This window comes from Lactuca virosa, chromosome 2 (genome assembly GCF_052849685.1).
Source record: "Lactuca virosa cultivar CGN04683 chromosome 2, Lactuca_virosa_CGN04683_v6, whole genome shotgun sequence".
Lineage (NCBI taxonomy): Eukaryota > Viridiplantae > Streptophyta > Magnoliopsida > Asterales > Asteraceae > Lactuca > Lactuca virosa.
The window spans coordinates 62,396,756-62,468,844 of NC_136427.1; the positions used below are offsets into that span (position 1 = coordinate 62,396,756).

At 35.9% G+C, this 72,089-nt stretch overlaps 1 non-coding gene across 1 annotated transcript; it reads left to right on the top strand.

Annotated features, from left to right (window-relative positions):
• The first annotated feature begins 28,892 nt into the window (after positions 1–28,892).
• LOC145162061 (small nucleolar RNA R71) lies at positions 28,893–28,999 on the top strand. The gene has a single exon (XR_013738917.1). It is a non-coding gene; the product is annotated as a small nucleolar RNA R71 (small nucleolar RNA).
• Positions 29,000–72,089: the final 43,090 nt, after the last annotated feature.

Below are 72,089 nucleotides of genomic sequence, written 5' to 3' on the forward strand. Positions count from 1 at the left end.
GTATTCTAGTGCTTGTGTTAATTTACATAAACTACCTAAATATAACAGACGCATACCTCACAATCATAGCTTAGCATTTTAAGTTTATGTATATAAATCCTAAAATTCCTCGTTCACTCAAACTAATGCTCTGATACCAAGTGTGACATCCTCTATTTTTCAGAACCAATTACAACTTTTTCTTTACGCTTTTAAAATCATTTTATCATTGTTGCGGAAGATCCTAGTATAATTAAACATTTTGAGAACAATGATTGCCTATTAAAACCTTAAGGATGTCATAATCAATACAGATACATAAGTTACATCGTAAAGACCTAAGGGTTATGAATACCATGGTAGATTTTCCCTTAACCACTCAACATCCTATTCAAGTTCCATTGGCTTAAGTATTGATACCTGTTATGCATACAAATTGAGTGGGTCAGGTTGGTAAACCTGGTGAGATACATAGGGATTTCAAGCTGTTGAGTCAAAACACAAGAACGATTTGATGATGATAATGCGAAATTTAATATTGAACACAATCATGAAGATATAATTGATGAACAAAATATTTTATTCATGAGATGAGGAAATTACACTATAAGAAAAGATTGAAATAAATCTATTCTACCTAAGAAACCTCATTATGATTGGCGGCTACATCTTGCCTCACTTTTAACCCTAATAATGAATATTACATGACTATTTATAGGGAATAAAACAAGTTTGGGCCTATTAACCTACATAGCATAAAGGGAGCCCATTGTCATTATCCATGGAATACTTTGAACCCTACATTCTCCCCCTCAAAGTATGGAATGGATGACAAGGCTTCAACTTCCAAAAAAAAGCCTCTAGCAAATAAGAAAAGATTTGGTGACGGGGAATATCAAAGAAATCCACGAATCTTGATTCTTCAGTAGTCTTCAAACCGGGTTCTAGGATATTGAAATACGAAACCAAGCATTGAAGTAATTTTTTTAAATATCATCTTCTAATGTAATCCCAAAGATTGCTCAAGAAAGTCCAACCCGCCATAAAAACTCATTTCAGAATTAAGAAACCAAATCACTTCTTATCTTGAAGAACTCCCCTCCAAGTCACAATGATCTTCAAATATGCTAACGATATAAGCCACCAAAAAATATCATGTAACAAACAAAAGTTAAGATTCGTAACGACACTTGATCGAGAAATCACTAAAAGTCAGAGGTATTGAAAAGCTTTAGAAGAGTTCAACGTGAACTTCTCTATAAAAGCTTTAGAAGAGTTCAACAAGAACTTCTCTATAAAAGCTACTATCATATCGCTACCACAAGCTTCATCAAAAATCCTCCAATTTGAAAAGTCACAATCCAATTTCGAATGGCCATATCAAATTCCCCCCTTTTTATAATCAAACCTTCAAATGGTCATGAGAATGATCGAGAAATCACTAAATGTCAGAGGTATTGAAAAGCTTTAGAAGAGTTCAACGTGAACTTCTCTGTAAAAGCTTTAGAAGAGTTCAACAAGAACTTCTCTATAAAAGCTACTATCATATCGCTACCACAAGCTTCATAAAAAATCCTCCAATTTGAAAAGTCACAATCCAATTTCGAATGGCCATATCAAATTCCCCCCTTTTTATAATCAAACCTTCAAATGGTCATGAGAATGATCTTGAATTGGATAAACAATTGCTATGCTCCCCCTCGACCAAAGTGAATAAACATTGAAGTTTAAAATCAGAAAGTCGAAAAAATTTGACGTTATTGCGAAATACAACCTTCCGAACCGCCAAGACTTGTTGGAATCCATTATTTACTGTTCGTGAAAAATTCAATTTTGTTGATCAGCCCTTGAATTTGTAACAATTTCGGAAATTGAACTAAAACTGCCACTTTGTTAAATCTGACCAAATGTGTAAATCAACAGTCTTCTTCCCCATTTGAATATATAAAAGCAACAACAACATCGATAAGTTACGATCCCAAAAAGAAAATATGTTCATTGTTCCGAATACCAAATAATTCCGATCAACTCTTTCTGTTCCGATCACGGGATCTATTTCGAGTGAAGAATTGAGTTCTGATTCCGAGAACATGATTTCATTTGTGAAAACGTCCATTACCGTGAGGGACAGTTCCGAAATTGACCTCACGTCCCCTCTGTTCCGATTACATCGTCAATTTTCTTTCTGATTCCCTTTGCAATCCCGATAATATGACCATCGTTTTTATTCCAAAAGACGTTTCTTGTTCCGAATGAGTTCTAAACAAGCCATCGCAATCCCGATCACCATTGTTTATGTTTCTTCTTTCATTCCGAGCGATTTCATAACATTCATTCCCACATACATACCCAAAATTGATTTTCGAAATTGGTTTGTGATTTCTGTTCCGATTGTGAGCTCATCGTCTTTTCTGCAACTAACATTCTGATTACGAAACCTATTTCACAAATAACAAAACAACTTGTGAGATAAAATTGACCATTCAGATACGAAATCTTGCAATCAAAAATCTTGCGAGTCCAATTATTTGCGAGAATGAGAAGATACGACAAGATCCGATACCATCATTCCAAATCAAATTACCTTCCGATCACATTCTCAGATAAGAACAACGTTCCAAACAAAATTTTCACAATTCTGATTTAATCTTCAAATTACACATCAAATTTGAATCCTTCATTGGACTTGGAAAACATTGACCATCGGAACCCAGTACTTCACAAACAACAAATCCAACTTCTTCAAATAGATTTCCAGATGAAAGAAGTCGATATTGAGATCCGAAACAAAATTTATCACAGAAATATCAAACATTCGACCATTCCAGAGAGAAAACTTTGAATTCGATTGTTGGTCTTTAACAAAAACTTGATTTCGATTATTGATAATGACGGTTTGTGATCTAAGGATTCGATTCAGTGAATAGAAGATGGGATAAGGACGAGAGAACGGGAAATAAGAAGCAATCGCCAAAGCTTTTACAATTTAGGTCAATCCAATTTGACGTACACGGAACAGATCACGATGAACAAATTGCAAATTGGATTTGGACCTAAGACGAAACGGATGAACAGTAGCAAACTGGGCTGAACATCGGCTTGAAAAAATGATTTTCATATCCAAATTTAAAATAGTGAATATAATGAATAGTAGGAACACGTGATTTGGACTAAAATGTGGATCTATAGAAAATAATTGAATCAAAGGACTTTGATCTCAAAACAAATCAGATCCAAAGAAAAAAATACGAAGTAAATGAGAATCAGATTGGAATTACCACGATGAACAATATCAAACACCATAAATCTCCATGAACAGTAGCTTGAACTTGAGGCTTGATTCCAAAACACCAAAATACCAAAACCCTTCAATAACTTGTGTAGAAAATCATCAAATCTAGAACCGATACTTCAAAAATTCATTAGATCTTAAAAGACCCGCTCAGATACCACTTGTTGCGTCAAACCACAAGAACGATTTGATGATGATAATGCGAAATTTAAGAACGAACACAATCATGAAGATATAATTGATGAACAAAATATTTTGTTCAAGATATGGGGAAATTACACTATAAGATAAGATTGAAATAAATTTAATCTACCTAAGAAACCTCATTATGATTGGCGGGTACATTTTGCCTCACTCTTAACCCTAGTAATGAATATTACATGACTATTTATAGGGAATAAAACAAGTCTGGGCCAATTAACCTACATATCATCAAGGGGGCCCATTGTCACTATCCATGGAATACTTTGAACCCTACACAAGCCCATAATATTCTTATGATAATATTCCTTAATTATCAGACTTTTAAGCCAGCTGTTACTAAATAATATAGATATAACTTAACATAAATATATGTAATTCCTTTTATCCCAAAGTACCCTTACCAATCGATCCTCACAGAGACTAGCCATGATTATCAGTAGATAAAACCGTTTTAAAAGTGAGGAGTTGACTACACCACTAGGGGCTTCGTTGGCCGGTGATAGTCATAAAGGCACCCGATCCATCAGAGTATTTGATGAATTTGGTATTACCCTTCATCTACGTTTGTAGGTTATGAGCCTACACTAGCAACGTAAATCACAAGACCGCCTAGAATGGTCTAGTGTTGTCACGTACCCTGGGAGATGACCAGACATACCGTTATAGTTGCCTGATTTGGATTCACCATTTCTGGTCATCCAATAGGAATACTAATATGTACCCCTATATGGAGCTACCGTATATCGACACCTGATAGTGTCATAGGACAGAGTTCTACTCTTCGCTCCTAACGTATATACCCTTCACATAATGCTACCCACTATTCAAACTTAATTGAACTAAGCATCCTTTGTAAGTCTTATTTCCCTAATAGGCAAGACTACCCGACTTATCTTTCTTGAAATACTAACTATATTTTTATGCAACCCTATCTGAATATTAACATAGAGTTTTTATATTTACTATATCCTTTTCACCAATAATACTTCTATTATTATTGTCATCATGTGATAATATTTTTTGTATATTATAACACATATAGAACCATATTTGGTTCGCAATTTGTTTACAAACATATAAATTTGTAACACATATTCCAGGCAATAGGCACATAGTTCATATATAAAATTTTAAACAAATATTTAATACCTGTAATAAAATCATGTTCATGAAAGGGACTATGCACTCACATTAGAAAAGTAGGTGACTCAGGGTTTGGGCAGCACTTCGCCTTAACACTTTTCCAAAAGACCTAGATGGACATAACGTTACGTCTTAGTCTAGTTTCACATTCCTGGCGACTATATAATGGTTGTCTAGATCCCTAAACAATCCCAATGTCTACATAAATATATATCAAGTAAGGAATAACCAGGTTAGATCATATCAGAGGTAGGGTTCGTTTGGTATACAAAGTATACTATTTGAAAATTCCACTTTAAACACCTTACTAAATCTAGCCTATAAATCACTCCCGTAAGTAGATCAATCAGTATAATGACGTGGAAATGTTGATAAATCTTAATTATAGGTTCATAATAATGACTATGACTATAATTAAAACTTACACTTAAAATAAATAAGTGTAGCTTAACTTACAAAGCAATCTAACAAAATCCGGGAATTATGAGGGCAGAACTCTGACCCGGGAGCTTCTACTAGTCGGGTACTTCAAGGGGTCGTAGGTCTTCACCAACTACCAGAAAACTAAGGAAAAATGGGCTACATGAGGGAGAACTGAGAGATAAGGGCTGTAGGGGTGAGTTCTGAGGAGTATATACGGAGGGATATGTACAGGGAAAAAGTTTATTTGCACGCCATGTATTTGGACGGATGTGGCGACGTGTCAATTTCCTATGGTGCCATGTGTCGAGTCTTGGGTGGTGTGTCAGTGCACACCGTAGATTTGGTTGGTGTGGGCGACCGCGTGCAAAAATTTCTGATTTCTTAGAAAATTCATATCTTCTTCATACGAGCTCCATTTTCAACGGGTACTATATCCACATATAGCTATCGACGAGATCTACAACTTTCGTTTAGACTCCGTCATCTAATTTTGAGTTTATTTTTAAAGTTATATTTTTATAGGCTTAGATTGTTAAGGTCCGTGTAAAAATCATAACTCTCTCATACGATGCCCGTTCTCTACTATCTTTATATTGACGAGTATATATGAACGAGATCTTCAAATATCATTTAGATTGACTTCCTAACAATTGACCAAATTCAATTTAGGTTTCTGAGACGTATACTGTTACACTGAAACTTACAAAATTCATAACTTCCTCTCATGAAGTAATATTTGGACGTTCTTTATATTCATGTTCTCTATTTAACGACTACTATGACTTTCGCTTAGATTGCTTAGGCTAATAAGCAACCTATCTCTGATTCATTGTTTACGACATATTGTTTGAACGCGAAACTTTAGAAGATCATAACTTCTTCACTCGAAGTTGGATTTTAGAGTTCCTTATATGTATGGAATCCTTGTCTCATACACTATAAATTTGGTTAAGGTTATTTATCCTAAATAACCTTCTATCAAAAATTCATTTTCAACGCTTAATATGTCTTGATTGATTATCCCGAATCAGCGGGTATTACATTGTCCTAATTTTTTTTCCCGATTTCCGATTTTTGATGTCATCATAAGACTTCTAATTGAACACATCAATTTAGTCTTGGATAGACCCATAACTATAAATCAACACCAAATCACCGAGGGTCCCAAAGATATCGCTTTTCACATCAGGGAAAAAGGAAGGAATACACTTTGACTCATATTCTTGTATCATTTACTCACCAAATAATACATGGCATTATGCTTTATAACATCAAGTTAATAATGGGTTTTCACAATACCAATGTACAACCGACTTGTAAATTACAACTCATATATCTCCATTTTAAGAATATAAGATATTATCGACTCAGAATTACTTGTGATATAATCCATGAATTAATTCTCTGAGCGTGTGTTTATCCAATACTCAAATTTCCATTTTCTAAGTACTCATGAATGTTGTATCAACACAATTGCTATGTCTAAACTCCTTAGACAATCTACAATCTAATTCATAACAGTCTTCATTCACTATTTACTTCCTAAAGTATGAGCCACTATGGAGCTTCGAATAATCAAATTATTCAGGAAGCAAAACATGCAAAACGAAACTCAAGAATAAATAATTGACAAAGGCAGTAAACAAAGTCATAAATAATCGCTATTATTCAATCACCAAATCAATTACATTTATTATGTTATAAGTTTTAAACTAATCATCTAATTACAAAAACTAATGTTATCTCTCAAACCAATGCTCCTAGCATGTTGACTATGTTTAACCCTACTCAGAGCCATTGTGAGAGGATCTGCAGGATTTTCTTCTGACGAAACTCTCTTTACTATGAGATAACCTTATTAAACTTTATGTCTGATATAATGGTACATTCTATTGATATGTCTTGATTTACTATGATCTATCAGTTCTTTAGTCAAAGCAACTGCTTCCTGAATGGTCCGGACTACTCCGACATCACTGATGAAATTCTTCAGCCAAGCCGCTTACTTTAATGCTTCACTCGTAGCTATGTACTCTGATTCACAAGTAGAATCAGCCACCGTGTCCTGCTTGGAACTTTTCCAAGTGATTGCTCCTCCACTTAACAGAAACATACAGGTAGGTTGAGAACGAAGATTGTCTCTATCTGTTTAAAAGATGGCGTCACTATACCCACTTACTCTCAATGTATCACTGTCACCAAGTACTAGAATCAGATCCTTTGTCCTTTGTAGATACTTGAGAATACCCTTTACTGCTATCCAATCAGCTCTGCCAGTATTTCCCTGAAAGCGACTGACCATGCTTAAAATAAATGACACATCAGGGCGCGTACATGTCATAGCATACATGATCGATCCTACAACCGAAGCATATGGGACATGATTTGTTTCTGCTATCTATTCATGTGTACTAGGGATTTGAGTGTTACTCAACTTGACATTACTTTGAGTAGGTATCTCTCTTTTCTTGGAATTTTCCATACTAAAATGTTTTAGTACCTTGTCCAAGTATGTACTTTGACTAAGGCCAATTAGTCTTTTCTTCCTATCTCTTAAGATTCTTATCCTAAGAATATAGGCCGCCTCTCCTAGATCCTTCATAGCAAAACACTTTCCAAGCCAACATTTTACTTCTTGCAAAGTTAGAATGTCGTTTCCTATAAGGATTATGCCATCAACATACAATACTAGAAAGGTTACTCTACTCCCACTATCCTTAACAAACACACATGACTCATCTTCAATCCTAGAGAAACCAAATTCTTTGACACTCTAATGGAAGCAAAGATTATAGCTACGAGATGATTGTTACACACTCTATTAGGAAACTTTACATCCACAAAACCCTTTGGCTGAATCATGTAAACATTTTCAGTTAACTTCTCGTTAAGGAAAGTGGTTTTGACATCCATCTGCCATATTTTATAACCATGAAAGGCAGCTATGGCAAGTATTATCCTAATGGACTTTATCTTGGCCACTAGTGAGAAGGTTTCATGATAGTCAATCTGTGGGGTTTGAGAACCCTTTGCAATCAGACGTGCCTTGAAAGTGTGTATCTTTCCATCCATGTCGGTCTTCTTCTTGAAGATCCATTTGCAACCAACTGTCTTTTAACAAGGTTCTTAATCAACTAAATTCCAAACTTGGTTATCATACATGGACTTGATCTCGCTCTCCATTGCCTCTTTCCACTTGGAAGCTTCAGGGTCTGCCATTGCTTCCTTGTAGTTAGCTGGCTAATCTAAATTTACCGTTGTACGATCACTGACAAACGTGTCACCCTCTATAGTTATATGGAAACCGTAGAACTTAGGTGTCATTCTAACTCTACTTGATCGATGAAGAGGTAATGATTCGTCATTGGGTTCAACATGAGTCTCATCCTCTGGTTGGGCGCTAGTACCTTCTAAGGTTCCTTCATTGGTTGACTCTTGAATCTCTTCAAGGTCAATGGTACTCCCACTGTCCTATTTGCATATGATATTTCTCTCGCGAAAGACTCCTCTTCGTGCTATGAAGAGCACGTTCTCACTAGGTCTGTAGAGCAAATATCCAACAGACTTTTGTGGGTAACCAACGAAAATACATCTCTCACTTCTAGGTTCTAGATTTTTACAAGTCTCTCGTCTAACAAAATCTTAACAACCCGAGACCTTGATATGTACTAACGAGGGAACTTTCCTTGTCCACATCTCGTGAGGTGTTTTGTCAACCTTCTTGGTAGGGACAAGATTAAGGATATGGGTGGCTGTCTCTAAGGCATACCACCATAAAGAAATGGGGAGAGAAGCTCGACTCATCATGGAACGAACTATGTCTAACAAGGTCCGATTAAGCCTCTTAGATACACCATTAAGTTGTTGTGTCCTAGGAGGAGTCAAATGTGAAACACTTCCACATACCTTGAGATTGTCGTGGAACTCGATACTAAGATACTCTTCTATAACGTCCCAACATTATGAGGTAAAAATTTCATTTTTAATTCAACCTAAACATTAATTATCTTTATGTAAACATTCAATATCCTTTTTCTAAATATTCAAAAGTACTTTATAAGAAAACAGTTATAAGAGTACAGTCCCAAAATCATCATAAGACGGAAACATGGGTGGATCACTGCGATCAAGCCGGGCCCTCTCCTTTCAAACTAGAAGTACCTGAAACATAAACTGAAAACTGTAAGCACGAAGCTTAGTGATTTCCCTAAAATACCACATACTAAAAAAACATACTACCAGGCATATATGGGTGCCAGCCTACCCCTTCGGTCTATTTCAACCGGATATTGCCAAGCATATCTGGGTACTGGCCTACCCCTTCAGTCTATTTCAACCGGATACTGCCACGCATATATGGGTGATGGCCTACCCCTTATGTCTATTTCAACCGGATACTACCAAGCATATCTGGGTACTGGCCTACCTCTTCGGTCTATTTCAATCGGATGTTGTGTCTATTTCACCCCTACTACTACCACACAATATCATAACAACAATCACAGAGTCATCAAACAAATACATGCATAACTGACAATTATCACAAAGACAATCATCATACTATAACATAAACTAGTGAGTCGGCCTTGGTTCCTTCGACCCACAACTACTATGAAGGAAGACTCACCTCAAACCGATGATAATCCACTAACTGCTCGGGTCACTGAACCGGATAACCTCGCACCGACTAACAATATATACAACCTTAATTAATAATTAACCTGATAACTAAAAATCTGAGGCCCAAACCATAATCCAACTTCCTAAACGGTAAAAGACCATTTTACCCTTTTCTTACTTGGCCCAAAACCAAGATCCAACCCATTAGCACAAAAAGCCCAAATCTCTAAATGGCAACCCAAATCCCAATATGGCCCAACTTCCTAATTGGGCCCAAAACCATCATGGGACCAATACTAAGAATGTCCACCGACTATCCACGGCCTAAAGTCACAAGTCCAATGGCCCAACAAAACCCAAACCTTAAAAGGCCCAAAATCAACTTGCTGGGGAGTACGCCCCGCGTACTAGAAGGGTACGCCCCACATAAACACCCCTGAAGTACAAAGTACAAGTCCATTATGCACAAAATCAGCATTACACGGAGCGTACACTTATGTACGCCCATCGTATTCGTCAGGGACCCAAAAATCCAAAATAAGCTCTTAATGATTAAGACAATGACTTCCAAACTCGCATATGACCCTAATGAGATGTCTTAACACGTAAAGTTGGCAACTTTACTCACTTTTCATGGTTTAATGGGACCAAAACCTTAATACAAACCACAATAAGCACCCAAATTCATGCATGGTCCAACACAACTCATCAAGATGACATTTTTATGAACAATGGACCTCTCAAACGTCAAGATCCAACATACAAAGTTCTTGGAGTTGCCCATACTCACAAGGATGACTCTAAGGACCAAAATGAACCCAAAATACTCCTTAAACTAGATCTAACACTTGGAGTAATCAATATAGAAACTTTATACCTCCAGAAGATAGATTAAGGTGCACAAAGGTTGGATCCAAAAGCTTCCAGCAATCCCACACTTTTCCAAGAAGCTCATTCTTCTTCAAAGATCATCGAAATGCATGAAATACAACTAAAAGTTCAAATACCACTCAAATGGGGGCTAGGGTTTCGTTTCAAGGCTTTATAGGGATGGAGGCTGAAGATAATAGGGTTTGGTGGTGAGTTAAGGAGCTTAAATAGGGTCCAAGACCCTAAATTAGGGTTTGGGTCTGACTGGAGTACGCCTAACGTACTTATGGTACGCACAACGTACTCCCTTAAGGCTATGCGATCATTTCCTTAGTACACCCATGGTATACTAATGTACGCACCACGTACTGGCCTTTACACTAGTACACCATGCGTAGGCTTGTGTACGCCCTGCGTACTCGGTTTCACCCCAAAAACCACGAATCTTCCAAAGGCTATAACGTCTTTTTTATAAGTCCGTTTCTGACGATCCTTATATCCATGAAGAGGTAACGACAAGCTCTACACTTCTATTAACTCATACTTGCCTTAAAACGTCCCGAACAAAAATCCAATTTCGATAAAAGCTCGAACTGACACTTTACCGAAATACCCCATGACTCCAAAACACAAACCGAACTCCCCGATCATCCAAATTACATTACCCACACCCAAATGGGTCTAAATCTCTTTTCCTCAAAGGCCCTAAGCCTGATGATACTCGGTCTTCGGGTCACCACCCCATATTAGGAAACAATTTGAAACAGGGCATTAAAACTCTCCTCCACTTAAATTAGATTTCCTCTTTGAAATCACTCCTTACCACCCTCCTGGAAACCAACGCTCTAATAAAAACCTTCTAGTGCGGAGAAAAGCACTTATCCCATAACTGTGGATCCAACAGAATACTGCTAAAATTTCGAAACCCCATCACTTGCCTAACCTGCAAATAGGTGGAACGAATCCGAAACATAATCACAAGAGTCCCGACCAAAGTCAACTAGGTACATAACTCAAAACCGGAAATACAAGGATTTACATTTGCATTTCTCCTGAAATCTTTTGATCCACTTTCGATAAAAGCTCGAACTGACACTTTACCGAAATACCGCATGACTCCAAAACACAAACCGAACTCCCCAATCATCCAAATTACATTACCCACACCCAATTGGGTCTTCGGGTCACCACCCCACATTAGGAAATGATTTGGAATAGGGCATTACAACTCTCCCCCACTTCGTTACCACCCTCTTAGAAACCAACGCTCTGATCAAAACAATCTAGTGCTGAGCAAAGCATTGATCCCATAACTGTCGATCCAACACGATACTGCTAAAATTTCGAAATCCCATCACTTGCCTAGCCTACAAATAGGTGGAACCAATCCGAAACATAATCACAAGAGTCCCGACCAAAGTCAACTAGGTACATAACTCATAACTGGAAATCCAAGGATTTACACTTGCATTTCACCTGAAATCTTCTGATCCATTGCATCCATTCACTAGACCAGGATATAAAATCCCCGACCACCGCTAAGACTACCAGTCTCACACCTGGTCCTGCCACCAGGTTCCTGAGAGCCCAACTAATTAGGCTACCCTAGCCTATGCACAACACTATTCCTTTCCCTGGCTACATACTAATCATACTAAATTCATAATCCAATTCCTTGACCCAACCGGTCTCTACCAGGTCTCACCTACATTTCCATATTCATACGGGCCTTACCCACGGGTCATACCCAGTCTATACCAAGGAACGGGCCACGCCCATGGGTCTCACCCCCATCGAGAGCTATACAGGCCCAGCTTAGCCTAAGGCTCTAATGGTCCTCCTCCAATAACAGAGAGAGATGTTGTCCGACCCCACTGTCGGCCTTGCCCAAGGAACGAGCTGATCCTCCTTCATACCACGACTACCCTACGATGTTCTACCTCAATCTGGTGAATGTCATGATCCCATCACAGTATTACAACACATCTAACCTACCATGGTTACTACTCATGGTATTACGACACCTATACCATATCAACCACCATCATCCTGAGTTGAACCCGCATCTGACGGAATCCCAATCAGGTGTTCGGGTCGTGCTTCGAACCCTAAGGCCTTTGTCAAACAAGAACAGGCAGCGAGGCTCTAACATAACCCTCAAGATGGATCCTTCCACATGTCTGCTATCCATCACAAAGAAGACGCCAACCAGCTGTTGGAAGTTTCCTGAACTCCCATCTTACAGAACTTCAATCCAGATGGCCACTTGAGTCGTCTTCCCTCCAGACTGGGATGTGAAACTCATCCTAGTTTTACGCCTGATTCAGCTCCTCGAAATCTGAACGATTCTCCCCCACTTGGATTCTTCGAAGCTCTCCCAACCCATAAAATTTTATGGATTCCTAACCCATCTCTCCTCCTTATAATTCGAACCGCCGACGACCTGCGCTTACCAATACTAGCCAATCCCGATGACCGCACAACTCTTGAAATCCAGGTGTATACTCACCGAAATCTCAGCAAGTCCGACAATCCCAATCACTTCCCATGATACAACACCAAATCCTTAAGTCCTTTATGCTGGTGACAAAGACCATAACCCTTGCTCTGAACTGGCGAACCTTCACTCCAACTTCCCATCCTCAGAAGGATCTCTGAATTCTAACCATATTCAACCCTTGCGATAATACAATTCCCTTGGTACTTCCAGTAACCAAAAAAACTCATACAACTACCACCACCATCTTCTTGCTACCGCTCCTTCCCTAGCAACGGTAGTAATTGAACCCAAATGTTCTTCCATAGACGACTGTCGATCCTACCAGATCAAATGCTAACACGACTGAACTCTGACTTCATTGGAGAACTAACCAACTAATCGGACCATATACCTTCCAGACAATTCCCCTGCATTTACCCCATCAAAGAAGCGGAACAAGAACCGAGCAAACTGAAACCCGCTCAGCAAGATGCGACCTACTAATGACTCTTGGCATGCAAAAAGGCATATATCAATTCTTAATGAAATAAACCAGACAATAACAGAGAACTAAACCGACGGTAATGCCTCCCCATACCAAAACAAGATTCCAAAGCAATATAAATATTGATAATAATCGAAAAGAAAGCAAAGATTACATACCCGCAATAGCACCTGATAAAACATACCAGGCTATCTCCCTCTTCATACTTGGCCACCAGTAACTAAGTCGCGAATCCCGCTAAATCTTGGTGGCTCCAGGGTGTATCGAAAATATGGACTTATGTGCCTCCTCTGGCACAACTTGTCTGATACCACCAAAATCTGGTACCCAAACCCGACCGTACCGGGTCAATAATCTGTGGCTATTGGTAGAAAGCTTGTCGATCTCACCCCTGATTCGCTCCAACTTCCAATTCTCTTTCTTGACTCCCTCGACTTGAGCCTCCATAATCAAATCCAGAAGTGGTGAATCAATATAAATCCCCATACATGAGCTCCTAACAGTAGAACTAGCCGACTTGCGGCTCAAATCATCAACGACTACATTCGCTTTCCCCGGATGGTACAAAATCTCGTAGTCATAAACCTTGACCATGTCAAGCCACTTACGCTATCTCATTTTCATATTCAGTTGATCCATGAGATATCTCAAACTCTTGTGATCTATGTAGATGGTACACCAGACCCCATTTAGATAATGCCGCCAAATCTTGAAGGAAAACACCACCGCCCCCAACTCCAGATCATACGTAGGATGCCACAACTCGTGCGGATTCAGCTGTCGAGAGGCATATGTGATAATCCTCCCTCATTGCATAAGAACCGCCCCAGACCAGTGATGCATGCATCACAATATACAACAAAATCCTCAACACCCTCAGGGAAGGTCAACACTCGGGCCTCATATAACTTCTGTCTCAGTGTCTTGAATGCAGTGAGGGGTAAACCAACCTTGGAGAAATCCTGAATGAACCACTGATAACACACTTCAAAATCCAGAAAACTCCTGAACTTCGAGGGAGACTTCAGGACCTCCCACTACATAACAGCCTCAATCTTGGCCGGGTCGACCTAAATCCCGTTCGGGTTAACGAGGTGTCTCAAGAACTGGACTTCTCATAACCAAAACTCACACTTTGAGAACTTGGCATACAACTGTTTTGTCACACCCCGGTCCGATGGCAGAAACGTCGGGCGGTGCGAACACGGGGAGATTGGGGCGAGGCATACATATATGAATAGAACATAACATAAAAGAATATCACAAACATTTCATTTGTTGATTATAAATTATTCTGTGATTACATTGTTTTTAAAAAGACAAGAACGCTTCCTTAACAGGACTAAAAACGATACTTAGACGGAACTAAACTCCAACTGCTTCCTTGTATTCTTCCTCCTCCTTGACACGACCATCCTCCTCCGCAACACGACTATTGTCTACACTCATCTCCGTGAGAATACATGTATTTTGAAAACGTCAACATAATGTTGGTGAGTGCACAGGTTTTTATAGTTGGACTTTTATTGTGTTGTATTATTTTAAGAATCCTTTTTCTTTTAGAAAAACCTATCCTAAAGTATTTTATCAACCCTTGGTTACTATCTTTTAGGATATCTAACAATCGTATCTTATTATCTTTTTAGGTTATATTTATAAAATCCTAATTTACTATCTTTTTAGGATATCTAACGGTCCGAACATATTTTATCTACCATTCTAAGGCGTCCATAATGGTAGTCTGAACTCTAAGGTGATCTAATGTATTACCATGAGCCCCCATAATCGACTTTGTTTGAATAATAATTTTGCCCCATCACGACACTTCATCAGACGTCAAATAGTGAATGATAAGAATGTTATCCCGTCAGGATTGTAGCTAGCAATCACAGGTGGGGTTGTCAATCCATGTATAGATCTATACATATCTTTTTAGCTCTCGCAAGATTGACAATTATAGGTATCTGGGGAATCCGAATTTAATCAAGGCCTTTGGATGAATTAACAGCTCACTAAGGCATTGACCTTAGGTATTTAGCTTTTATATTTTATGATTTATCTTTTATCCTTTATCTTTTATCTTTTATCTTAATCCTTCCTAGGGATTTCCTATAACTATCACAATATAAATTTTTTTTATCTTATATTTGATAATTATAACTTTTGATCTCATAATTATTTTATATATATATATATATATATATATATATATATATATATATATATATATATATATACCCTAATTATCGTTATTTGAAAACAGGATACTTGGCCAGACTAACAAATAAATACGATGCATATCCTTTATATTTGACCAGCATAACTTCTAGGTACTACATGTTGGAGATAGTGTCTAAGTCCATAACTATATTTGGTATGTACTTGACCTGACCCGGCATGGTCCATTTGGGTTGCACTTCACCCGAACAATTTACGGATAATCTTTTGAGAATAGTATATGTTATGATTTATTAATATATTATAAGTTCTAATATATTAATATAAAATCATATTAATTAATTAGTGTTGATCTATAATTAATTTACAATGAATTTAGAGATCGAAAGTATGACTAATTAAATATGGGCTCTTGTATTTATATAGTGTGGGCTAATGCTTATTTGGAATGGGCTAGGCTTGCATGGAAAGTCCATGGATATTCCATGGAGCTTTAACCCATGGATCTCATGGAAAGGAAAAGACATGGGTATTAGGGTTTACATGGATGTAACCCTAATCCACCACACTATATAAAGGAGGCTTTGGTTCATGAAATTGCACTAGTTGATGTGTGTAAACTAAGAGGGCCGATTTCAAGAAGTTTGTAACTATTCTCTTAAGTTTCCAAGTTTGTGGTGATTTGTGACTTCCATTTGAGGCATCCACATTATTGGTGCTAGGCTCTCAAACTCCAAGCACTCAACTTCCACTACAAGGTAAGTAATTCTACTAGTTTTATTTGATTCAAGTACCCCATGCCATGCTAGTTAGGATAAGAACCTTGGAAAAATAATTATTTGCATGTATCTTAGTCAAACATAGATCCAAGGTTTCTAGGATTGCATGTACACCATAGGAGTGTTAGAATGCTCTGAAAACCATTAGTGGTATCAAAGCCAGGTTTGTTTATTTGATACTTGATGCAAAAAAAAAAAAAAAAAAAAAAAACTTGAAAATCGAAGTTTTGTTCAAAAGCTCGTATCAAAATTTCAAGTTTTGTATATGTACTTACGATTCTTGAAATTTTTGATATGAACATTCATAAACATATGAGTTTAGAAGATCATAGAAATTATGTGCTAATAATTGATTAGATTAATTCTTGATCTTTATGTGTTTTAAAGGAGTCCATAATTAGTTCTTAAGTTATGGATAACCAAAAGTCACATTTATAAATAACCATTAAAAGAACACATAGGTTACAAAAAATGAAGAGTCTTCATTTTTAATAACCATTAACTCATAAGTTATGAGAAATGAAAAGTTTTGAAAGTTTACAAAACTTGCCCTCAAGTTTTGGATCAAGTCGTCTTACCGCTAGTACGCCTCATTCACGAAGCCGGACTATAAGGGGGTATAAGGTTGTTGCCTATAAAATGGCAACTTAATGGGTGTCCACTCTCACCCACCGCTTCCTTGATCGGTGGAGGGTCGTTAGCCGAACGGGTAGGACAAGGACTTATAATTTCTCATTAAAAGTATAATGATAATACTAAAGTAACTAAACTTTATTGAATTCCCAATCTTAGTTATTTTAGGAAAATGTGAATAAGGTGCTAATCCATGAAATTACACTTTACACTTTGTTTAAGTCGTTAGTGGAGCGTGTGTGGTTAACCGGCACACTAACTTGAACTTAACAAGGTAGGTAAAGGGTGACTTAATATTTATCATAGTATCGATGGAGCGTGTGTGGTTAACCGACACATCGATTGAGGGGTAATACATTAAGGGTACCAAGTAATTTGCATGGTTACTTCACACCTTGTTTTGTGATCCTCGGCATCCCAGTCACAAAACTTGAAGGGCACACTCGAGATTGAAACATGCCATTGAAGAAAGTTCAATGAATCTCAAAGAATCTAGGAGTTTCTAAACCAATTAAAACCTAATTAAATATTTCGTTTTTCATGGTGGAAATTGGTGAATCGTCATTCACCTACCTTCAAATATCTTATAGCTTAGATTACGGCATCCCTCTTCTAAGTTATAAAATATTGTGTTGGGTCCTAGCCTTAATATTACATTTGGGTGTTTTGTTAAGGACTATCTCTATATCTAATCTAATTTATTCCCTCTTCTTTTCAGATGTCTTCCAATAACAATGCTTCTGGCTCAAACCCTACTAGCTCCTTCTCTCTCATGAATCTTTGTGGGAGAGTCATCTTTGATGGGTCCAACTTTATAGATTGGATCAGAAACATCAGGATGGTCACTCGGTATGAGAACAAAGAATATGTTCTCGACAAGGAGCTGAAGGTACCCGAGCCAACTGCTACTCCTGAAGAGCTTGCTGAATATGAGGTACATGAAAGAGATGATACAAAAGTGGCATGCATCATGATGGCCACCATGACAGCCGAGCTCCAAAAGTCCTATGAGGACTATTATCCTTTTGAGATGCACCAGGACTTGATGGACCGCTACCATCAAAGTGCTCGTCAAGAGCGATATGAAATAATCTCCTCCGTGATAACAACCCGAATGAAGGATGGTGAACCCATCACGGACCTCATGCAGAAAATGCAAAGGTATGTGGACCGTTTACTGAAGCTGAATGTGAACTTCCCTGAGGAGTTAGCAATAGACATCATTTTGCACTCCTTTCCATCGTGTTATGATCAATTCCGCATGACATATCATATGAACAAGGAAGAAGTCACCCTCAGCAAACTTCAAGGACTCTTGAAGACCGCCGAAAGTGGTCTAAAGGGTAAGTCGATTGTTACTACTCCTACTCCTACTCCAACTGCGGCCAATGTCTTGGCAATCGGGCATGGCAAAGGGAAGAAGAGAAAGAACCCTTCTAAGGGTACCAAGGGTAAGACCCTTGAAGGCTCCTCTTCAAGCAAAACCAAGAAAGGTTTTGTCACTCCTTCTGCTAACCCTAATGAGGCTGAATGCTTCTATTGCCATGAAAAGTCGCACTGGAAGGGAAACTGCCCAAAGTACCAGCAAGATTTGAAGGATGGGAAAGTAAAACCCAACCATGCAGGTATATACACTATATTGTCTAATAACTCACCTCATTCTAAGTCTTGGGTCCTTGATACAGGTTGTGGTATTCACATATGTTGTGATTTGCAGGGACTAAAAAGAAGTGAGAATGTGGAGCAGGGAAAGATAAACTTGATCATGGGAAACAGGAAAGCTTCACCTGTCACCAAGATATGAGTTTATTCCTTAGTGCTAAATAGTGGGTTTACATTAGATTTGAATAAATGTTATTATTCGCCAGAAATGGCAAGAAATGTTATTTCCTTTCATGCATTGTATAAACAAGGTTTTACCTTATATTTTGATAATAATAATGGTAGTATTGATGCTTTCTTTAATAATGTTCTTTATTTTAAAGCATTACCTTGTGATGGCGTGTATGAAACTGTATCTGTTGTAGATAATCTAGGAAATAATGTATTGTGTATTAACTCTTCCACTAGCTTAGATAAAACATCCTTATGGCATTGTCGTCTTGGACATGTAAGCAAGAAACGCATAGGCCATCTCCAAAAGGATGGAGTCTTGGAGTCATTTGACCTAAAGTCAGATGATAGTTGTGAATCTTGTTTGCTTGGTAAAATGACAAAGTCACCTTTTACTGGCACTTGTGCTAGGGGGAAGGTTTGTTGGACCTCATACACACGGATGTGTGTGGACCCTTCAGAACCGCCACAAGAGATGCTAATCGGTTCTATGTGACTTTTACTAATGATTTTAGTAGATATGGATATGTCTACCTAATCAAGCATAAGTCAGAAACCTTTGAGAAATTCAAAGAGTTTAAGCAAGAAGTGGAGAATCAGTTGGGCAGGAACAATAAGATGCTTCGATCCGATCGTGGTGGTGAGTATCTTAGTACTGAGTTCCTTGACTATCTTAAGGAATGTGGGATTGTCTCACAATTGACACTTCCTAGGACACCACAGTTGAATGGTGTAGCTGAGAGGCGCAATTGGACCTTGTTGGACATGGTTCGTTCCATGATGAGTCGAGCTTCGCTACCAATCTCATTTTGGGGGTATGCCTTAGAGACTGCCGCCCATATCCTTAATCTAGTCCCTACAAAGAAGGTTGCCAAAACACCTCACGAGGTGTGGACTGGAAAAGTTCCCAATCTAGACCACATCAAGATTTGGGGTTGCGAGGCTTTCGTGAGACGCGAGACTCACGATAAGCTCGAACCCCGAAGCGAAAGGTGTATTTTCATCGGCTACCCACAGAAATCCTTTGGTTACATCTTCTACAGACCCAGTGATCATGTGGTCTTTGTAGCAAGAAGAGGATTCTTTCGAGAGAGAGAATTCATGAGCCAAGGAGACAATGGGAGGCAAATTGACCTTGAGGAAATTCAAGAGTCAAGTGGTGAAGGAACCTCAAACCCTAGCCCTCAACCTGAGGAGGAAACTCCTGTTGAGCCAACTGAAGAATCTATACCTCTGAGGCGTTCCACTAGAGTTAGGAATGCACCTGAGCATTATTATGGTTTTCATATTACTGCAGAAGGCGAGACACTTATCAGTGATAACACACTGGTAAATCTGGATGACCCTAACAGCTACACGGAAGCCATGGCAGGACCTGAGGCTGCTAAATGGAAAGAGGCTATGGATAACGAGATACAGTCCATGTATGACAATCAAGTTTGGAACTTGGTTGACAATGTACCTGATCGTAAGATAGTTGGGTGCAAATGGATCTTCAAGAAGAAGACCGACATGGATGGTAATGTACACACTTATAAGGCACGACTGGTTGCAAAGGGTTATTCTCAAACTCCGGGAGTTGATTATGATGAGACCTTTTCACCAGTGGCCAAGATTAAGTCTATTAGGGTTTTGTTAGCCATTGCTGCATTTCATGATTATGAAATATGGCAAATAGATGTCAAAACCACTTTCCTTAATGGAAAGTTGGCTGAAGATGTTTACATGGTTCAGCCAGAGGGTTTTGTCAGTACAGAGTACCCCAGTAGAGTGTGTAAGCTCGAGAAATCCATTTATGGATTAAAACAGGCACCTCGCAGATGGAATCTTTGCTTTGATGAGAAAGTCAAAGAATTTGGCTTTTCAAGGAGTGAAGATAAATCTTGTGTCTATATCAAGGCTAGTGGGAGTATAGTCAGCTTTTTGGTACTGTATGTGGAGGACATACTACTCATAGGAAATGACATCTCAACCCTGCAGGAAGTAAAGTCCTGGCTTGGGAAGTGTTTCGCTATGAAGGACCTTGGAGAAGCTGCCTATATCCTAGGGATAAGGATTTTGAGAAATATGAGTAAAAGACTAATTGGACTTAGTCAAAGCACCTATGTGGACAAAGTGTTGAAAAGGTTCAACATGCATAACTCCAAGAAAGGAGAGTTACCCATCCAGAGTAACGCCAGATTGAGTAAGACACAAAGCCCTAGTACTGAGGCTGAGATAGCAGAAATGAGTCGAATACCTTATGCTTCAGCTGTAGGATCGATCATGTATGCTATGACGTGTACTCGACCTGATGTAGCCTTTGCTTTGAGCATGGTTAGCAGGTATCAGGGGAACCCTGGCAAGGCACACTGGACTTCGGTAAAGAATATCCTCAAGTACCTACGGAGGACTAAGGACTGGGTCCTTACCCTCGGTGGCAGTGAGGACTTGAGAGTTGTAGGGTACAGTGATGCTAGCTTTCAGACTGACAGGGATAATTTCCGCTCTCAGTCGGGCTGGGTCTTTACTCTAAACGGAGGGGCAATTACTTGGAAAAGTTCCAAGCATGAGACAGTGGCTGATTCCACTTGTGAATCAGAGTATATTGCAGCAAGCGAGGCAGCAAAGGAGGCTATATGGCTAAAGAACTTCATCGGAGACCTTGGAGTTGTACCAGCTATAAAGGAGCCAATGGAGATTTTCTGTGACAGCAATAGTGCGGTTGCCTTAGCCAAGGAACCAAGAGATCATGGGAGATCCAGACACATTGACAGAAAATATCACTTCATCAGACATCGAATAGAAGAAGGAATCCTCGTGGCAAAGAGGGTATCATCGGATGAGAACCCAGCATATCCCCTCACGAAGGGACTGACTTGGGCTAAGCATCTCCAGCATGCTCGGAGCATAGGGCTGAAGGATGATATTTGTTTTAGTAGTTAGATAATCTTGAAATTTGTAAAATGTAATTGACATTTGATGATAAATAAAAGCTGTTATTTATGAGTAAAGTGTTGCTATCTCTTGTCAATCGTTTACTATTATTTCTTTTTGCATGTTTTGACTTCCAGAATAATTATGCTATGGTTTATATCATATTATTCAAACTCTCCACAGTCGGTCATATGTTGGAAGTAGATATGAATCAAGACTGTCATGGGTTGGCTTGTAGAGGTCTAAGATGTTAGACAAAGTGGGGCTACAGCACTCATGAGTGCTCATAAGTTCTGAGTATTGGATTCAACCCACGCTCACTTGTATCACTTCATGGAATTTATCTCGAGTGATCGTGAGATGGTAATATCATATAAGTCTTCAAACCTAGAGATATGATTTGTTGCCTATGAGTTGGTTATGCATTGATTGCACGAAAACGCATTGGTAACTCGATGTTATAAACCGTGCCTTTGTGTGTAGTTCAACAAGTAGTAGAGCAAACATATGATTCAAAGTTTATCTGTTCCTTCTAGGATTAGAAGCAATATCTGGGCCCCTCGATGATTTTGTTTTGACCTATGTACCGGGCCCGGTCAGAACTAAATTGATGTGTTCATTTAAGTTATATGTCAAACAAATCAGAAATCAGGAAACAAATGCTGGACAATAAGCAAGACCATGTTCCATGTATTTGTCCAGCTGATATCTAGAACAGAGGATTATATGATCACTTATCTAAAATGGCGCTTCATAGTTTAACAGAGTTTTAAGAGCTACGATTGCTGATCGGTTCCTGAAGTCATACTTGCAACTATAGTTATTAGACTTATCCAAGTGGGAGACTGTTGGAGATAGTGTCTAAGTCCATAACTATATTTGGTATGTACTTGACCCGACCCGGCATGGTCCATTTGGGTTGCACTTCACCCAAACAATTTACGGATAATCTTTTGAGAATAGTATAAGTTATGATTTATTAATATATTATAAGTTCTAATATATTAATATAAAATCATATTATTTAATTAGTGTTGATCTATAATTAATTTAGAATGAATTTAGAGATCAAAAGTATGACTAATTAAATATGGGCTCTTGTATTTATGTAGTGTGGGCTAATGCTTATTTGGAATGGGCTAGGCTTGCATGGAAAGTCCATGCATATTCCATGGAGCTTTAACCCATGGATCTCATGGAAATGAAAATACATGGGTATTAGGGTTTACATGGATGTAACCCTAATCCACCACACTATATAAAGGAGGCTTTGGTTCTTGAAATTGCACTAGTTGATGTGTGTAAACTAAGAGGGTTGATTTCAAGAAGTTTGTGACTATTCTCTCAAGTTTCCAAGTTTGTGGTGATTTGTGACTTCCATTTGAGGCATCCACATTATTGGTGCTAGGCTCTCAAACTCCAAGCAATCAACTTCTACTACAAGGTAAGTAATTCTACTAGTTTTATTTGATTCAAGTACCCCATGCCATGCTAGTTAGGATAAGAACCTTGGAAAAATAATTATTTGCATGTATCTTAGTCAAACATAGATCCAAGGTTTCTAGGGTTGCATGTACACCATAGGAGTGTTAGAATGCTGAAATTATGCAAAAGTTTTGCATAAAGTTTACCCCCTCTATGTATATCGGTAGCTTTATCTCTCCGATCGTATGTTTAATCTCACCATTGAATCCTATGAGGAAGGAGGATCTTTTGATTATTTCAGACTTTGGGATGTTCATCCTTTTTAGTGCATCTAAGAGTATGATGTTGACTAAGGATCCTCCGTCAACAAGGATCCTTCTGACGAAGTGGTTGGCGATGCAGTGTGTGATTACTAGTCCATCATGGTGGGGATCCTGGATCTATTCCATGTCCTATTCATCAAAGGTGATCTCATTCTTGTTGTTGAATGAGGTATTCTTTTGTGGTCTTTCTTCCTTTTCTACTTTTGACACTTGGCGTGCCTTTTAGCTTGAGAATAAGAGGTACCACAAATGTTATAACCTCCTGATATGACGTTCATTATCTTGGCGTTTGCGGGAGGGGATCCTTGTTTTTCCAGGATCTTGTGACCATCTTGATTGTTCTCCTTGGATCTATCTTTCCTTCTTCCGAGGATCTCTTTGAGGTGTCATTTGCTTAGGAGGTAATTGATTTCTTTCCTTAGAGATATGAAATCTTCTGTCATATGACCGAGGTCTTTGTGATACGCACACCACTTACACTTGTCCTTCTAGCTGGTGGATTTGTCTCCCATCTTCGACCATTTTGCCTTATCTCCAAGATCCTTCATAGCATATATCAGACCTAAAACATCCATAGAAAAACGATAGTCAGTGATCTTAGGAATCTATTGTTCCTTTCCTTAATCTACAAGGGCATTAACCCTGTGATGATCAGGTTCTGATTTGTAGGATCTTTGGGCTAAAGAGTAGGCCTTCCTATTGGGATTCTCGTATGAGCTTGGTGGGTTGCTCCTCTTTTGGATCTCCTTGTCTTCTTCGAGCCTTATGAACCTTAGTGCTCAGCTCCTAACTTTGTCCATCCTTTTGCATGGAGTCATTACGACGTCTTCATAGAAAGGAAAGTACTTCTTTAAGCCCATTTTAAAGACTTTAACTGCAATTTCCATGTCAATGTTGGGGATACTCAAAGCTTCCCTGCCAAACCTGTTAACAAAGTCTCTAAGTCGTTCTTTAGGATCCTGAACCACCCGATAGAGATCATTGGTGATCTTCTCAAATGATCTGCTACAAGTAAATTGATTATTAAAGATGTTAACTAAATTTGCAAATGATGTAATCGAATAAGGAGGAACATTCAACAGCCATTTAAGAGCTGATCCTGTGAGGGTTAAACCAAATCCCTTGTATAGGAAAGTTTCCTTCAAGTGTGTGGGGATGGGAATGATCTCCATCCTTTCTCGATACTGCGCCACATGCTCCTCAGGATTCGTAGTTCCATCATAAGGCTTCATGTTGGGAGTTTTGAAGCGCTTTGGAACTTCGGTGTCAGCTATTGTAGGAGCAAATCTCGAGATCATGTGGCTTGTTGGAGATGCTTCTAGTATAGGTTGAACTACCCCGTGCATACTTGAGATCATTTTCCTTCATTGCTGAAGTTCCTTGGCCATAATTGGACTTATTCATGCATCAGGGTTCATAGAGTTAGTATTAAAAGTATTGCAATTTATGAAGTTACTAGTACCAGGATTTCTAGGAGTAGTGAAAGGTTCAACAAGATCATGGATCATAGATGCTCGATTATTTGGAGTTGTAACCCAGGGTGATGCGGAATTTGCAGGAATCGTATTCCTATGTTGGTTCCCATAGGATCCTGCAATATTAAAGTTCAGTATCTTCGGTTGCATGTGTTGGATTAGATGTCTAAGCCCATAACTATAATTGGTATGTACTTAACCCGAGAGTAGCATGGTCCATTTGGGTTGCATATCACCACGACAATTTGATAGGATGGACTTTTGAGAAGAGGTTATTTATGATTTATTAATATATTATAAGTTCTAATATATTAATATGAAATCATATGATTTAATTAGTATTGATCAAGAATTAATTTTGTGATCAAAATAGACTAATTAAATTAATGGGTTCTAATTGTGTAAATTAGTTATATATATGTTTTGGGCTTATGATAAATGATGGACTAAGTTTATGGAAGAATCCATAAAGAGTTAGCCCACTTGAATCATGGATCATGGATAATAAGCCCAAGAGTACGGATTAGGTTTTACCCATGACTCTTGGATTCCTAACATATATATAGAGCACCTCATAGCTAAAATCGACACACTAATGTTCTAAGAGTTCATGGAGACGATTTCTAGTGCAAGAATACTCTCTCAAAAGTCATCCTTTGTCCAAGGTGTGATGTGAACCATTTGAGGTGCAACATTTGGGGCACTAAGTTCTTAAAGACCAAAACTACAAGCTACAACAAAGAGGTAACTCTATGACTCATTTCTATGTCGTTTATGTCAATTGTATGCTAGTTGTAGGCTTAATGCTTTGGAAACAATATTGCATGTATAATTAGAGAAAACATAGATCCAAAGCATTTAGGGTTGTATGTGCACCATAGGATGTTGTAGTATACTAAAACCCAACAGCATGACCATGGGTGCTGTCTCCTGGGATCTTTGTATATCGGTTTTCATCCTCTCCACTTCCTTAAGCAGATTCATGTTGTCCTCATGTTGTTGGGACATCTGTTGTGTCAGTTTCCTCATCATGGCGAGGAGCTCAGTATTAGAGACCATAGCAGGAGGATCCTGGAGTCCCCCGGATCCCAAACTTCCTTGGTTAATGACCGGAGAGGTGTTTCTCTTAGAAGTGTTGGGTGCTTTCCTCTGACTAGAGGCTCCGCTCGGAGGAGGTGGTAGGTTTTCGGTTAGAATAGTAGGAATGGAGGATGAGGATAAGGTTGGTTGAGTAGACATGATTTTCCGAAGGTTACGAACACCACGACCCCACGGTGGACGCCAAATTATTTTGGTCAAAATATGAGCAATCAATAATCAACCAAATTATATGAGAGGTTGTGATGTTCGAGGGAAAACAAGTATGAAATGGTAGACAAGGTGACATAATGGTTTACAAGGAAAACCCTTGATCCTTGCTAGGATAACCAACACAAAACCTTGGGAGGTGATAATGATCACCTGCCTTGATGAATTTATTGATGTAAAATGTTAATTATAGAGATAAATGTGTAAATTCCAGTACAAGCATTGTGGATGAGCTAATTGTGTGTCTACTGTGTGTAATACAAGTGTTATTTATAGTCTAAACTAAGCAACCAGAAGTACGATATTCCCAAGATCCTATGAGATCAGCATAGGAACGTTATTTGACGTGGTATTCCGGGTCTTAAGCTTAGTTGAGACGATTCTCTATTCAGAATAAGTCTTTCATTGACTAATTATGCATATGTGTCAATAAGAAATGAGATTATAACCGTTATAGGTGTTAGTAAATAATGATAATAATAATGAGAATATAACCGTATCGGGATCCTGAAGTGTCTTAGTATCCTGAGTGCTCTTTGAGATTTGGGATCCTTAGAGGATTGAGGATCTCGCCCCTAACACTTCCGCTTCACTCGAACACTCAGTCCAACTTCTTTAGCTTTGTTTTTGTCTTTATCGGGCTCTTTCATGTCCATATATAGCTTGTCAATTGCTAATTCCTTGCTTTCATATACCATCTCTTCCTTACTGGAATCCTTGTCTTCATTATCCTCTTCGACTTGTACTTTGGGCATGGAATATGCAAAAAACGTCAAAAATCATAGGAATTGAAGCTCTCGGTTTGGTACATTTCATTTCTTCTTTCGGAAAAGGCTTGTCCCAAACTAGTAGCTCTTCTTCCATTATTTTCTCCAATTCTTTAAACTCATCACTTTCTTCTTTTCTTTGACCCATTTGATTCTTTTTGTTTATCTCCCCATCCACTTCTTCCATAAATAAAGCTTCATCATTATCTGCCATCGAATTTGTGGACTTCTTTTTGACTCGAAATGTTATTTCTTCATCTCCAACTTGAAGCGTAAGTTCGCCCTAAAATAATCGGCAAGTACTTATCTTCGTTCATATCAAGAACAACAAAATCTACTGGAAATACAAACTTTCCAACCTTCACCGATAGATCTTCAACAATGCCTCGAGGGTAGGTGATTGATCGATTCACCATGTGGATAGCCATTCTATTGGTCTTTAATTCTGGTAAATTAAGCTCTTTGTATAAAGAGTATGGCATGAGATTTATGCAAGTTCCCGAATCGGCTAATGCGTTTATCTTTATAGAATTGCCAAATTCACAAGGAATAGTGAAGCTCCCCAGATCCCTCATCTTCGTTGGTATGTCTTGCAATACAACAGCTTAATATTGCTCATTCAAAGTTATTGTAGAAGCCCTCTCCAACTCCTTTCCACTTCTTATCAAATCCTTGAGGAATTTTTTGTATTTCGGCATTTTGGCAATAGCTTCAATGAATGATACATTGATAGAGAGGGATTTCACTTGCTTCATGTATTTCCTAGGATCTTCCTGTAACTTCTTTGACCATGCTCAGGAGGATATGGAAGTGGTGGCTGATATGGCTTGACAGGATAGGTTTTTTGATTTTTCTCCAGTTCCCACGATGTGGCGTTATGCTCGCCACACCGTTATTGCTAGGCAACCATGATCTTTTGGTTCTCGTCTGCTCTTTTTGGCTAATGATCGGGGTGTTTTTTTGGTTGTCTCTAGGAGTACCAAAGGCTCTAACTTTTCTCTATCTTCGTTTATAACAGCCAACATTTGAGCTCTTAGGTTTTTCTCGGTGTTATTAGGAGTTGTGCCTAGTAATCCTTTGTGTATGAGCTTGGCTAGTTGCCCAACTTACATCTAGATATGTGAAAGGGATGCTTGTTGATTTCTCATGGACTCATCCGTATTGTCGTGCCTCTTTTCATTAGCCCCCATGAATCTATGCAATACCAACTCAATATCGGGTTTCTATTCGGCTTGTGCTTGCTCTTTTTGGTAGAAACCTCACCCTTGTTGTCGATATCTTTCTTCTTTTTCTTTCCTATATTCTTCATAGGGCTTCCACTCCCTCTTTGACTTCCTCTAATCTTCATCAAACCGATCACCACTTGAATAGCACACTTGGGCCTTCTTGTTTCTATTTTCGTCCAAATCAAAATCTTTGGTGAGATGTGGTCCGCTACAATTGTCTCACCCAACTTGTATTGTGTGAATTTATTTCCCCAAATTTATGATTCTTCTATCTATTGTTTCGAGATTTGTAATTATAGAAGCAATACTATCTTGACCTCCATTTCCAGTCGACTTCCCTCTAGTGACAACCTCTCTTGGGTTGTGGTATTCTCTGGAGTGTTTGGAAAATTCTTTAATAAGGGCATTATTCGTGGTGGGATTCTTCTTTGTCCTAGGCCCTTGTGAATCTAATAGCTGCCTCATGCTTATATTTATTCCATCAAAGAACATTGAAATATCTTATTGAACATTCAAATCATGTTGATGGCAGTTTCGTAGCAATCCCTTGTAGCGCTCTCAAGCTTCATAAAGCGACTCCCCATCATTTTTTTGTAAATTTAAGATGGTCTTATTCAATTTAGCAATCTTAGAGGGTGGACTAAATTTTTGAATAAATTATGTTCTTAAATTTGCCCATGTCCTAATAGCTCCTAGTGGAAGCAACTTCGAACAATATTTTGTTGCCCCTTTGAGTGTAACTCGAAGCATCCTAAGCATTAATGCATCTTTTGTCATGTTAGGAATATTCAAATAATATACTATCTCCAAGACTTCATTAATATATTTAAGTGTGTCCACATCATGCTTCTTGCAAAATGGTATATCCTTGAGCATGTTAAGGATATGACCTTTGAGCTCAAAATTCGTCGCAGCCGAAATTTTGGGAGACATGATACCTGGTCCATTATCTTCTCGCATCCACAGATTGTACTCATTCATCGTCATGCTTGTAATGTCTACCATTGTGTGGTCTTGTTCGCTTCTTTTGCCCTCTTCGGTGTCGCTTTCGTTTCTGATTCATACCCACTTCCCTTCTTGTCCGGAGTTTTGTCAAAAGGTCATACTATGTTAGATTGAAAGTAATTGATTTGCCTTTCTTTTTATCATTTTGCTTGTGGAATTCGGATTTCAGATCATCAAAAAGTGGCACAATTTTTGAGGAATATCCCATGGTCATGTACTACTAAAAAAAACAACAAACACACCTAAAACGAACAAAAACGAAATAAGTATGAAACCATAAACCTACAATTCCCACGTGGTGGCAATGAGATGGCCAGATTGTGGTCGTTGTAAAACAGAAAATTAAAAACAAAACTGAAAAATAATCTTTTGTGGTTTTTACCCCACAAAACTATGGTTCAAGTAAAAGAAATTAATTCCTGATAAAAATATGTCCTTCCCCAAAGGCACCAAAAACTTTGATGTGTGTTGTGTGTGTGTGTGTGTATATATATATATATATATATATATATATATATATATATATATATATATAGAGAGAGAGAGAGAGAGAGTTAGGTTCATGTGAGACCACTACATTTTGTGAGACGGGGAGACTCAATCCTAGCCACTCATTTTGTAGATAAAAAAACATTTTTAAAATGCAAAATAATTGAAAATTTTTGATTTTTTTTTTAAATATTGTTTTCGTCATTTATATTTTCCAAAAAAATTAAAATTTACCGTTTTTTTGAAAATATCTGTGAAATATTGTAGTTGAATATTACAATATTTTACATATCTGACAAATTTAGTAGATTACTAGAATATTCTAACATTTTAAAAATCACATTAGAATATTTATAGTGCAATAATCTATTAGAATATTTCACGTATTTTAGAAAAAAAAAACGGTAATTTTATTTATTTTTGTAGGTAAATAAAATGACGAAAATGATAATTAAAAAAAGAATTTTCGGATTTTCCTTTTATTTTGCATTTTAAATGTATTTTTAGATTGCGTCTCACGGTCTCACAAAACTAAGATGACATGAAATGAACCTAAACCTTTATATATATATATATATATATATATATATATATATATATATATATATATATATATATATATATATATATATATATATATATATATATATATATATATATATATATATATATATAAGTTAAAAGATTTAAATTTATAAACCTAATTATTCTAACCAGCTAAAACACATTAAGCAGTGTACCTAGTCGCGTATTAGTGAAGTAGAGTAAGTCAGGTATCGATCACAAGGAACAATATTTCTAACTAAGAAAATGAATGCTAAAACTTAAACTAAAAGAAATAAATTTAAAAAGGTGGTTTTTATCTGATTTTTCAAGTTCATAAAAACTTAAATTAATAATAACCTAAGAAAACTTCAAGCAAAAGCAAACAACTAGAAAATGAGATTTAATCATGAATTAATAAACACTTCTGTTTAGATTCAAATCCCTCCCCCCCCCCCCCCACCCCCACCCCCGATTTTCTTTTGATTGATTTCATGATAATGGATTAATTCCATTAGTTACCAAATTAGAATTTAGTAGATATCATGATCAAATTAACTAACATATATGAATTTATGAACTTTAATATCTATGGTCAAGCAAATTAAGAACACCAAATTGATTTTAAGGCTTATTTGGAAAATGAATTAATGATCATAAACTACTAGGTAACAAGTTCATGCAACAAGAATGATCATCCAATTACATAAAACTTGAAGGAAAAGTAATAAAGGCTAGAACATTAACATATTAGGATGATGATCTATCAAACACAAGCTAAAACCATCTTCATAAAACCACAAAATAAGAAACCAACACATAGTCAAAGGGTTCATCTAATCTAAACAGAAGCAAAGGATATTAGCCCATGATTGTAGAAAAAACACACATAATCAAAGATCAGGTGCTACACCGTGGCTATATGCCTGACATGTCGTGAAAGACACTTTTCATGTGTACACATCAAGTCTTCATGAAAACACCACAGAAGGTTTTGGATCTAACATGTCACCACGTTGTAGTGGTGAGGTAGCTACGTTGTGGCATGCAATTTGTGCATGTCTTCTATTCTTCTTTTCCTCGTGATGCATGCTCCAACCTTGAAGTTTCCGGATTTGTCAAGTTTGACCTTTTTCTTGAAAATGTCCTTTTTGGTTACAAAATAAATGTATGAATATAGCAATATCAGTTGCAAAGTGCAAAAGCTTGAAAATTGTTTTGCTATAATAGACAAGGGGAAGCAAGATTAGTACTTGGTATTTGGATTTAAATTTATAGATCGAAATGGTTAATAGGATTATGTTAAAGCACAATGTGTTGAAAGGTTTCAACATGGAAAATTACAAGTAAGGGATTATTCATATGCTTCATGTAAGGACTTGAGTGAATCTCAAAGTTCGTTGTATTAGTCATGAAAATGATAGGATGAGTCAAGTCCTATATACTTCAGATATAGGATCGGTCGTTAATGATATGACTTGTGCTTGTTTTGATGTCTTCCATGTCTTGAGCATTGTGGGATTATGTCAAAAATTGGCTTGACTGATTTGCTAAACAACTGTTAAGAACATTATGGGTATTAAAAGATACCAATGAATGATTGTTTTTAGACACTAGAGAACATGATTGACAAGAGTTATAGTGACATGAATTTTAGAGATGAATTTGACTCATAGTCTAAATTGATGTTCGTTTTTGAGTTATATCATGAAAGGTTTCATATAGGAGATGGTGGAAGATTCGACAATGTTTGTAATACCATGTTAGTACAAGTAAGGTATCCAAGGAATGTAACTGGACTACAAAGCTTCATAAACTGACCTTAAATTTTTTTTTGAGTATTAAAATTCCATTAAAAACGTTATGTGAAAGTACAGTCATATTGACTAAGGATTCTTCAGATCACGGAAGGTCAATTCATAGAAGGAGGAAATTCCACTACATCCAAGAGAAGTGTTGAGGATGGATATTTAGTTGTGAAGTGAATATATTTCCTGATGATTCCTTCATAATGGTGCGGACCATAGGAAAACATGATATGCATGTTAAGAGCATTGGCATGAGAAATATTGACATTTTTTAGTTGTTAAGTCGATTGCCCTGAAACATTTATACGATAGCTAAATCTGTAATTGTTATGGTGATTAAATAGTAGGGAATTGTTTATATTTAAAGAGTATGATGTCATAGAACAATTAGGTTGTTATTGTGTTTCATTTTGCAAGTTACTTCTTGAATATTAATTTATTCGAAATGCCACAGTCAGTCATACATGTGGGAGTAGGTATTGATTTAAGACTAACATGAATTGTTTGTAGATTTTCCATAGGTATTGCCAAAATATTCATGGGTACTTTGAAATTGGGGATTTTATGTATTGGTTAAACCCATGCTTAGAGATTACGTCATGGATTCAATCATGAATAATTCTAATACGATAATATATTCTATTCCTCAAACAAAGACTTATACTTCATAGTTTGCAAGTTTGTTGTGCATTGGTTTTGCATTAAAGCATCCGTAACTAGATGTCATAAAGTGTAATTCCATGTATAACATGATTAGTAAAAGGTATGATTATATAGTCAAAGTTTATTTGTTCCTTTTGCCTTAATAGAAAAAGCAACATGTTTGGGCCCCTCGATGATTTTTTGTCGACATCTGAAATGCTTGGCTGAGCCCAGACTTATTGATGTTTTTAATTAGTAGTTTGAATTTAGTCATAAAATATCGGAAAGCGAGAAACATAATCCTAGATTATGATGTTGATATTTATCCATGTCTCGTGTCCATACGATATCTTGTAGAACGAATGAATAATTGATCACTTATCTTAGGGCCAACGTTTGATTTTATCAGAGTCCAACAATGTCTATGAAAGCACCCTTTATTGATTATTCAAATTCAATATTTGCAATTATAATTTGATGACTTCTCCAATTTGGAGACTGTTGGAGTAAGTGTCCACTATCATAACTAAATTGGTCAAGGTCATGACTAAATTGATATAACTTTATGGAATAAAAGTAAAGTCCTTTTCAGGTTGCCCTCCAAAACTAGAAATAGATAGAAATGACTTTAAGAGAGAGATAGAGAGAGAGAGAGAGAGAGAGAGAATGATTTCTTAACTTATTATATGTTTAATAGATTAATTAGAATTGGATGGAATTAGTTAATTACTAATCAGAATTAATATGGAATTAATTCGAGATTAATTGGAATTAACTAAAGGTATAAGGGATGAATTGTAATTCTTCAATAGTTGAACAAAAGAAGCCATTCTAGAACCATCTATGATATGGACTGTTTTGGAGGCTTTCAAAGGGTTTCAAGAGGTTCCTGGTAGCAGATAAGGGTTTCAAGGCTTTCTACGGGTTTCAAGAGGGTTTCAAATATGGATTTATGTCCAAGTTACCTAAACTATAAATATGATCCTTTAGCCTTGAATTTTCGTTCATAACATTACTTAGAAGGTAAAATCCGATTTTACTTCTTTCTCCTCTACCCCCTTGTCTTTCTAGTATTATAGGGTTTTGGGTGTGAAGCATTAGAAGTGTGCATAATTTTGGCGCTTGATTTACATGGAGCTTTTGAAGAACTCAAAAGATTGACATATTTGACTATGTTAACAATATGTTCTCTTACTAGTAATTTTTATTATAGTAGGATATAATGTTTTGTTTTATAATTATGTTGCTATTAATTGTGAAAAGCCATAGATCCATTTTGTAACCTCCCAAATATACCGAGTAAAATTATCATTTTTAAATAAGTCAAAACCATTCATGCATTATCTCAAAGACAATCTGAATAAAAATATTCTAAAAACCTCAGAGTAATTCGTAAACATTCAGTGCGGAAAAAATCTCTTGGGGTTGCAGTGCAATCAAGTTGGACCCTTCCTTTTGGAATCAGAAATACATGAAAAAAAATAACATAAACTGTAAGCACAAAGCTTAGTGAGTTCCTCAAAATACCACATACCATACAAGCAACAGGCGCTACCCAATGGGTATAATGGGTCTCCCCTAACTTGCATCACGCCCCCCCCCCCCAATGTGTATAACGGGCCTGTCCCTAACTCAGATAACGGGTCTTGCCCTAACTCGCTTAAAAGTTCCCGCCCAATATACAAAACATGCAAGTATCACACAAAAAACTAGCATCCTACACGCATAATCTAGTGAGTCGGCATTGGTGCCTTCGACCCACGAGTAAAGTGAAGAGACTCATCTTGATCAATAAACGAACAGATCTCACACACGGGTTGTTGGTGCTGAAGTCCCTCCTACTAACATATCCACAAGCCAAACCCCAATTAGCAATTACGGTAAATACTCCAAATTAGTAATTCCAAATACCAAGATAAATCCTCATTTAGACAAAAGACCATTTTTCCCTTCTATGTCCTCAACCCCTCACAGTTGACAAAAAGTCAAACTAGTCAAAAAGTCAACGGTCAACCGTTTATTGACCTATGTGCTGCGTACTCTAGCTCTACGTTGGGCGTAGAGCTTCAATGCAAAATAAAGGGCCTCAATTAGGCTATGCGGGGCGTAGCCTAAATTATTCATGGCGTACTACCTCATTTTCCAATACTCACATTATGCACTTATTTCATTAAGACCTTTCACTGAAAGCTCAAATCCAGTTCCTAATAGCTCCATAAAGGATAAAGTTTCCAACATTATCCATCAGGATTGTCCAAACAAATAAGATCTCGTCTTTAATTCTCAAAGGGACCAAAAATGCATGTATCATCTTAATCCATTAAGTATAGGTCTCCAAACTTCATATCTGAAACATTATGATGTTTAGATCGATAAAGTTTCCAACTTTATCCATAAAAAGGTCACAAACTTTCAAGAACTAAACTTTATGCACTAAAATGACCAAAAAGTGGCAAATATGACAAATAGCTAAAGTTATCCATGAGCAAGTTAGAAGCTTTTTATTCATAATGGTCCATGAATGATGTAATCTTGTTGGATCTATACTTGAACTCTTATTCTATACACTTTACCACCACCTTGCTCTTCAAGATTCAACCTTCCTATGACTAAATAAGCTCATAAATGATGTCGAGGCTCAAAAACAAGTGGGAGGAGGCTAGGGTTTCTCAAGAATTGATCGTAGGTGATGGAGGCTGGTAATGAGAGGGTTTCCTATAAGTTAAAGCCCGTAAACAGGGCTCAAAGATGAGGATTTTGGGTTTTGGTCTATCCAGATTATGCCCCGCATAATTCATTAAACCCCGTTACGCCCTGCGTAGTCCAAAATCCCCAATTGCCACTTCAACTTCAAACAACCATAACTTCTTCGTTTAAACTCCATTTTCGGCGTTTTTTATATGGACGGAAAGGTATTGAATAGCCCCCAGAATCCTATCTAATTACTTTTTACTTAAAACATACCAAACTAAAATACTTATTCCATGAAGAAGTGTGAAACATCACTTTTCCCATTTTACCCTTTGACTCCAAAACACAAACCAAGAGCTTGGGTCACATAACCAATATTATCAAGATACAATAGGATATAAACCCTATTTTATTGAAGCCCAAGGCATTTACTTGATCCATTTATTTCCCACAATCCTGAAATAAGAAACTTTTTGAAACAGGATGTTACAACTCTCCCCCGCTTAAACTGGATTTCGTCCTCGAAATCTCTCTAAGTTAGAATCTACTAAATCAACGCCAACAATTTCCATAAGCTCCCTCTAACCACTTCCAAATCAAGGAATCTTTATAAAGAAAACTTGAGAGACCACTCGGAAACCCACACTACCAATAAACAACCCAATAACTTGAAAATGCTCAACTGTAACAATTTTCTTTCTTTCCCTAATTGTATGAACCAACTTCTAGAGAAAACCACTCAAACCGGGAACTTTCTTAGAAATACAACCACAAACCGACTATGACAATATACTTCTCGGAACAGGAACCCATCAGTTTAAACTTCAGAAACCAATCCTAAGACTGATGATCATCCATTTATCGTACCTACACCAAGTTCCTGACTAGGAACACCACCAAACAATGCAGAAAGAATACTCAAGAAATATTGATCACAAATTACGCCCAATCCCAAATCTGGAAATAGTGCCCAAAAACCTTAAATAGACACTTGACTTTCTGACAAGTCATCACTAACCCACTACTCCCACGAGCATAATGATGGCCAATCCAAGAATCTCACATTGCATACAGATCCCTCATTAGCTCAGTGTATGTCCACCTGAAAAATCACTTGAGACATTCACAATGGACTTCAGGAATCGAGATTTCAAAAGCGACACCCAACACTGGTAACTAGACTCCTAATAAACAGCTCGTAAGAAAACAGGGCTCATAATGCAAACATTCAGTAAGAGACTTCTGATGCATAATTAATACTCGCAACAAACTTTTACTGTCCTCATGATCCAAACCATCTGGTCACTGAGTCTCCCGTCTCCCCAACAATGCACTAAAACCCAAACATGCCAATAAGACTAACGATCCGAGATCTACAAGTCTCAATAAAATGACTACCGGGTCTCACCCATATGAATCATACAGCCACTGGTTCATGATACATCATGATGCCTTCCAACCATTAAAACAATAAGCTCACGGTGCCATGCCGATCTACCATCATTCCATCACTAGCCTAAATACTTACAGCCAGCACCATAATGGCCTACAGATAGACAACCATCAACCCACCGAATTGAAGGAACCCAATCAACATCCCCCTCCATACTAACTAAACACAACATGAGCCATACCTTCAATAATGCACAATTCCTTTCATAGAACAGGCTGCCACCAATGCAAAACCAGACAAAAACATGGTCACACTCAACCAGAGAATGAGATAGGTCATTGTACTCTTGTTCCAACTCAAATGATATAACCCAAATAAGAACCATTCCTATAATTTGAACCAAGTGCTCCTTTTCTATCTTGTTCAGGCCACATACACCCCTCCCAGTAGATCTACTACATTCCATTTTTCCTCACGGCTTTACCTAGAGGGTGAAGTATCAGTAGATCTAACGAAATGACGATCCTAAATCATTAACAAAAATATCATCATAAATTACTGAAACAAGGCCCTACCCCTTGACTGAAACTGAATAGATTCCACCAATATGTAACTAGCTCGATAAAACTTCCAAAAGTTATAATGAAATGCTGCTAAAACTCTGGTCGGATCAATTCAAATATTGTGACAACCTAGCACTTTCTAGTCAATAAAAGTCAATTTCCGTTAAATAAAATTTAACATTTTATTTATTCCGTTAAGTTCTTATGGGTAGGAAAATAATCTAAAATATATAATTAGAGGTTATATATGTTTTCGGAACCAAAAAAACGCGAAAAATCAACAAACTCGTTTTCAGCCAGACGTTTACGGCCTTAAACTCCTGGTCCGTAAACCCCCTGGCTGTAAACACCTGGGCCGTAAACCCGTTTACCGCCGAGAACCCATTCCTAGCCGTAAACCCAACCGGTATAAAGGTTTTTCCCGGAGAGATTCCTCATTTCTCATCATTTTCACCCAAAAACTCTCTCAAGTTGCTCCTAAGAACCTCCCAAGAACATTCATATACTCAAGAACAAATCTTCAAATCTTCATATTTTCACCAAGAACACCAAGAACACCAAGAACAACCTTCATATCTTCAAAGGCTGCAAACCCGTTTACAGCCGCAAACGAGTTCACAGCCATAAACCTAGTTCATGGTCGTAAACCTAGTTCACGGCCGCAAACGCAGTTAACGGCCGCAAACAGCCTTGAGCCGTGAACCTTGGCTGCAAACCCTCTTTTCCCACTTCAAACAAGTCTCGGTAACATTCCTAACCCAAAAGCAAGTGTTTTCTAACACTTTAATTAATGGATTTGCTAATTTAAATACAATTATGTGTCTAATTATCATTAGGATACCATTAATTCCGCATACTCCAACTCGAGGGTCATCTTTCCGGTTTTGCTGTCGAGCATGTACACATAATCAATTGTGAGTTCATACCCCTGCACTTTTACTATTTTTAACGTTTTCAGGGGGAATACAAGCAAAACACAAAGGAATTTTGTGTTCTTTTATAAAGGATTTCAAAAGGATTAAAACTTATGCAATTGATACAACCAAGAGATCATTACATTTTTATAAAATATTTAGATATTTTATCCCTTTTGTAACATGCTGAGCATAAGGGAAGTTTTCAACATACAACTATAATTGCAAAGTTTTCAGTACAATACAAGAATCGAATACATAACACACATGCAAACTATAATAGGTATAGTTTGGGGTACAACATACCGTTTTATCAATTCCAGAGCTTATACATTTACAAACATATAAACTATAATAGATATAGTTTATGGCATACAATACTACCTTCTGAAACGAGAGTACAATACTAAATAATGATTTAAGTATAATTATTTTCACTCTACAAGTATGCATACAGTTCAAGTACAAGAGAACACTACAATACTACATGTAAACTAGTTAATACAAGGTTGTGAGGCACTACTTCAATTGTACCCTTCAGGGTGCGGAATTATATCCTACCACAGTATAACCAGAGTCTCCTAGAGGGGGAGCGTGAGATTTGTGAATAGATATATTCGGGACTGACAATCCCACACCTAAACTGCTAGCTACAGTTAGGCAAGCATGCCTGGGGTGACAAATGTCATAACATCCGACGCCTGAAGAACGTTGTAGATTTCACTAGGTCATATCAAGCATGGTTATACCAAACTCATAACAGTATAAACTAACCATTTGTTTACGAGATTTCAATTCTTCAAATAGTTTTATTTTTATTAATAGAACTATCATACATTACAACTGGAGGATTCCAGAGAATACAAATACATGGTTTTATTTGAAGTAATAAAACTACATACTGGTGGTAGCCAGGGTTTTCATACAGAACATACTATACATACTGGTGGTGGCCAGGGTTATCATACAGAACATACTATACATACTGGTGGTAGCCAGGGTTTTCATACAGAACATATTATACATTACGGGTGATATCCAGGGTTTTCATACAAAGGTTTTTCATACAGAGCACATTATACATTACTGGTGATAGCCAAGGTTTCCATACAAAGATTTTCATAAAGAGCACATCATACAAAACAACTGGTGGTAACCAGGCATGCAGACTAACAATTTCATATACAACTACAGAATACAGTAACAAACATACATTTTGGTCTTAGGGTTTAAGACTACTTTTCACTAATAAAGAAAATATTGGATTTGCTTGGGAACATGCAAACATTTTACAGATTCACAGACAAATTTTCATTACAAAAACATGCTTATGAACTCACCAGCTTAAATGCTGATACTCTTTCAAAACCGCTTGTATTCTCAGGGAACCGGTAGACAGGTACCTTCGCAGGTTTTTGAGAATACGGAGCTTTTAGAGTCGCATCTTTTATACTTTTGGCTATACTTTTACTGTATACAAACTATGTATCGAACAAATGTAAATAGCTTATATATATTCAATGTAATGGTTGTGTTTGCTTTGATTACTATGATGCAATTGTTGTGATACTGTACATGATGTCCTCCACCCCCGAACGTTTCCGCCATTCCGGTTTGGGGTGTGACAAATACCAACCCTATCAACACGACATGCCAAAATTGGATTATGCGCAGATTCAAAACCATACATGAAAAAGTAAACAATACCGCTCTGACGTCCGAACTCCCAATAATCAAGGACAGATGCCAAACCTGATCCTACTATGAACAATACTTCCATAGCCAACAACTAAGGGTACTTATACCTATAAACCAAAAGGCACAATGTACATATTTTGATGATAGGTTGACACATCTATTGAACTTCCATTGATACAGCTCGAAACTTTCGAAGAACCTCAACTACTGAGGATGAATGAAATGACCAACGATCGAGAATACATTTACAACTAATCCACTGATCCAGCATACTATTGAACAAACTCATCATGGAAACTATATAGCAATATATGCAACAAGCTAACAAATGCCTCAACAACCGATACTCAACCTGGGCGACCCAGATGCCCCATGACCGAAACATCGACGATCCTGAAAGAACCAATTTGATACAGCGAGCTCCTTGTCCAATAGCTTCCTTCTGCGAAGATAACTCACATATTTCTAAGCACATACATCTGATGCAAACTTGCCCTGCTCCCCGTTTTCACCAAATCTTGGATAAAAATATCGCATACCCGAACCACAGATACCTATGACCTATTATGTCGAAACCATAAACTGGAACAGGTCGATGATCCTCCAAGAAGAAAATCCATTTCTTCCCCACTAGGGTTCGAACTACCACTAACTGGCATTGCAAACAGACTAAATCTCAAACTGGATCAACCAGATACATAGCATACCCGACCCTTGGAATGTATATCACAACGCAAGTTGACCTTCTAGATAAAGACCAAGCAGACCCAAAGAGATTCTGAATCTTAGATGGAGACCTCAGAAACTCCTCAATCATAACAGCCTCTAACATCAAAAATCCCTTCCAAATGCACAAGCAACATTTCTGACAATCTATTCATAGCATTGTTTCTTTATCTAGAAACAAATAGACTACCATGTACCTTGCCTATAAATCCCCATCAAAATATTCATCACAAGCATTATTCGTAAATACAAGAAGCATCATCTTCTTAGTCAGAGTACATCAGAGACAACAAAAGTTGTCGTTCCCAATTCACCTCCTTGATCACCTGAAACAATCAACTAGCACCTGACCTAACTAAGCTCAATGAAACTAGACCCTTGATCTCATCTCAAGGCAATCATACCACAAGAATTTTCTTGTGCATTCCTACTGCCATACTTGCCAACAAAAACCACAACCATCTAGCCCCATGATGGGTCTACATCCTAAATCTGAAAATCACAAGTCTTCCCTCTCTTTCCTCTAAACACGAAAAGCTAGAAGAACATAACCCCTAAAATAGATGGTGACATCCCAATCCATCTGCCAATCACTCAACCTCCAGCTGCAATCTTCGAGCCGATCATCACAATTGATTCCTTCTTAAGTTTCACCACTCAACTGCAACTACCTTGAGACCTCAAAATTAACCAACTCACGTAGGTCTACACCATTCAAACCCAAACTGACGTGGACACTAAGGCTCAAGAAATCACCAGACCTATCCTCAGTTTGAACAACTATAACCGATAAACAAATAAGACGGAAACACATTGCAATGAATCATGGTTCCAAACCATACAATCTACCGTCAATCAGCTCTTTAGAAATTCCCGAAATCTTTCTTCGATTCGATTACAGATCATGTGCTTTCAGTAGTACGGGCCCAATACTATCTTCCACACCTATCCGTACTTTCCTCAAGAATCATTTTTGATCCTCTAAGTAACTACTCATGTCTACTACCGTTCAATCCAACCATATATACCCGCTCTCAAACAAGCACATACTGCTAATCTTCATAGATTCTTATTCTAGGATCCCTCTTCCGAAAATGCTTACACAAGCACACTCTAACATTCTTCCTAGGCTTTTCTACGTTTCCCTTCACACCACTCTCCGTCATCAACTGCAGAAGAGACTCCTTATAATACCTTCTAACTACCTCACGAATACAATTACATGCCACATGCACTTGATAATTCTTCGACTCCAAGGTCTCACACTACATCGGTTGGACTCAAACAAGAGTTGCGCAATAGAATTAAACCTAACCTTCTAAAATTATCTCATCCCCGCAACATGTAACCTAATGTATTCTCTTAATCGTTAGATGATATCATTATAGGTCTCTAAAATCACAAAGCAAGCAACATTCGAGCATCGAGCAATCTAAAAAAATACCTCACTTAATCAGGGCATTTTATCTAACAATTTGCAATCCATACTCGCATGCGGTTCCAAAAGCTCAATCAACATGCATATAAATGGATCTCTCATAGCATTCTATCATGCAGATCCTTAACCCTAATCTAGCATTCAATTCTCATATACTCATACCAAAACAATAAGCATAACATATGTATGGGTGTTTTGGGAAATACTTACTTGAGCTCGGCTGATTGCATGCATCACACCCCTTTTTCTTAAAAAACTTTTAGGAAAACTCATTTTCCTTTTAAAAGATTTTATTAACTCCTCGGTTTGAGTTCAGACACACCCGAGAGTGTGCCCAAATCCCTCAAACCAATACTCTTATACCAACTTTTAACATCCAAAAAATACCGAGTAAAACCTTCATTTTTAAATATGTCAAAACCATTCATTCAATATATCAAAGACAATCATAGTAAAATTATTCTAAAAACATCAGAGTAATTCGTAAACATTTAGTGCGGAATAAATCTCTAGGAGTTGCAGTGCGATCAAGTCGGGCCCTTTCTTTTGGAACCAACAGTATAAGAATTTTTTTACATAAACTGTAAGCACAAAGCTTAGTGAGTTCCTCAAAATGCCACATGCCATACAAGAAAGATGCTCTACCCAATGAGTATAAGGGGCCTCGCCCTAAATCGTATACTGGCCCCCGCCTAATAGGTATAACGGGCCTCACCCTAACTTACATAACGGGCCCCGGCCAAATGTGTATAACGGGCATCACCCTAACTCGCATAACGGGCCCTTCCCAATATAAAAAACATGCAAGTATCATACAGACAACTAGCATCCTATAAGCATAATCAAGTCGCTCAAGATTGGTCCCTTCAACCCACGAGTAAAATGAAGAGATTTACCTTGATCAATAAACAAATAGATCTCACACACGAGCTTCCGGTGCTAAAGTCCCTCTCACTAACATATCTACAAACCAAACCCTAATAATAAATTAAGTAAATACTCCAACTTAGCAATTCCAAATACCAAAATAAATCCTCATTTGGGTAGAAGACCATTTTTCCCTTCTAAGTCCTCAACCCCTCACAGTTAACCATAAGTCAAACTAGTCAAAAACTCAACGGTTAACCCTTTGTTGACCTACATGTTGCGTACCGTAGCTCACGCTGGGCGTAGAGCTTCAGCCCAGAAAAACGGGCCTCAATTAGGCTACAAGGGGAGTAGCCTTACTTACGCATAACATACTGCTCAGGTTCCAATACTCACATTAAGCACTTATTGCATTATGACCTTTCACTAAAAGCTCAGATATGCTTCCTAATAGCTTCATAATGCATACAATTTCCAACTTTATCCATTATGATGGTCCAAAAAACCAACATCTAGTCTTTAATTCTGAAAGGGACTAAAAATGCATCTTTCTCATCTTAATTCATTAAGTCCAAGTCTCCAACCTTCAGATCTGAATCATTATGATATTTTGATGGATAAAGTGTCTAACCTTATCTATAATAGGGTCACAACTTTCAAGATCTAAACTTTATGCAATAAAATAGCCAAAAAGTGGCAAATATGATAAATGGCTAGATCTATGAAATCCATGAGCAAGTTAGAAGCTTTTTACTCACAATGGCCCATGAATGATGTAATCTTGATGGATCTACACTTGAACTATTATTCTATACACTTTGCCACCACCTTGCTCTTCAAGATTAAACCTTCCAATCGCTAAATAAGCTCATAAATGATGCCAAGGCTCAAACACAAGTGAGAGGAGGCTAGGGTTTCTCAAGGAATATTTTAGGTGATGGAGGTTGGTAATGAGAGGGTTTCCCATAAGTTAGATCCCTTAAATAGGGATAAAAACTGAAGATTTAGGGTTTTGTTCTGCCTAGATTATGCCCTGTGCAATCGTGAATTACGCCCTACGTAGTTCATTAAACCCCGTTACGACCTGCATAGTCCAAAATCCCTAATTTCCACTTCAACTTCAAACAACCATAACTTCTTCGTTTGAACTCTGTTTTCAGCGTTCTTTATATGCACAGAAAGGTATTAAAGGGCCTCACAATCCTATATAATTACTTTTGACTTAAAGCATGCCGAACTAAAATCTTTATTCCGTGAAAGAAGTCTGAAACACGAATGATACACATTTATTGCGTCACATAACCAATATTATCAACATCCACTAGGGTCTAAACTGTTGGAACCTGAAAGTGAAACTCTAGCAATCTCTATCTTTTGTATGTTCCGAAGCCAGCCTTGTTCCAAAGTCACTTTATGTTCCGAAGTCAGCATGTTGTCCGGAGTCAAATTGGTGTCTAGAATGAAGGATATGTTCAAGAGTTGATGTTCCGAGATGGTGTATGTCCGAATCATTTTGTACGTCTGTATTAATTACTTTTGTCATTTAGCTTGATGTAACATATCATAGGACTTAATCTCTTTTGTCAACTTAGATAATCAGAATGTCAGGAGTAACTCTATTATCCGGTCCTATGTATGTTTGTGGTTAGTACGATGTAACATGTTCTCCTATTTAAGGAGCATTCAATGACAAATCAAACTACAGATTGTTCTACCAAAGATAGATATTTTTACATTGATTTCACTTGCACCTTTCTCTCAAATCATTCTTTCAAACATTCCTTGTGTTCATTTAATGTCTTTACCTTGATCATATTCATAGTCTCTTATTTAATACTTGAAGTACTTTGTTGATTCTCATATTCAGTCTTGACTGGTCTTGCCAGACTTGACTGGAACTGTTAATTAGAAGCAGACATTAATCTTAAGCATTAACTAAAGGTTGAGTTTTCGAACATTGTCCCTGCGCAATCAGATCCTTGTTCTCACATAAACCATATTCCATTCAAGCTCAAGGCCTTTACTTGATCCATTTATTACCCACAATCCTGAAATAAGAATCTTCTCAAAACAGGATGAAACACATTTAGGTTGCATGTACCCTTAAATGCTAAGTGAAATTCCTCATGTACAATGTTATTGTACCCTAAAAATCCCAATACATCGTACTAATGGTGGTGACAAATACAGGTGCTCGATTAATGGTTCAAATACTTTCTCAGTTGAAGATACTCGTTTTCATATTGATAATCTGAATCTTCCAGAGTTAAATGTTCCCACGAGGTGGTCCCATTTTACTCTTAGAAAAGTTATGATCCTAGTGTGACAGTCGTTGCTAAATCGTCTTCTGACTAGATGAATTTAAGGCGAAAGGGGATGGAGCTAGTTTCTTTATTGTATCCGATTTGCTCTATGGTTCCATGAAGAAATAGATCATGTTCTTTGGTCATGTACGGCGGGTAGTAATGTTTGGGTGAAGGTATTTATGTGGGATGACGTTGAATCCCCAAATATTGAACATCTCAAAAAAGTGGTTGAATGGGTAGATAATTTACAGTTAAGGGCTATTGTGTTTGGGGATAATGTGTTTTGGAGTTGGGGAGTTACGGAAATTCCGGAATGACATTGTGTTTGGGGATAAAATTTAGTAAGAAATAGCATATTTTATAACATCATTGAATGTTCGTTTTTATGGTCTAGTAAAAGACATAATAATATTATAAGAGTTTTAATCAAATATGTGTTTTTGAAAAACTTATTTACAAGATATATTTTTATAATTGTTTACCAAAATGAGTGATTTACCAATTTAATAAAAAAACATCTACTCATATTCTAATCTTTTCCGGTAAAAGACATAATAATATTATAAGAGTTTTAATCAAATATGTGTTTCTGAAAAACTTATTTACCATATATATTTTTATAATTATTTACCAAAATGAGTGATTTACCAATTTAATAAAAAACATCTACTCATATTCTAATCTTTTCTACACAGGTATGGATATAAAATTTTTATTTTTCTTTGAAATTCATTATTCTTTTAATATAATTGTTAGAAATCTTTAACTTATTGAAATCATTTTTCTTAAAGGTTTATAAAAAGTTATTTAAAAGTCTTTTTTTGGTTAAACACTATTTTTTAATTTATTAACCTTTTAAAAAATCAATAAACCAATAAACTAATTTTAAATAAAATCTAAAACACCGTCTTAATACATAACTTATAGCTGATGACCTAAATAAAGCTAACCGCAAAACCAACGGCATGAAAGACACACACATGAGAAAAGACAAGGTTTTTATCTAACCCTTGAAAAGCAAGTGTATGCTTGTTTTTCTCTCATATTTTATTGATTCTATCGTCAACAAGCACGATGCATTCCATTATTGAAGTTCTTTCTAGAAAGGGCTGGTGTTCTTTTAATACATATTTGAACTATAAAAACACATAAGTGAGATTATTAAAATATTAATTATGTTCATTATAACAAATTCTAATACATCTTTTGCTTTTTTTAAATAATTTAAATGTAATTGTTCCAAAATAATTGAAAGAAAATCATACTAAAAGGGTTTCAAAGCAATAAGCTAAAATAAAATATAATTACATATTTCTTATAAGTATTAATTATGATATTAATGCATAATAGAATTGTGTACATTATGCACATCTGGATCTGGAGGTATCTCATTTTTTTTAAATGTGGAAAACAATAAATGTGAATTTTTTTTTTTCATTCTATAGGTGACTTAATGGTAATTTGAAAATTATATATATATATATATATATATATATATATATATATATATATATATATATATATATATATGGGGATATGGAATATACACTATAGTCTCACCTAAGCTTAGGTACTAAACCTCTAAAACGTGTCGTTTTAATTTAATAAATATACCCCGTTTGCTTTTTACTTGGTAAATATATCATGCTTGATAAAATTTCTTACCTACTATTTTCCACCGTCATGAACGTCAACGATAATCAATATTCTTGCTTCCGTATCACAATTATTGTATCAATCTTGAATCTGCACCTTCAAGTGTTAATCATGAACCCAGTAATCATAATCTTTAGATAATAAAACGATATATTTTCATGAGGTTTAATACCTAAGCTTAAGAGGGGTTGTAATGTATATTTACTTTTCCCTATATATATATATATATATATATATATATATATATATATATATATATATATATATATAGGAGTAGCATCAAATGAGAACACCCAAAAGGTTGAGAACGCGAGAACAGATCTGAACCATTTAAAAAACTAAATCTAAGGTTATTATTGAATGGGCCATTTATGTAAAATTTTAAAAGTTACAGGCATTAAAGTGTAACTTCAAATGGTGATAAGGGTATTATAGTAATTGGACCTTTACCACCGTTATTTAATTCCTATAATTCCTCAATCACTCGCCTATTTCCTTCTATTTCCCATCTCTCTCTGTAAACCTAGGTACGCCTCCACCCTACATCATCGATCCACCACAAAAGGGAAAAGAATGGTGAGACAGATTGGAATCGATGAAGCCAAAAAGGGGGAAAGGGAAACAGGATCTCTGAATTGCTTTTGATCAGAAGGAGAGGATTCAAGAACGGAGCAGGGATCTGGAGGCATAGTCAATTGGGGAATGTTCGATCCTCGTCTGATCGAGTGACAATGAACGGAAACAGGTCAGAAATCATTTGGGCTGCTCTCGGTTTTTTTTTGTTTGAATCAGTGAAAGAGCACTCCTACAAGTCGATGTTAGTTCATCGGTTTTCATTGAAGATTCTAGACCAGCAATTGATTTCAAGTTGGAAGGTATGGTCTCGATTTTGCTTGAATGTTGCTGTGAAGATAAAGGTTGATGATGGAGGCTATGTCGATGGTGGTTTCCTGGTTACGAAGGGTAAAGGGTATGATTAGGGCTTCCTTTATCTTTCATTTATTCAGAATCGATTCATTGATATATCACCTTTATTCGATGTTTTGAGTTGCAAATTCATCTCTTTCACTTTAAATCCATCTCTTTCACTTTCAATTTTGTGTTTTTCCGATTTTGGGGTTTTCTATCAAGAACATGAAATGATGAAGTATGAAATTGTTTCAGGAGCGAAGAAAGAAGAATAGGGAGCACCTCCACCGATTTGGTGGTTCATCGCAGTAGTGGAGTGGCTGGGGCTATTCTGGCAACCTCTTCACCACTTCGTTTTCTTGTTCCAGTTCCTGTCGATGAGAGGGGGAGGAAGGTAGAAAGAAAACGACAACCGGGGGTGTTTGGGTTGCTTGGTGTGTCGTAAAACAGTGGGAGAAAACGGAGGGGGCTGCTGCCCTTCGCTCGCCGGAAACCACCAGCAAACACCTCTAGTGGGGGTGTTTTTGTTACACCTCGAAGATAGGAGAAAAAGAAGGGAGTGTGAGAGGAAATGGAAGAATGAAAAATTGCATTTATCTATGAATAGCAGTTATTCATTTGTGGATAGCAGTGCATTCATGTGTGAATAACAGTGAATGAATAGCAGTGCATTCATGTGTTAATAGAAGTGTATTCATTTGTGAATAACAGTGAATGAATGTATTTATTTATGATTAGAGGTATTCATTTATTCAATTCTGAATAACAGGGTACTCATTTGTTAATAGCAGTGTATTCATTTGTGAATAACAGTGTAAGCATGTGTTAATGAGTATATTTATTTATGATTAGAGGTATTCTTTTTATGAAGAAATGATAATTTCTACACTCTTTTTATTTTCAATTGATTAAAAAAGGAATTATATTACTTGTAAATTGATGTGTATTTATTTGTCATTGTAGTATCAAGGTTTTTTGAAAAAAAAATCATTTATGAATACAAATGTACTAATTTGGTGTTCGATTTATATTCATTTTTTTTAACACAAAAAAAACGTGAAATAGGAGAAAAAAATTTGATTTTTTTAAGAATTTTTTTCAGTTTTAAAATAAATTTTGGTAAAAATGTTTTTTATATTCCATTAATAAGAAAAATAAAAAATTGAATATTTATTTCTATTTTGGTAACTGATCCTAAATTTAAGGGAATTTGATTGAATTTTATTTTATTTTAATTTAATTAAAATATACATTTACTAGTATGTCCTTATATATTGATTGGTCCAGAATTGTTCTCGCGTTCTCAACCTTTTAGGTGTTCTCATTTGATCCTCTCCTTATACATATATATATATATATATATATATATATATATATATATATATATATATATATATATATATATATATATATATATATATATATATAGAGAGAGAGAGAGAGAGAGAGAGAGAAACATGATCGGGTAAGAAATCATTTTAAAGTGAGAAATCGTAAAGACACCTTTAAAAAATTGAAAAAAAAAATCTAAAAAAATACAAATCATAAAATCAAGCATAGATCTATGTCCGGGAGAAAAAAATTGGAAAAAAATTTGGATCATTAAAATTGAATCATGGATCATAATGATGCAAAATAAAAAAATTAAAAGTGAATCATGGATCAATTTTAATGATGCAATTTTTTTTCCAATATTTTTCTCCCGGACATAGGTCTATGCTCGATTTTATGTTTTATATTTTTTTTAGATTTTTTTTCAATTTTTTTAAGGTGTCCTCACGAGGTCTCACTTTAAAATGAGTCCTCACATGAACCGGACCATATATATATATATATATATATATATATATATATATATATATATATATATATATATATATATATATATATATATATATATATATATATATATATATTGTTGGGTTATGAGCATTCTAACACTCCTAAGTGTACATGCAACCCTAAATACCTTGGATCTATGTTTTCTCTATTATACATACAATTATGAACATCCAAAGTATTATCCTAATCTAGCATACAAAATAATAAATATAACAAGATAGAATACATACCTCTTTGATGTAGAATGTCTTCATGAAGCTTGAGTGCCTAGTGCCCCAAGTGTGACACCTCAAATGGTTCACACAACACCAAATACACTTGGAATAACTTGAGAGAAACTTGAACACTCCTTGAAATCGTCTAGCCCTCACACTCACACACTAGTACACGATTTCTTGAGCCATGGGATTCTTTTATATGGTGGCTATTAGGGTTACACCATGTAACTCATAACTTTACCCATTCCTTATGCTCTATGGATTTTAACCTCCATGGAGTATCCATGGGTCACCCCATTGATTTAGTCTAACATAAGGAATCTTGGATCACAAGCCCACATATATAAGAATGAATGATTTACACAATCAACCCATATATTTAATTAGTCTCCTTTTGATCACTTAATTAATTCCAAATTAATTCTTGATCAATACTAATTAAATAACCTTATTAATATATTAGAACTTATAATATATTAACCAACCTTAAGTGTTATTTCTCTCATTATAGTCTCTCCAAATGCATGATGTTATGCAACCCAAATGGACCATGCCGGGTCGGGTCAAGTCTTACCAATTATAGTTATGGACTTAGACATTAATCCAACAGTCTCCCACTTGGATAAGTCTAAAACTATTATTGCGTATGACTTCAGGAACCGATCAGCAATCGTAGCTCTCAAAAGCTTCTGTCGAACCCTAACCTTGTCGATGAACTCTGACCTTTGTCAATGATTTGTCCATTAGATAAGGGATCATATATTCCTCCATTCTAGATATCATATGGACTGAGACATGGATTATCAATCATTCTCTCTATCCATTTGTTGTTTCCCAATTTCCGATTCATGATGACTGACTGATTGAACAAATCTAATCAGTCCTGGCTTGGCCAAGCACTCACATGTATCATCTTTAAATCATCGAGGGGCCCACAGATATCGCTTTTATCCCGAAGGTAAAAGGAATGGATAAACTTCGACTCATATGGCTTGTTCTACTACTTGTTAAATCATACACAAAGGCACGTTTTATAACATCGAGTTACCAATGCGTTTTCGTGCAATCAATGTATAACCAACTCATAGTAACAACTCATATCTCTAGGTTTGAAGAATATAAGATATTATCGTCTCATGATCACTCGTGATAAAATCCATGAAGTGATTCAAATGAGCGCGGGTTGAATCCAATACTCAGAACTTATGAGCACTCATGAGTGTTGTAGCACCACTTTGTCCACCAACTTGGACCTCTACAAACCAACCCATGACAGTCTTGATTCATATCTACTTCCAACATATGACCGACTGTGGATGGTTTGAATAACTTAATCATTCAGGAAGAGCGACTTAGTTATTCTGGAAGTCAAAACATGCAAAGTGAAAGACAAGAATAAATGAATCAAATATGGTATCAAACCCTATGAATATAAATAAACACTTTTATTTATCACCATACTGATTACTCATTATTCATTGTTTCGGTTTTATCAACTTTATACTTGAATTTAAAACAATAGTTGTCCCATGCTCCAAGCATGTACACTATGTTTTCTAAACACTAGTCATGCCATACACCAAGTATGCATACTATGTTTGTCTATGATCTTTACTTTGTAAAATAGATCAATTGAACATCACTCCAATGATCCTCTTTTCACAGTCCCAAATCCTTACTGCAAATGGAAGAATTCCAAATTCATGCCATTTACTGAAATATGTTAGACTCTAAACTTATATGCATTGATCCTCTTAATGATTATGCACAAAGTCAGAAAGACTTGACAACAATCATTACAGAGCATTCCAAAGGAGATCAGCTCCTTGGAAACATCCTTCTTTCATTAAGTTTCCTAATCTTACACAGATTGAATAATTTCTAACTTTGAAACATTTCCATATTCCATTTTGACTATCACTTCTGAACAAGAGTTGTCTCCTTACAGATTATGTCAATATGGCCCTTCCAGAATTAACATTATACTTCCAACTGTCCTTGAGCAACCAATCTTTGGTAAACCTTAGATTGTCCTCGACAATTGCTTAATCATTTTAGTCATATCCAATTCTAGACCTTTTCCCTTCATAATGCCCCAGGCATTTGGAAAATTTTAGAAAGGATGAATATAGCACATGTAATCGATCCTATATCCGAAGCATATGGGACACGATTCATGATGTCTCACATAAAGACTAAACCAGTCTTTTGCTATAATATTTCCATTTCAATTTGCCAAGTTCTCAAAATTCAGATTATGAAAAGGGATGCCGTAATCATAATCGAATTTTAGAACGCAAATAATGGACCCATATATAGAATTTCCTTATGTTGAGCCATTCCAACATGAAATTCATATATATATCCTTGATTAAATACGATTAAAATCTCAATCTAAGCTTTTAGATATGAAATGAAGTATAATTTCCTCTCCCTTAATTATAGCAAAACAACTTTTTCAACCCCTACAACCTCACGAATTGAAACTTTTGTTTTCTATAATTAACATTGCTAACTTGCAACCTTTGTCATAATTATCATGCTCCCACTAACATGATGATTATTAGCATAACACTTATGCTCCCACTAGCTTTGACATGTACTCAGAAATCAACTGACTTTCTTACCAAAGTTCAGATTTCTGATACTAGATTGTTTTGATAAAACTTTATCAAAATCATACACCTCTCTTAGATAGCTCACATGTGTGTCTAAACAATTTTAGAACTATGTAAAGGGATGCCGTAATCATAGTCTCAATTGTTTAGACCTTTGCCACTTCTCACAAGTCCATGTTAGTGTGCCGGTAAACCACACACGCTCCACTAACGACTTTGAGAATGCAAATATCACAATTGCTATCTAGCTAAAATCTACTTAGTGAAAGTGTTTCCTCACCATCATTTTCATGAATCGGAGAGAAACCTTATGACACTTAGATTTAATAGTGTATGTGTTCTTATCCATGTGAATTTGTCAAAACCATAATCACAAGACAAGGTTAGTGACAAATCCAAACTCATATTGATTAAACTTGTGCAATCTAAAATTCTTGCCATTTGGCAGCTCAGGTGCCTGCCATTGCTTCCAAGTAGTTGTGCAACCAATTGAGAACTCTCAGAACTCCTATGAAAAGCCAACTTGAATAGGCACAAAAATTTCAACACGATAGGTTATAAACCTCAAGTCGTGTGCTAGTGAAGGACTTTAGGTTTTATTCTTGATTAAGTCTTGAAACTTTCAAGAGCTTTAAGACTCCCACTGTCCTCTTGACATATAAGACTCCCTTGTCAAATATTCAAGAGATAGTGCGGATTCTTTATCAAGACTAACACTTTACACAATTGGCCTAAGTTGGTCTCTGTTTTATCCAAAACATCACAACTTACCAATTTCAAATGTACAAGAGTAGATAACCTTTTACTCTTACATTTGACTAGTGTTAACAAACCCTCTTTAAGATATGTCACTCAAGTTACAATCTTGGAGTATGACTCTAAGAATTGTTTTGGAACGAAGTATGACTCATCTTTTTGATTTAACCATTTCAACAATTCATGACTCCTCTTCTTAGTAATAAGAATGCACTAAGATGACTTTAGAGGACCAATTGTGATATGGTATCTTAATCATTAAGATGATCATAAACATGATACTAAAGTACTCTCCCATCTTTTCAGATTTGAGAAACTTTTATCTTTCTGCCATATTTTGATTCTTCTTATTCGTTCTGTCTCACATTGAAACTTCTCCAATGCTACAGACTTATACTTAAACTTATAAGTATAATCATATTTACTGAACTTAAGTAAATCATGACGAATAGTCTTCTTGATCTTTTGTGGTGGACTTGACCAGTGCACAAGAATGTGTACTCGATCCCTTAGTCCTTTCCTTATTCACATAAGGAATTAGTCTTAATTTTCCAAGCTGAAAGTTCTCATTCATCATACTATACAACTTGCATGATTCCAAGTTTCGGTCCAATTGAACCTTGGGTGATGAGAATCTTTCCTTATTTGGTAATATTAGACACTACCACAACCGAAAGAATCAAATCCATTTTTCCAATATTGCTATCAATGGAATCTTATAAGCAACAACTTTTCACAAATGCCATTGTAAGGATACTTAAAATAAATAAAATCAAAACCTTTTTCTTTTATTTTAAAACTTTGCGGAAAAACTTATCCTTACAATCCATATGAAAACCTTGTTGTTATCTATTCCTAAGCAATATAAATATCATAACTCTTAAGTAATAGCCCAAAATTCTGATCACCGAACCATACGATTGAAATCCATCTTCGCGATCAGAATCAGCATGTACTTAATAGAGTTAGACAATGGACTTTACCTGAAGTAGAGCCAAACTTATTGACTTTAACATCCTTAGGTAAATTTGGCAGCTTCGTAACCAATGCCCCTTCCTTTGGCAATAGTTACCTATGGACCCTTGATAATGGGACTATCTCAGACTTCGCCTCTCTCTTTACCATTGGGTCAACCGAGTTGACTATGGCCGATCCCTTTCCATTGGGAAGAGAGAGCTTTACTGGATATCCAATGTCATCATTGTCAATGTCCATAGCGTTTTAGGAAGTTGATATTAGCAAATAGATAAGATCATTAAGGGTCTTGTCTTAGTCTGTTTCATAGGATTCCCAAAAGAACTCACTATGTGATTTAGAAAGTAGTTGAGCCACCAACTTTCTCAAGACTTTGACACCCAACTCTCCCGGCTTGTCAATATGTGACTACATCTCCAAGATGTGATCACACCTAGACCTTGCCTTGCCAATAGGGCTTGAGTGACCTTAAACTTTTTAGGAACTTGTGGGTTAGGGAGAATAATTGGAGGAGGTGAAAGAAGTATGATATCCATGGGACATCATCTTCATTTAGGAAAGCTTGTTTCAAGAGATTTGGGAAGATCATAAATGTCTAGACCAGACATCTTTTTGGGAGATATTCAAGAGAGTTGATTTAAAGTCCTTAATATGACACCCAATATGAAATATTAAGGCTAGGACCCAACAAACTATTTTATAACTTAGAAGAGGGATGTCGTAATCCAAGCTATAAAATATTTGAAGGTAGGTGAATGACGATTCACCAATTTCCACCATGAAAAACGAAATAATTTATTAGGTTTTAATTGCATTTGAAAGTCCTAGATCTTTGAGATTCATTGAACTGTTCAAAGGCATGTTTCAATCTCGAGTGTGCCCTTCAGGTTTTGTGACTGGGATGCCGAGGATCACAAAACAAGGTGTGAATAACCATGCAAATATACTTGGTACCCTTAATATTTACCCCTTAATCAGTGTGCCGTTTAACCACACACGCTCCACCGATACTACGATAAATATTAATTTACCCTTTTCCTACCTTGTTAAGTCCAGGTTAGTGTGCCGGTTAACCACACACGCTCCACTAACGACTTAAGCAAAGTGCAAAGTGTAATTTCATGGGTTAGCACCAAATTCACATTTTCCTAAGTAACTAAGATTGGGTATTAATAAGAATTTAGTTACTTAGTATTTATCATTAATACTTTTAATGAAAGGAGAATTATAGTCCTTGTCCTACCCGTTCGGCTAACGACCCTCCACCAGTCAAAGAAGCGGTGGGTGAGAGTGGACACCCATTAAACTGCCATTTTATAGGCAGTAACCTTATACCCCCCTTATAGACCGGCTTCGTGAATGAGGCCTACTAACGGTAAGACTGACTTTACTCTTATACATATATATAAATATTATTAACTTATAATATTATAAAGTATAAGGGTTGAATTTTAACTTTTAAAATTCTAAGGGCTAACTTGGAATTAAAATATTCATAAGTGAAAACTTTTCAAATTCCAAAACTTGAGGGCAAGTTTTGAAACTATTCAAAACTAATTAATTCCATAACTTATGAGTTGAAAGTAGTTTTAATTAAAACTACTTTAAACTAATTAATAAAAAAAATAAATTTTTTTATTGTAACTTATGGAACTAATTAAGGTTACACTTTTTTTTTAATTTAATGAAGAGACTCTTGAACCTCCATAACTTGAGGACAAGTTATGGAGTCATAAAACCATTTAATTAGAACTAGACTCTTCATTTTGTAACCTTTGCCAACTTTTATGAGTTTTATGATTCTTAAATGTGACTTTTCATATAACTTGAGGACAAGTTACAAAAACACACTTTGGAATCAACTCTTAGATTAAAATGGATTGAAAACAACTATTTCACACAACTTTTCTATTAATCGAAGAACCTCATAAGAACAAGATAATTCAAATCATCAATCTTCAAGAAATTAGCATGAACATACAAACTAATACAAATCTTGAAATTATGACAATTATCTTAGAAATTGGATTAGCATGAACATTACCACATCAAAAACAAGTTTATAAGTCCAAAAACATCTTAGGGTAATGTTCCTAGTCCAATTCCAGCCAAAACAATCGAATATATGCATCCAACTCGATTTTTTCAGCTACTTTTGCAAGTATAACAAGAAAACTAGCCTAGGCTCTGATACCACTGTTGGGTTATGAGCATTCTAACACTCCTAAGTGTACATGCAACCCTAAATACCTTGGATCTATGTTTTCTCTATTATACATACAATTATGAACATCCAAGGTATTATCCTAATCTAGCATACAAAATAATAAATATAACAAGATAGAATACATACCTCTTTGATGTAGAATGTCTTCATGAAGCTTGAGTGCCTAGTGCCCCAAGTGTGACACCTCAAATGGTTCACACAACACCAAATACACTTGGAATAACTTGAGAGAAACTTGAACACTCCTTGAAATCGTCTAGCCCTCACACTCACACACTAGTACATGATTTCTTGAGCCATGGGATTCTTTTATATGGTGGCTATTAGGGTTACACCATGTAACTCATAACTTTACCCATTCCTTATGCTCTATGGATTTTAACCTCCATGGAGTATCTGATGGGTTTTGAGCATTCTAACACTTCCTAAGTGTACATGCAACCCTAATAACCTTGAATCTATGTTTTCTCTATATACATGCAAATTTCTTTTTCAAGGTTATTTCCTAACTAGCATGGCATGGGGATTACATAAAACATAAAACTAGTAGAAATACATACCTTGTTGTTGCTTGTATTCCTTCAAGACTTTGTGAGCCTAGCATCCCAAATGTTGTGCCTCAAATGCTTCACACAACACCACAAGACTTGGAATAACTTGAGAGAATTCTTCTAGCACTCAAAATTGGTTATGCCCTCTCTAGTAACACTATGTCCACTAGGTCCACTTTTTGCTAGCCATAGGGCTCCTTTTATAGTGTTGTCACAATTAGGGTTTACACATGAATGCCCTTAATTGTCATGACTCTTGATTTCCCATCACCCATGGATTTGTAACTCCCATGGACTATCCATGGAGCTCCATTTGGTTATATCCATAACCCATAAACCATGGATCATTAATCCACCATAAAAGAATTGATGATTGTCATAACCAACCCTATATATTTAATTAGTCTCACTTTGATCACCAAATTAATCCTAGATTAATACTTGATCAATACTAATTAAATAATACTATTATTAATATATTAGAACTTATAATATATTAATAATCATAAGTGCCTTATTCTCTCATTTAGTCTATCCAAGTATTGCAATGCCATGCAACACAAATGGACCATGCCGGGTCGGGTCAAGTACATACCAAATAAAGTTATGGACTTAGACACTATATCCAACAGTCTCCCACTTGGATAAGTCTAATAACTATATTTGCAAATATGACTTCAAAATCCGACTAGCAATCGTAGCTCTTTCAAAGTCTCTCGGAACTGAGATGATGATGATACGCCATTTAAGATAAGTGATCATATAATCCTCTGTTCTCATGATATCAGCCGGACAAACACATGGAACATGGTCTTACTTATTGTCCAGCATTTGTTTCTCGATCTCTGATTTGTTTCGACATAGAACTAAATTGAACACATCAATTAGGTTCTGACCGGGCCCGGTACATAGGTCAAAACCAAATCATCGAGGGGCCCAGATATCGCTTCTATTTCTAGAAGGAACAGATAAACTTCGACTGATATGCTTGTACTAACTACTTGTTGAATTATTCACAAAGGCACGTTTTATAACATCGAGTTACCAATGCGTTTTCGTACAATCAATGAATAACCAACTCATAGTCAACAACTCATATCTCTAGGTTTGAAGATTTATATGATATTACCGTCTCACGATCACTCGAGATAAATTCCATGAAGTGATGCAAGTGAGCGTGGGTTGGATCCAATACTCAGCCCTTATGAGTACTCATGAATGTTGTAGCAACCATTGCATTGTCTAAAGCACTTTTAGACAAATCATACAAGCCAAATTCATGACAGTCTTAAATCAATACTTACTTCCAAAGTTTGACTGACTGTGGATGGTTTGAATAATTACATAATTATTCTGGAAGTAAAAACATGCAAAATTGAAACATAGTAAACAATCAACACAAGATAGTAACACCTTACTCATAAATAAATAACAACTTTTATTTATCATCAAATGTCAATTACATTTTACAAGTTTCAGGAATCTAATTATTGAAACTAATATCATCCTTCAGCCCAATGCGCCTCGCATGCTGTAGATGCTTAACCCTGCTCAGTCCCTTCGTGAGGGGATCTGCCGGGTTCTCATCTGATGATACCCTCTTAGCCACGAGGAGTCCTTCTTCTATTCGATGTCTGATGAAATGGTATTTTCTGTCAATGTGCCTAGATCTCCCGTGATCTCTTGGTTCCTTAGCCAAAGCAACCGCACTTTCGCTGTCACAGAAAATTTCCATTGGCTCTTTTATAGATGGTACAACTCCAAGGTCTCCGATGAAGTTCTTTAGCCATATCGCCTCCTTAGCTGCTTCACTTGCTGCTATGTACTCTAATTCACAAGTAGAATCAGCTACTGTCTCCTGCTTGGAACTTTTCCAAGTAATTGCCCCTCCATTTAGGATAAAGACCCAGCCTGACTGAGAGCGGAAATTATCCCTATCAGTCTGAAAGCTAGCATCGCTATATCCTTCCACTCTCAAGTCATCACTGCCTCCGAGGCTAAGGACCCAATCCTTAGTCCTCCGCAGATACTTGAGAATGTTCTTTACCGCTGTCCAGTGTGCCTTGCCAGGGTTCCCTTGATATCTACTGACCATGCTCAAAGCAAAAGCCACATCAGGGCGAGTACAAGTCATAGAATACATGATCGAGCCCACAGCGGAAGCATATGGTATATGACTCATTTCAGCTATCTCAGCCTCTGTACTCGGACTTTGAGTTTTACTCAGCTTGGCATTACTCTGGATTGGTAATTCTCCTTTCTTGGAATCTTGCATACTGAACCTCTTCAGCACCTTATCCAAGTAAGTACTTTGACTAAGTCCAATTAGTCTCTTACTCCTATCTCTCAATATCCTTATCCCTAGGATATAGGCAGCTTCCCCAAGGTCCTTCATAGCGAAACACTTCCCAAGCCAGGACTTAACCTCCTTCAAGGTTGGGACGTCGTTTCCTATGAGAAGTATGTCATCCACAATCAACACCAAGAAGCTAACTATGCTCCCACTAGCCCTGACATACACACAAGACTCATCCTCACTCCCAGAAAAGCCAAACTCTTTGACTTTCTCATCAAAGCAAAGATTCCATCTGCGAGATGCTTGTTTCAATCCATAAATGGATTTATCAAGCTTACATACTCTATTAGGGTATCTTGTATCGACAAAACCCTCTGGTTGAGCCATGTAAACATCCTCAGCCAACTTTCCATTAAGGAAAGAGGTTTTGACATCCATTTGCCATATTTCATAATCATGAAATGCAGCTATGGCTAACAATACTCTAATAGACTTAATCTTAGCTACTGGTGAGAAGGTCTCATCATAGTCAACTCCCGGAGTTTGAGTAAAGCCCTTCGCAACCAGTCGCGCTTTGTAAGTATGTACCTTCCCATCCATGTCGGTCTTCTTCTTGAAGATCCATTTGCACCCAACTGTCTTACGACCTGGTACATTGTCAACCAAGTTCCAAACTTGATTGTCATACATGGACTGAATCTCGCTGTCCATAGCCTCCTTCCATTTAGCAGACTCAGGGCCTGCCATGGCTTCCCTGTAATTATTAGGTTCATCCAAATCTATTAGTGTACTATCACTAATAAACGTATCACCTTCAGTGGTGATGTGATAACCATAATAAAAATCAGGTGTGTTCCTCACCCTAGTGGAACGTCTTGGAGGTACAGACTCATCTATCGGATCAACAGGAGTTTCCTCCTCAGGTTGGTCGATAGCATTTGAGGTTCCTTCACCACTTGACTCTTGAAGCTCTTCAAGGTCAATTTGCCTCCCACTGTCCCCTTGGCTTATGAATTCTCTCTCATGAAAGACTCCTCTTCTTGCTACAAAGACCACATTATCACTGGGTCTGTAGAAGAGGTAACCAAAGGATCTCTGTGGGTAGCCGATGAAAATACACCTCTCACTTCGAGGTTCAAGCTTATCATGAGTCTCACGCCTCACGAAAGCTTCACAACCCCAAATCTTGATGTGGTCCAAATTGGGAACTTTCCCAGTCCACATCTCGTGAAGTGTTTTGGCAACCTTTTTAGTAGGGACTAGATTAAGGATATGGGCGGCAGTCTCTAAGGCATACCCCCAGAAAGAGATTGGTAACGAAGCTCGACTCATCATGGAACGAACCATATCCAACAAGGTTCGATTGCGCCTCTCAGCTACACCATTCAACTGTGGTGTTTTGGGAGGTGTCAATTGTGAGACAATCCCACATTCCTTAAGATAGTCAAGGAACTCAATGTTAAGATACTCTCCTCCTCGATCGGATCGGAGCATCTTGATGTTCCTGCCCAATTGATTCTCCACTTCCTGCTTAAACTCTTTGAACTTTTCAAAGGTTTCTGACTTATGCTTGATTAAGTAAATATATCCATATCTACTGTAATCATCAGTAAAAGTCACATAATAGCGATTAGCATCCCTTGTAGCAACTTTGAAGGGCCCACACACATCCGTGTGTACAAGGTCCAACAAACCTTCACCCCTATCACAAGTACCTGTGAAGGGTGACTTTGTCATTTTTCCAAGTAAACAAGACTCGCAACTATCATCTGACTTGAGGTCAAATGATTCCAAGACTCCAGCCTTTTGGAGTTGGCCTATGCGCTTCTTGTTAACATGTCCAAGACGACAATGCCACAAGGATGCTTTATCCAAGCTATCTGAAGAATCAATATACAACACATTATTTCCTAGATTGTCTACAACATTCACGGCTTCATATACACCATCACAAGGTAATGCTTTAAAGTAAAATACATCATTGTAATAAACATTAATAGCACCATTTTATTATCAAATGAAAATGTAAAACCTTGTTTGTACAAGCCATGAAAGGAAATAATATTTCTCGCCATTTCGGGCGAGTAACAACACTTATTCAAATCTAACATTAACCCATTATTAAGCAATAAAGAATAAACTCCTATCTTGGTAACATGTGATGCTTTCCTGTTGCCCATGACTAAGTTTATCTTCCCGTGCTCCACTTGCTCACTTCTTCTTAGTGCCTGCAAATCAGTATAGATGTGAATACCACACCCTGTATCAAGCACCCAAGAATTAGCATTAGATGAGTTGTTAGACAATATTGTGTAAATACCTGCATGGGTGAGTTTAACCTTCCCATCCTTTAGATCTTGCAGATATTTAGCGCAGCTTCGCTTGAAGTGTCCCTTATCCTGGCAATAGAAGCATTGTGCTTCCTTTGGGTTTGAAGAAGGAGTAATGGGACCTTTCTTTGTCCCACTTGAAGAGGAACCATCAAGAGTCTTACCCTTGGTACCCTTCGAAGGGCTTTTCCTCTTCTTACCTTTTCCCTGCCCAATAGCCAGAACAGGGGCTGTTGAAGGAGTAGAAGTAGCAACCGCTTTACCCTTAAGGCCATTTTCAGCTGTCCTTAAGAGTCCTTGAAGTTTGCTAAGTGTGACTTCCTCCTTGTTCATATGATAAGTCATACGAAACTGATCATAACTTGGAGGTAAGGAATGGAGAATGATGTCAATCGCCATTTCCTCAGGAAAGTCAACATTTAACTTCAGCAACCGGTCAACGAACCTTTGCATCTTCTGCAAGTGACCGGTGATGGGTTCACCATCCTTCATCCTTGCGGTTATCATGGAGGAGATGATTTCATACCTCTCCTGACGCGCGCTCTGATGGTCCTTTCCATCAGATCCAGGTGCATCTCATAGGGGTAGAAATCTTCATAGGATTTTTGAAGTTCAGGAGTCATGGTGGCCATCATGATGCATGCTACTTTAGTAGCATCCTTTTCATGTGCAACAAACTCCGCAAACTCTTCAGGAGTAGCAGTGGCTTCACTCACAACCTTAAGCTCCCTATCGAGGACATATTCTTTGTCCTCATAGCGGGTAATCATTCTGATGTTTCTGATCCACTCATTGAAATTGGATCCATCAAAGATGACCTTACCACACAAGTTCATAAGGGAAAAGGAGCCTGTTGGGTTTGAGCCACAAGCATTGTTGGAAGACATCTGAAAGGAAAGAAAGACAAGTTTCATTAGATTAGGAATCCTTAATAATTCACCCAAATGAAATATTAAGGCTAGGATCCAACAAACTATTTATAGTTGGAAGAGGGATGCCGTAATCCATATTATAAAATATTTGAAGGTAGGTAAATGACGATTTACCAATTTCCACCATAAGAACGAAATATTTTATTATTAGGTTTTATTGGTTTTGAAACTCCTAGATCTTTTGAGATACATTGAACTTTTCAATGGCATGTTTGAATCTCGATTGTGCCCTCTCAAGTTTGTGACTGGGATGCCGAGGATCACAAACAAGGTGTGAATAACCATACAAATTGACATGGTACCCTCAACAATATTACCTAATCGATGTGCCGGTTAACCACACACGCTCCACCGATCTATAATAAGGTCAAGTTACCCTTTGCCACTCTTACTAGTCCATGTTAGTGTGCCGGTTAACCACACACGCTCCACTAACGACTTGGTAAGGTACAAAGTGTAATTTTATGGGCTAGCACCAATTTCACATTTTCCTAAAGTAACTAAGATTGGGAATTTATAATGTATAGTTACTTTATAATTCATTATACTTTTAACGATTATTTAAAGTCGTATCCTACCCGTTCGGCTAACGACCCTCCACCGATCAAGGAAGCGGTGGGTGAGAGTGGACACCCATTAAGTCACCATTTTATAGGCAACAACCTTATACCCCCCTTATAGACCGGCTTCGTGAATGAGGCCTACTAACGGTAAGAATGACATATTCTTATACATATCTATATAATAAAATTATAATAATAGTATAAGTGTTGATTTTTAAACCTTTTAAAAATCTAAGGTTTAATTTGGAATAAAAGTATTAAAGTGTAAGACTTTTCAAATTCCAAAACTTGAGGGCAAGAATTGAAACTATTCCAAGTCTCATCAATTTGTAACTTATGAGTTTTAATGATTCATAAAAATGAAGACTCTTCATTTTATGAAACCTCTTTAGTTCTTTAATCACAATTAAAAGAAGTGACTTTTGGTTATCCATAACTTGAGGACAAGTTATGGACACCATCATAGCCATTAAGATCATGAATTAAACATACATGGTGGTTACACATAATTCCTATGATCTTCTAAAAACTCATAAGAACACAAATTCATGTCAAGCAATTTCAAGAAATCATATAAACATATACAATACTTGAAAATTGATAAAGGTCATGTAAAATGGGTTAACATAATCATTATCATTTTGAAAAACAGATTTTACAAGTCCAAAACAGATTGGGATAATGATCTTAATCCATTTCCAGCAACAAAACTCGAAAAAACTGCCCAGCACGCTCCTACTCGCCGAGTGCACTATTCTACTCGGCGAGTAGAATGAATTTGTTCATGGACTCGGCGAGTCCTCCCCATGGACTCGGCGAGTCCAGTCGTCAGAATGCAGAATTTTCGATTTTTAAGCAGTTTTGCATCAAGTATACAGAAAACAATCCTAGGCTCTGATACCACTGATGAGTTTTGAGCATTCTAACACTTCCTAAGTGTACATGCAACCCTAATAACCTTGAATCTATGTTTTCTCTATATACATGCAAATTTCTTTTTCAATGTTATTTCCTAACTAGCATGGCATGGGGATTACATAAAACATAAAACTAGTAGAAATATATACCTTGTTGTTGCTTGGATTCCTTCAAGACTTTGTGAGCCTAGCACCCCAAATGTTGTGCCTCAAATGCTTCACACAACACCACAAGACTTGGAATAACTTGAGAGAATTCTTCTAGCACTCAAAATTGGTTATGCCCTCTCTAGTAACACTATGTCCACTAGGTCCACTTTTTGCTAGCCATAGGGTTCCTTTTATAGTGTTGTCACAATTAGGGTTTACACATGAATGCCCTTAATTGTCATGACTCTTGATTTCCCATCACCCATGGATTTGTAACTCCCATGGACTATCCATGGAGCTCCATTTGGTTACATCCATAACCCATAAATCATGGATCATTAATCCACCATAAAAGAATTGATGATTGTCATAACCAACCCTATATATTTAATTAGTCTCACTTTGATCACCAAATTAATCCTAGATTAATACTTGATCAATACTAATTAAATAATACTATTATTAATATATTAGAACTTATAATATATTAATAATCATAAGTGCCTTATTCTCTCATTTAGTCTATCCAAGTATTGCAATGCCATGCAACCCAAATGGACCATGTCGGGTCAGGTCAAGTACATACCAAATAAAGTTATGGACTTAGACACTATATCCAACAGTATCCATGGGTCACCCCATGGATTTAGTCCAACATAAGGAATCTTGGATCGCAAGCCCACATATATAAGAATGAATGATTTACACAATCAACCCATATATTTAATTAGTCTCCTTTTGATCACTTAATTAATTCCAAATTAATTCTTGATCAATACTATATAAATAACTTTATTAATATATTAGAACTTATAATATATTTAACCAACCTTAAGTGTTATTTCTCTCATTATAGTCTCTCCAAATGCATGATGCCATGCAACCCAAATGGCCATGCCGGGTCGGGTCAAGTCTTACCAATTATAGTTATGGACTTAGACATTAATCCAACATATATATATATATATATATATATATATATATATATATATATATAAGTTCAATTGAGAATGAAGGAATCATTCTCAACTACTTATTTATTTTTGCTGCAAAAGCCTCCAACGTACCGGTAGAAATGGGAAATGAATACACATGTATTTTCCAACAAAACATGTTTTTCTTAAATCATGCTAATCATTACCTGAATATATACAAAAACATAGTTTTTTTTTTCGTTTTTTTAATTTTTAAGGAACTATTTTTATCGAAAAATGATTTTAAATATATCAAAATTCATAATTTTTTATTCTCTATAAATAAACATCCATATTGATATAGTTTTAAGATAAAATAATATATATATTTTTTTTATAGTTTCAGCTCTTGTTATTCTTTAGTGAATAAAAATGAATCAGATTTTTACTACAGTACATTCGTTATTCACTTATGAATAAAAAATATAATTAATTTTTTTTAGAGTTTAAATATCATTCATATATAAATATAACATATATAAACTTTTTTACAGTTTACATCAACTCTCGTCACATGTTATAATCACATATGAATAAAATGTGTACTAGTCATCCTCACAAGTTATATTCATATATGAAAAACACATTTATCATAATTTTGTTACAGTTCATTTTGTTATTCATATATGAATAAGTAGTTCAAATTTTTAAAACACGTCGTATTTTATTAACATACTACTTATTCATATTCGAATAACAACTGAACTATAACAAAAATCTGATAAATTTTTTATTTATATATGAATATAACATATGATGACCATTAATACGCATTTTATTCATATATAAATATAACGTGTGACAAAAGATAATGTAAAAAAAAATATTTTCGGTAAAAAGGTTTTATTACATGTTATATTTATATATGAATGATAGTTAAACTGTAAAAAAGTTAAGCAAATGTTTTATTCGTAAATGAATAATGAATGTACGTTAATAAAAATCTAATCGATTTTTATTCACTTATGACTAACGAGAGCTGAAACTCTAAAAAAAATTATTTTATCTTAAAACTATATCAATATTGATGTTTATTTATAGAGAATAAAAAATTATGAATTTTGAAATATTAAAAATAATTTTTTGATAAAAATAGCTTTCTAAAAATAAAAAAATAATAAAGAAAACAAAAAAAAATATGTTTTTTTGTATATTAAAGTAATGATTAGATAGTTTAAGGAAACGTGTTTGGTTGGGAAAATACATGTGTATCCGTTATCCATTTCCGTCGGTACGCGTAAGTATTTTGCAGCAAATCAAATGTGTAACTGAGAATGATTCTCTCATTCTCAACCTTTTGTTTTCTCAATTGATCCCTTCTCTTTCTCTCTCTCTCTCCCTCTCTCTCTCTCTCTCTATATATATATATATATATATATATATATATATATATATATATATATATATATATATATATATATATATATATATATATATATATATATATAGGGATAGGTTATTTTGTTTCTTACATCTATTGTGTACCAGAATGCATAGATTTGGACCATCGGATGGAATATAATCAATAGTCATGATCTGAGAGTCTATGATATTACAATGGGATAACATGTACCATATAATCACACAAATTTCAGCATAAGGGTATTTTGGACAATTAACTATATTTAAAAAAAAAATCGGATTTTTAAGGATAATTAATTCTCCTAATTTTAAAAATCTGGATTTTTTTATATTAATTCAATTTTAATTCTAATGTAATTTGTAAACATAACCGATTTTATTCCGTCAGAATGTTTTTTGTTAGAATGATTTTCTTTCAGAATTTTATTCTATTAGAATATTATTGAAGAATAACATAATTCTTGAATCCCCAGTTGAAGAATAACAACATTCTAATATATTCTTATACATTCAAACTTAAATTCAAATTATTACATATTCTAACAGACTAATAGTCTTATACATTTTAATATAATTATACATATTTAAAAGAATATCAACAAAAATGAATAAAATTCTTAAAAAATAACAACATTCTTAAATTATGAGTGTGATCAATCTTTTATTCATTCTTCAAGTTATTCCTATCATGTCTTGAACCCGTTATTCCAGCTATTCCTATCACAAATACAAAAAAACAAAAAAAAAACAAAAAAAAACAAAGAATGGTTAAAAGCATGTTACTTGCAATTCCTCTCACTTTATATATTATGGCAGAATACGTATAATATGATAGAATCCATATAATACATTCTGGCAGAATACATAAAATACATTCTAACAGAATACATAGAATACATCCTGCTAGTTATAGCTTTAATGGCCACAATACTTGTTTTTTTAACTTCATTCCAAGTCTTTCTCTGGTATGATCAATATTAGATTCGTTCTTGAAGGTATTCTAAAAGAATAACATGCATTACTCATTATACCAGTTAAGCAAATATACTTGTCAACAAACATTCTTAAAGACATTCTGACAGAATGCATTTATACAAATAAATTTTGACATACTACATCACAGAATACACTTAAATCATATTATTTTCTTTTATATGGCATAAAATACATCACAAAATGTTTTTACTTTTCCTATCTTGACAAATAAGGAGATTGAAATCTAATTTTGTCAGAATAATAGGCATCAAATTGATGAGTGTTACTAACCTCATTCTAAAAGAATATTGTGTTTTTTCATTCTATTGTTTATGTTTTGTTCTTTGGTTATATCCATCAAAGACCTATTAAACACATACAAGCATGTATATACACATCAGATCTTGTCAAGTGAAATACAAGTAGAAATCATGAGATAATGCACATCCAAACCCACCGATCAAACAAATTGTATATATTATATCAAGTTCTCTTTTAGACATTTTCACAAACACCTTACATGCAATAAGATAAAGTACAGCCAAACACACTAACATACTAATCGAATTAATCTATATTAATCACATACAAAAACAATCATGAAATAAACAATTAGATTTACAGAAAGGGAAAAGGGAAAAAAGGAAAAAGTGTTAATGCTTACAGAAGCAGCAATATTGTACTACTCAATTGTCTTGGACTGAATAAGCCACCAATTACTGTCAAACGAAACCAAATATTGTTTACAACCCAAAAATCTAAAAAACCAAGTCAATTAAATTAAAAACAACCATTACAAACTTAGGGATATTTATTCAAATGGATTATAAATCAAATTCATCCACCAATACACAAGAACAGTTAGTCGAACCAATTAAAAATCAATTAAATATTCAAGAATCATAAATCACACACCATAATCACCTGGTAATTGGTTCGAATAAGTGGGAAAGGTTGTTGATTTTTTTCTTGCGGCTATCAAACACAAATGCAGGTGTCTTTCATATTCAGAACAACAAACATTAAAAGGGGGAGGGGTTCCTTGATTGACGATGACAAACTGGTGAAGGGGTTGGTAATACTGATAGGGTTTTAAAATTGATTTCCCGACGGTGGAGAAGGAGAATGAGAAGAGGCAACACAGGATGATGATGATGAGGACGGATGAAAAGGGTCGATGAAGAAAATTGAACAGTTAGTCTATTTGTTCCATATTCAATTGTAACAGCCATACACATATCATTCGTTTCGTCAATTGATTTAAGGATTGAATATGGAACAAATAGAGAAGACAGAGAGAAATGGTGAAATCGATCTACAGGGGTGGTGGGAAGCGGTGAAATCGATTTAGGGCTAATGTTCTATATTTATCTTTGCTTCTTGCGTGATATAAGGAATTGTTGTTGATCTACCATAATTAACTATGCAAAGATTACTATAATACTCTTAAATGATTTATTTCTTCCTAATTTCCTATTAGTACATTCATGCACAAAATAGTTGTTAGAAACATTTGAACCTAACTCTCTCTCTCTCTCTCTCTCTCTCTATATATATATATATATATATATATATATATATATATATATATATATATATATATATACACTCCATGAATAACTCCAACTAGTTGAGTAAACCTGATGATGAATCCCATTAAAATTTATCCTTGAATCAACAAAAGTTTAATTTTAGATTTTTAAGTGTATATATAAAGTATCTCCATCACTGTATTAAATTTTACTAACAATCATATGAATCTTACATAAATGAAAAATATATATTTTTATACATGGATTATATATATATATATATATATATATATATATATATATATATATATATATATATATATATATATATATATGAAATCTCCAAAAAAATCCCAAAATTTTGGGTCAGTTTATGATTTAGTCCTAAATTAAATTTCATAAACGAAAAAGGATATGAAACCGACTAATGTAATCACTTTAACCCTTTTTTTACCTTTAACCTGCTGAGGTGGCACCAAGTGCACTGCTTGCTGAGGTGGCATGCCAAATGGACTTTTGGGCTTACGTGGCAAATGAGGTGGCATGCTCTTCCTTTATTATTTTAAAAAAATCTGATTTTTGAGAGAAAATAGGTAAGGGGGAGTCGAACCCTTGATCTCCCAATGATGAACCATACACCTTACCATGTGAGCTGGGATAACTTATTATTATAATTTCTTCAAATTAATTTATTAATTGTTATAATCTTGGTCTTCTTTCCCATATCAACCCAACAGGACCCATTAACGATCGCAACCCATTCACCCTTTTCTCTCTCGATCGAACAATGCCTGCTTGACACCGACCACCGCCACAACGACATTCATCGATTCCTTTGACGCCGCCAATGATTCCTGCCAAAAGGTTTTGGAGTGAGTTGTTGAAAGAACAAATCAAGAACATGAAATTTTTATTGAATTAGTGTGTTTGATCTTAAAAGGTTTCTTGAGTGACAAAATTTATGTTTATGGAACTTGTCTTGAAAATCAAAATTATCGAAAGCATTTGCGGTGTTGAGTATTGAAGTAGATGAATTAAATTTTGATGATGCAAAAGTTGAGTCAAAATTGGTGTTCAGTAGTGTTCGATGATACAAATCATACAAATTGGTTGTTCCATATGTTCAGATGATTGAATTAGATTTCGATGGCCAAAAGCATAAGCTGGAATGAATGTCAATTTGGTTGTATATAAAAAGTCAAAGTTTAAATCTTTTACAGTGGACTTTAGAAGTTATTGAATTGAAAAGGTAAATTCAATGTCGAATTTAATTTTGAAAAAGAGTCGAAGTAGTAAAATTTGCTACTCCATTGATGTTATTCACACAAAAATCGGTGATTTTAATTAAAGCCCATAGAAGGAAACGAATTTGATTTTGCAGAAGAGTTAAAGAAAGATTGAGGGAAGAAGAGGGGTTAGAGCCTAAGGTAAGACTGAAAAGGTAAAAATGATCAAAGTGATTACAATAGCCGGTTTGTTGTCCTTTTTCGTTAATGAAATTTAATTTAGGATTAGATCATAAACTGGCCCAAAATTTTGGGACTTTTCTGAAGATTTCTATATATATATATATATATATATATATATATATATATATATATATATATATATATATATATATATATATATTTATTTATTTATTTATTTATTTATTTGGGGATAGGGAATATCTACATTACAACCCCACCTAAGCTTAGGTACTAAACCTATAAAATATGTTGTTTTAACTTAGTAAATATACATTTTCACTTGGTAAATATATCATCCTCGATAACATTTCTTTCATCCATTATCGTTTTACGATCCCTATTTTCTTTCCTCCATTATCGTTTATTACTTCACCCCATTGAACATTACTTTTTTCCACTGTCACGAAGATCTAAGATAATAAATATTCTTGCTTCCTTATCAAAACTATTGCGTCGATCTTGAATCTACATCTTCAATTGTTAATCGTGAATCCTCTTATCGCAGTCTTTATATAGTAAAACAACATATTTTCATAAGGTTTGGTACTTAAGCTTAGGTGGGGCTGTAATGTATATTCATTTTTCAATATATATATATATATATATATATATATATATATATATATATATATATATATATATATATATATATATGACAAGGAAAAAAATGTATTTTTTAGTTTTTTTAGTTAAAAGCAACTTGTAAAGATAAGTTCAAATTTGGTCGTTCATGATTTTGGATTCATAAATTTCTTTTATTTATTTTTTTTAATATTTAAATTCATAGTTATTTAAATAGTTTTCTCAAGATCAATTGTTAGGTACTTGCTTTTTTTTGATGTTGTAATCAACCATGCTTAGTTTCCATTGGTTTATTCATGTACCTTTATGATTCTAAAAAGCCACTCACGAAGGAAAGTCAAAGATTTGACCTTTTCGGTATTAAAATGTCTTCCCATTTAATTATCTCAATTATAAATCAAGATTCTTCGACATTTTGTTGTCTTTTGGAAAAAATAATAATAAACTTCATTACGGAATATTCAATTAGGTTATAAAGATGTTTTTAGTTGATAAATATCATCTTCTTAGGCCATCCGGAGTTCCCACGATCTGGGTGGAGCCAAAACAAAATGCCATAGATAGCATATGTAAATTTTCGAAATAGCATATCGAAAAATTGGACTATATCAAAATAAATTTCAAAAGATTTCAACTATGTCTGAAAAATTGACGGGTACCAGCGGCTACCCTGGACACCTACATAGACTCGCTGCTACCCACCACTAACCACTAATATGATGGGTGTCACCTTATCACTACAGAACTACTAAAAGGTTGGTAAATCCACCATTATATCCTTCTAATTTTTTTTG